This window comes from Mobula birostris, chromosome 16 (genome assembly GCF_030028105.1).
Source record: "Mobula birostris isolate sMobBir1 chromosome 16, sMobBir1.hap1, whole genome shotgun sequence".
NCBI classification, from domain to species: domain Eukaryota; kingdom Metazoa; phylum Chordata; class Chondrichthyes; order Myliobatiformes; family Myliobatidae; genus Mobula; species Mobula birostris.
The window spans coordinates 63,878,669-63,939,616 of record NC_092385.1 but is presented as its reverse complement, the minus strand read 5'-3'; the positions used below and the strand labels follow the sequence as shown (position 1 = coordinate 63,939,616).

Genomic DNA, 60,948 nt, shown 5'->3' with positions numbered 1-60,948 from the left:
CTGTGGTGCTCTATGAACATCACTGACATATGGTATGAAGTTTGCTTATTTGTGACAGCAGTGCAGTGGAAGACATTAACTTCCTTAAATTAGAAAAATAAATACTGCAAAAGACAAATAATGAGGTATTGTTTTCAGTTGGAGTATTGGCAATAGTAATGCTTTTGAGTGCTGTATAATAAAGTTTCCTGTCTTTTGACAATTGAGGCTTGGTAAGGCGCTGGTCTGACACGGAGTATTGTGTGCAGTTTTGAGTCCCTTATTTAAGATGTGCTGGCATTAGAAAGGGTCTAGAGGTAGTTCACGAGAATAATTCTGGGATTGAAAGGGTTAACATAATATTATGCACAGGAACAGGCCCTTCAGCCCACAATTGTGCCATAAGACATAGGAGCAGAATTAGGCCATTCAGCTCATTGAGTCTTCTCTGCCATTCTATCATGGCTGATCCTGGATACCACTCAACCCATATACCTGCCTTCTTCCCATAACCTTAGGTGTCCTGACTAATCAGGAAACTATCAATTTTCACTTGGCCTTCACAGGTGTCTGTGGCAGCACATTCCACAGATTCACCACTCACTAGCTAAAAAATTCCTCTTTACCTCAGTTTTAAAGGGTCACCCCTCAATTTTGTCGCTGTGCCCTCTAGTTCTAGACACCCCCAGCATAGGATAGATCCCCTCCACATCCACTTTATCTAATCCTTTCAATATTCAGTAGGTTTCAATAAGATCCCCACGTATTCTTCTAAATTCCAGTGAGCACAGGCCCAAAGCTGCCAAACACTCATGTGTTAACCCCTTCATTGCTGAAATCTTCTTTGTGAACTTCCTCTGGACCCTCTCCAATGACTACACATCCTTTCTGAGATATGGGGCCCAAAACTGTTGGGAATAGTCCAAGTGTGGCCTCTCCAGTGTCTTATAAAGCCTCAACGCTATCACTTGTTTTTATATTCAATTCCCCTTGAAATGAATGCCAACATTACATTTGCCCACCACAAACTCAACCTGTAAATTAACCTTCTGGGAGTCTTGCACGAGAACTCCCAAGTTCCTTCGTGCCTCTGATGTTCGAACTTTCTCCTCACTGAGATAATAGTCTGGACTTTTGTTCCTTTTATCAAAATGCATTATCATCCATTTCCGAATACTGCATTCCATTTGCCAGTTTTTGCAAGTCCTTCTGCAATCACAATGCTTCCTCAACACTACCTACCCCTCCAGCCACAAAGCCATCAATTGCATTACCTAAATTACTGACAAATAATATGAAAGTAGCAGTCCCAATACTGGCCTCTGAGGAGCACCACAGCCAACCAGAAAAGGCCCCTTTTATTCCCACTCACTGCCTCCTGCCTGTCAGACATTCCTCTATCCATGCCAGCATCTTTCCTGTAATGCTATGGGATTTTATCTTATTAAGCAGCCTCATGTGTGGCCTTATCAAATGCCTTCTGAAAATCCAAGTAAATGACATCCACTGCCTCTCCTTTGACCACCCAGCTGGTTACTTCCTTGAAGAATTCCAACAGATTTGTCAGGCAAGATTTTCCTTTACAGAAACCATGCTAACTTAGATTTATTTTATCATCAAGTCTCCAAGCACCTCAAAACCTCATCCTTAATGATAGACTCCAACACTTCACCAACCACTGAGGTTAGGCTAACTGGCCTAAAGTTTCCTTTCTTTTGCCTTCCTCCCTTCTTAAAGTGTAGAGTGACACTTGCAGTTTTCCAGTCTTCTGAAACCATGCCAGAATCAAGTATTTCTTAAAAGATCATAACCAATGCATCTGCTGTCTCTTCAGCAACCTCTTTCAGAACACTGGGATTAGTCCATCTGGTCTAGCTGACTTATCCACCTAAGACCTTTCAGTTTGCCTAACACGTTTTCCCTTTGTAATAGCAATGGTACTCACTCCTGCTCCCTGAAACTCATGAACCTCTGGCACACTACTAGTGTCTTCCACAGTAAAGACAGGTGCAAAGTACTTATTAAGTTCATCTGCCATTTCTCCATCCCCCATTACTACCTCACCAGCATCACTTTTCAGTGGTCTAATAGCAACTCTCACTTCCCTTTCATTCTTTATAGAACTGAAAAATCTTTTAGCAACCTGCTTTATATTATTGGCTAGTTTGCCCTATATTTCATCTTTTCCATTCTTATGGCTTTTTTAGTTGTCTTTTGTTGGATTTTAGAAACTTCCCAATCATTCAACTTCCACTCATTGTTGCTACATTAGATGCCCTTTCCATGGCTTTTATGCAGTCCTTAACTTTCCATGTCAGCCAATGTTGCCTACCCCTGCCATTTGAGAACTACTACTCTCGTGGGACATATCTATCCTGCGCCTTGTGAATTATCTACAGAAACTTCAGCCACCTCTGCTCCGCAGTCATCCCCACCAGTATTCTCTCTCCCCCACCCCCCAATCCACATGGGCAAGCTCCTCGCTCATGCTTCTTTAATTCCCTTTATTCCATTGTAATACTGATACATCTGACTTGTACTGGTACCAAACCAGCAAAAATGTAACTTTTTAAAGAAAACACCAACTAATCTCATCTATCTACACAATATCCATATCCCTCCATCTTCCTCATCTTCATATGCCTATCTAAATGTCTCTTAAAAGCCTCTAAAGTATTTGCCTCCCACCATATTAGGCAGTGTATTCCAGGCATCCACACCTCCGAGTAAAAAACATACTCCTCATATCCTCTGAACCTATCCCCTCTCACCTTCAATGCATGCTCTCTTGTATTAAACATTTCTACCTCAGAATCAGGTTTATTATCACCGGCTTGTGACATGGAATTTGTTAACTTAGCAGCAGCAGTTCAATACAATACATAATCTAGCAAAGAGAGAAAAAAAAACATAAAATAAACAAGCAAATCAATGATATATATTGAAATTATTAAAAATGTGCAAAAACAGAAATACTGTATATTAAAAAAGTGAGGTAGTCTCCAAAGGTTCAAAGTCCATTTAGGAATCGGATGGCAGAGGGGAAGAAGCTGTTCCTGAATCGCTGAGTGTGTGCCTTCAGGCTTCTGTATCTCCTACCTGATAGTAACAGTGAGAAAAGTGCATGCCCTGGGTGCAGGAGGTCTTTAATAATGGATGCTGCCTTTCTGAGACACCGCTTCCTAAGATGTCCTGAGTACTTTGTAGGCTAGTGCCCAAGATAGAGCAGACTAGATTTACAACCTTCTGCAGCTTCTTTTGGTCCTGAATGCTCTCCACAGTACAACTATAGAAGTTTTGGAGCGTATTTGTTGATATGCCAAATCGCTTCAAACTGCTAATAAAGTATAGACGCTGTCTTGCCTTCTTTATGACTACATCAATATGTTGGGACCAGGTTAGATCCTCAGAGATCTTGACATCCAGGAACTTGAAGCTGCTCACTCTCTCCAATTCTGATCCCTCTATGAGGATTGGTACGTGTTCCTTCATCTCACCCTTCCCGAAGACCACAATCAGCTCTTTCATCTTACTGCTGTTGAGTGTCAGGTTGTTGCTGCGGCACCATTCCACTGGTTGGCATATCTCACTCCTGTACACCCTCTCATCACCACCTGAGATTCTACCGACAATGGTTGTATCATCAGCAAATTTGTAGATGGTGTTTGAGCTATGCCTAGCCACACAGTCATGTGTATACAGAGAGCAGAGCAGTGGGCTAAGCACACACCCCTGAGGCGAAACACTGTTGATTGTGAGTGAAGTGGATACGTTATCACCAATCTGCACAGACTGTGGTCTTCCGGTTAGGAAGTCGAGGATCCAATTACAGAGGGAGGTACAGATGCCCAGGTTCTACAACTTCTCAAGTAGGATTGTGGGAATGATGGTATTAAATGCTGAGCTATAGTCAATGAACAGCATCCTGACGTAGGTGTTTGTGTTTTCTAGGTGGTCTAAAGCCGTGTGAAGAGCCTGCTGGAGATTACATCTGCTGTTGACCTATTGTGACAATAGGCAAATTGCAATGGATCCAGGTTTTGATGAGGCAGGAGTTCAGTCAAGTCATAACCAACCTCTCAAAGCATTTCATCACTGTCAATGTGAGTGCTACCGGGTGATAGTCATTAAGGCAGCCCACATTATTCTTCTTTGGCACTGGTATAATTGTTGCCCTTTTAAAGCAAATGGGAACTTCTGCCCGTAGCAGCGTGAGGTTGAAAATGTCCTGGGGAAAGAGGCACTCCTTTTCTATTTTATCCATGCCTCTCATAATTTTGTAAATCTCTATCAGATCTTCCCTCAGCCTCCGCCCCTCCATGGAAAACAACCCAAGTTTGTTTAGCCTCTTGTGACAGCACATGCCCTCTAAACCAGGCAGAATCCTAGGAAAACTCTTCTGCACCCTCTCCAAAGCTTCAACATCTTTCCTATAGTGGGGTGACCAGAACTGTACGTGGTACTCTAGATGGGGCTTAACCAGAATTCCATGAAGTTGCAACATAACCTCTTGATTTTTGAACAATGCATCGAAGCAAGCATTCTATAAGCCTTCATAACCATCCTCTCAACCCATGTAACCACTTACAAGGAGCTATGAACTTGGACCCCAAGATCTCTCTGCTCAGCAACACTGTCTCCTTGCATTTGTTCTACTGAAGTGCAACATCTCACATTTATGTGGGTTAAACTCTACCTGCCATTTTTTGCCTATATCTACAACTTACCTTGCGCTGTGTTTTTTGGCCGTCTTCTACACCATCCACAATTCCATTAATCTTGCTATCAACCACAAACTTTCTACATTACATTTTCATTTAACATATGAGTAGCATATGATGGCTCTGGGCCCATACTCATTTTAGAATAATGGTGGGGAGGGGGGTAGAATCTCATTGAAACCTATCGAATATTGAAAGACCATGATAGAAATATTTCCAACAGTGGCGGAGTGTAGCATCAGAAAGCACAGCCTCAGAATAGAAGGACATCCTTTATATCAGAGATAAAATGGAGTTTCTTTAGCCAGAGGGTGGTGAATTGTCAGGACAGCTGTGGAAGGCAAGTCATTTAAAGTGGAGGTTGATTGGTTCTTGATTAGTTAGGGTTTTAAAGTTACAGGGAAAAGGCTGGAAAATGGATTGAGAGGGATAATAAATAAATCAGCCATGAAGGAATGGTGGAACAGACTCAATGGGCCAAATGGCATAACTCTGCTCCTACTGTATTTCTTATGAAGACGAGAATCCTCAACCACTTACCTTGACTGTGTGGGTTACCTCCCTCATTCCAAAGACATACGGTTAGGGTATTGAGCTGCGGGCATGCTGTTGGCACCAGAAATATGGTGATACTTGCACACAACACAGCACAACCATCACTGATTCAATTTGAGGCATACAGCGCACTTCACAGCATTTTTCAATGTATATGTGACAAATAAAGCTAATCTTTATCTTTTTAATCATCATCAGCACATGACCACATGTGGCCTAGATCCTATTTCACTCAACTGAAAGTGGAACTGAACTTTGAAGAAACAGACATCTTTTCTTCTCTCCTTATAAGGTAAGCATAAACAGGAAGCAGCTGAAGGTGGTTGGGTACCCTGTAAGTGTCTCGCAAAGATAGAAAGCAAGTTCTGAGGGGTTGCACAATGAAGCACTTTGTTTTTCCTTCCACAGATGCTGACTGATCTGTTGAATGTTTCCAGTATTTTTTTCCTTTCATTTCAGAATTCCAGCATCTGCAGTTTTTATCATCCTGGAATCTGTATATCTGACAACCACCATCATCTTCTTTAGTTGACGTATAGCTCCAACTACTTAAATGTTTTCTTCTTTATGTTGGTCTTTGGGCTGACCCTTCATGGTTTTGTTAGTGTTGGAGATGTGTCTCCAATCAAATGTGGGCAGCATGATAGGATACAGGTAAGCATAGTGCTATTACAGCATCAGCGCAGTCGATTCAGGAGTCCATTAGTTGCAGACCACAGCCTCATTTCAGTGCCAGAGGTGAGTAATTCTCTCGAAGGAGCCTGAATTGGCCTGCCCCTCTGCACTGGCACCGATCCTTTCAATCTGGCCCGGTAGTTAAAACGTCCAAACCTCAGATCATTCCTCACTCTCAGACCTGAGCTCTGACACCTCGATTCAGCCCAGTGCTTAAACTGATTGAACCTCAGGTCTGGGCCTGTGCCTTGCCGCCTTGATTTGGCCTGTACACGCCACACCACAACTGTTCTGCACCTTAGAGACTTCAGTTCACACAGTAAACATGCCAGTCTTTCAGGCAGTTCAAAAACTCAGTTCTGAAAGGGTGGTTATAGGCTATTGATTGCAGTGTTTGTTTATTAGAAAAAGTGCAATTCAGAATCAGGTTTACTTGCATATGTCATGAAATTTGAACTTAGTGGGAACAGTGCAATGCATTACATAATAAAGAAAAAATAAGTCAATTACAATTAAGTATATATGTATATTAAAGTTAAATTAAAAATAATGCAAAAACAAAAATAGTACATTAAAAAAGTGTGGTAGTATCCATGGGTTCTATGTCTATTTGGGAATTGGATGGTAGATGGGTAGAAGTTATTCTGTCCCTCCTTCCTGATGGTAACAATAAGAGGGCATATCCTGGGTCTTTAATAATGGATGTTGCCTTTCTGAGACACTACTCCTTGAAGATCTTGGATTCTACCGGCTAGAACCCAAGATGGAGCTAATTAATTTTGCAACTTTCTGTAGCTTCTTTCAATCTTGTGCAGTACCCCACCCCATGCCAGACAGTGATGAAACCCGTCAGAATGCTCTCCACAGTACCTCTGTAGAAGTTTGAGGTGACAAACCAATCCACCTCAAACTCTGAATGAAATATAGCACCTGTTATGCCTTCTTTATAGCTGCATTGATACATTGGGACTAGGTTAGATTCTCAGAGATCTTGACACACAGGAACTTGAAATTGCTCACTCTCTCCACTTCTAATCTCTCTATGAGGATTGCTTTGTGTTCCCTCGTATTAACATTCTTGAAGTCCATAATCAGTTCTTTGATCTTACTGACATTCAGTGCGAGGTTGTTGCTGCAACACCACTCTACTAGTTGGTATATCTCACTCCTGTACACCCTCGTCTCCATCTGAGATTCTATCAATGGTTATATCATCGGCAAATTTAAAGCTGGCATTTGAGTCACACAGTCATGGGCATAGACAAAGTAGAGCAGAGGGCTAAGCACACACCCCTGAGGGTGCACCAGTGTGGATTATCAGTGAGGAGATATTACCAATCCTACCAGATTGTGGTCTTCTGGTTAGAATGTCAAGGGGTCCAATTGCGGAGGGCCAGGTTCTGTAGCTTATCGATCAGGACTGTGGGAATTATGGTGTTAAATGCTGAGCTATAGTCAACGACCAGCATTCTGACATAGCTGTTTGTGTTGTCCTGGTGATCTTAGGCCATGTGAAGAGCTAATTAGATTGTGTCTGCCATAGACCTATTGTGGCTATTGGTAAACTACAGTGGGTCCAGGTCCTTGCTGATGTAGGAGTTGATCCTAGCCATGACGAACCTCTCAAAGCATTTCATCACTGTGGATGTGAGTGCTACTGGATGATAATCATTAAGGCAGTTCACACTACTCTTCTTGGGCACTGGTATAATTGTTGCCCTTTTGAAGCAGGTAAGAACTTCAGACCGTAGCAGTGAGAGGTTGAAAGTGTCACAAGTTTACAGAGCCTTACCAGATACTCCATCCACCTTGCAAAGGTTCACCCTCCTGAAAGACAGCTTGACATTAGCCTCCAAGATAGAGATCACAAGGTGACTGAGTACAGCAGAAATCTTCACAGCTGTAGTTATATTTTCTCTTTCAAAGCATGCATAAAAGTATTATTAGTAGTTTAATAAAGTAGTTACAGTAGAAGATTTGTTTGCTACCAATAAGTAGTCACTGTGTTTCACCTGCACCATCTTTAACTGGGTTGCTCCAGTTTCCTCCCACATTACAAAGACGCATGGGTAAGTTAATTGGTCACATAGGTGTAATTGGGTGGCATGGGCTCATTGGGCCAAAGGGCTTGTTACCATGTTGTATCTCTAAATAAAATAAACTAAAATTAAAAAAGTCAGAATATTTTTACCACATACTGAGTTTTGAAGCCATATCTTGTGGCTGTATTAGTGTTGGAGATCAGTCAAAGTCACTTACATCTTATTTCTTCCCCATTCTGATGTTTGGTCTGAACAACTGAATTTCTTGACCATGTCTGAATGCTTTTACACATTGAACTGCTGCCACACAATTGGCTGTTAAGATATTAGTGTTAATGAGGTGTACAAATGGCCACTGAACGCAGTGTTGCATTGCAGCATCACCTGGCTGCCACTTTAACATTGATGTCTTTCTGCCTCCCTCACTGGAACAGTGTTGACCCCGACCTTGTGAGTAAGGAGATTGAAGAATATGGTGTGACATAAGGGTATAGAGGCCTTGTGGATGTTCAGCTTTGAGCTGTCAGATCTGTTGTGCATTTAGTCTGTTGTGAGCCAGGTCTTTGACTCCACAGAGTCTCGCATTCATGAAACCAATGCATCACCCACAGGAAAACTGATCAAGGTTTATTGCTCATGTTGGTTTCCAAGCCTAGCTATTCTGGAGGATGTGTCCTTCAGAAGTCAACAACCTCAATCAAGGATGTAACGTTGATGCTTCATAAGGCACTTGTGAGGCCTCACTTGTGAGCAGCTTTGGACCCCTTATCCAAGAAAAGATGTGCTGACATTGAAGAGGGTTCAGAGGAGGTTCACAAAAATGATTCTGTGATTGAAGGGCTTATCATATGAAGAGTATTTGATGGTTCCAGGCCTGTACTCACTGGAATTAAGAATGGGGGGGGGGGGGGGGGGTAAATTCTCATTGAAAGCTATTGAATGTTGGTTAGAATGGATGTTTCATTTAGAAACATAGAAAACCTACAGCACAATATAGGCCCTTCAGCCCACAAAGCTGTGCCGAACATGTCCTTACCTGAGAAATTACCCAGGGTTACCCATAGCCCTCGATTTTTCTGAGGTCCACATACCTATCCAGGAGTCTCTTAAAAGTCCCTATCGTATTCGCCTCCACCACCGTTGCTAGCAGCCTATTCCATAAACTCACCACTCTCTGCGTAAAAAACTTAACCCTGACATCTCCTCTGTATCTTCTTCCAAGCTCCTTAAAACTGTGCCTCTCATGCTAGCCATCTCATCCCTGAGAAAAAGCCTCTGACTATCCACACGATTAATGCCTCTCATCATCTTGTACACCTCTATCAAGTTACCTCTCATCCTCTGTTGCTCCAAGGAGAAAAAGCTGAGTTCACTTAACCTATTCTCATAAGGCATGCTCCCCAATCCAGGCAACATCCTTGTAGATCTCCTCTGCACCCTTTCTATGGTTTCCACATCCTTCCTTTAGGTGAGGGAGTCTAAGATCAGAAGACACAGCCTCAGAATAGAAGGATGACCATCAATTTAGAACAGAGATAGAGGAATTTCTTTAGCCAGAGAGTTGTGAATCTGTGGAATTTGTTGCCATCTGTGGCTGTGGAAGCCAAGTCACAGGGTATATTTAAGGCAGAGTTGATAGATTCTTGAAGGGATAAGGGGAGAAGGCAGAAAAGGGAAATGGATCAAGCATGATGAAATGGTGGAGCAGAGTCGATCTGGTCCTTTATCTTATGGTCTTAAAGAGTATTGCTTTTGATCAAACTAGTTGACTTAGTGATAGATATTGTGCTCCCCGCATCCAGAGTACATTCTGTGCTTTTGCTAATTTTAGTGTTCCTTTCTCAGCATTAAAGAGTGGAGAAGGATGGCATAAAGTAAATGTAGTGTTAAACACCAGCAAACCTTTTAACAGGCAATTGAAAAATCAGACTACAATTTCATTAGCAAAGGAAGCAATCTGGTATAATAATACCGCAAACACGAGGAATTCTGCAGATGCTGGAAATTCAAGCAACGCACATCAAAGTTGCTGGTGAATGCAGCAGGCCAGGCAGCATCTCTAGGAAGAGGTACAGTCGACATTTCGGGCCAAGACACTTTGTCAGGACTAACTGTAAGAAGAGCTAGTAAGAGATTAAAAGTGGGGGGAGGACAATCTGCTCTCACTCCATCCTCCCGCCACCTCACTAGGAATAGAGTTCTCCTTGTGCTCACCTAGCAACCCACCAGCCTCCGGGTCCAACATGGTATTCTCCGTAACTTCCGCCACCTCCAACGGGATTCCACCACTAAGCACATCTTTCCCTCCCCCTACCTCTCTGCTTTCCGCAGGGATCGCTCCCTACGTGACTCCCTTGTCCATTCATCCCCCCCATCCCCCTCACCGATCTCCCTCATGGAACTTATTCTTGTAAGCTGAACAAGTGCTACACATGCCCTTACACTTCCTCCCTTACCACCATTCAGGGCCCCAGACAGTCCTTCCAGGTGAGGTGACACTTCACCTGTGAGTCGGCTGGGGTGATATACTGCGTCTGGTGCTCCCGATGTGGCCTTCTATATATTGGCGAGACCCGACGCAGACTGGGAGATCGTTTCGCTGAATACCTACACTCTGTCCGCTAGAGAAAGCAGAATCTCCCAGTGGTCACACATTTTAATTCCACGTCCCATTCCCATTCTGATATGTCTATCCACAGCCTCCTCTACTGTAAAGATGAAGCCACACTCAGGTTGGAGGAACAACACCTTATATTCCATCTGGGTAGCCTCCAACCTGATGGCATGAACACTGACTTTTCAAACTGCCGCTAATGCCCCACCTCCCCCTCGTATCCCACCTGTTATTTATTTATATACACACATTCTTTCTGTCTCTCTCTCTCTCTCTCTCTCCTTTTTCTCCCTCTGTCCCTCTCACCATATCCCTTGCCCATCCTCTGGGTTCCCCCCCCTCCCCCTTTTCTTTCTCCCTGGGCCTCCTGTCCCATGATCCTATCATATCCTTTTTGCCAATCAACTGTCCAGCTCTTGGCTCCATCCCTCCCCTCCTGTCTTCTCCTATCATTTTGGATCTCCCCCTCACCCTTTCAATCTTACTAGCTCTTCTTTCAGTTAGTCCTGACAAAGGTTCTTGGCCCGAAACGTCGACTGTACCTCTTCCTAGAGATGCTGCCTGGCCTGCTGCGTTCATCAGCAACTTTGATGTGCCTTGCTGGTATAATAATACTGTAGCTTTTGCTCTACCAGGCTTGACTGTTGGTATATTTGTTTCTGTTCTCTCAATTTTTGAAGAAAAAGCCTGAAACACATGAAATCAAAAAGAATGGGATATACACAGAACCTATGACCCCCTACAAAATTTCTCAAATGTTCCATTTCTGTGACAATGACTTCATTAGCATGTTAGAAATTATAAAGCAAATTTGATGTTCCCTTATTCTATCTACTCTTCTCCTGACAAACTTCCACCTCCATTGCTGGATGCTGTACTGAATCAAATCACCGGACCTGATTTATATAAAAAGTTGATTGAAGGTAATTTCCTACAGGAAGTTAATGTGGCTCTATTATTTCTGGCAGTTACTGTGGACCTTAGGTAACTGAGGTCAATGTGGAAAGTACATTGCAAAGACAAGGTTAATGGATCCTAATAGGATGATTAAGTGGGTAATTTGAGAGGCAGTTTTTCTCCTAAGGAAGTTTGAGCATATCCTTGAATCGCTTCTCATGACAGAGGTCAGAGTAAAGCATCTGTTTTAGCATTCTTACATCAGAAATGCTAACAGTGTGGGCTGTCAAACTGAAAATGATAAGTTGTAACTGGGGCCTCAGTAGTGCAGTATTGATTTACCTATCCTTCCACTGCATTTGGAGCAGATACAGTGGTGATAACTTTTCAGTACTACAAGGCACCTACAAGAAATCCATGTCTGTAGGTGAAAGATTTTGTGCCGAGTTTGATCTTCAACATCCTTCTCAGTGGAGAAAAAGACAGTGCTAGCACACTGAAGACACTGATGAATTTGACCATACACATTAGTCTTTGCTGAGAAGTGGTCCATATATCATGGTGAATCTTTACCATGCAGTGTTATGCAATGGGGTATGGGGGTAGAAAAGAAGGAGAAGATTTGTAGAAGGTATGGCGTTCTTGAGATGCCCAAACATCAAGATACTCCTCTCGGCCTTACCAGTGTTGTCTAAAGGAAAGCTTATGATGCAATACGCTTGGCATCAGCTTGGCTGCTGGAGCTGCCAGAAGGATGTTCAATGACGTGCAGTCACCTTAGGGTCTCCACTCTGGATTTACTATCTGGGTTTACTCCCGTAGCCTTTGTCTCTTCCGCAGCTGCCCACAAGGCAGTGGAGCTATTTACCCATAGTTGGGGATCTGGTTCACGAGCACCAGGTCGTGTCCACACACCAGTGGACCTGCGTGTGATGTGAGCAGGAGCCAGGTCTCCTCCCCGTCCTCTGTAGTTCAGTCTGAGTCTGAAAAGAGTTCAGTTTCCGTGTGTTGCCAGCGAGGAGGCACTACGTGAGGCTTGCTGTTGCGGAGGCTATGTACTGGCAGGGAGAGACTTACATTCAGCTTTCTTTTTCACAAGCCTGCAAGCCAGTGGTAGAAGCTGAAAGTGAGGGTGACAGCACTAGACTACCGTACTAGATGCATCACAACCAATTTTAACTTTTTATATAACCACCTATATATATGTAATTGTTCAGTGAATTTTAGAGTAATTAACACTGGCACAGTTTCTTCTATATTTTTCTGAAAGCTTTAGTCTTCCAGTAGCATGTATCATGCTATTTAAATCTGGCTATTTTATAGGTTAATTGTTATTTATCAATGGAATTCTGTGATCTCTAATTAGAGTACAAGACAACTTTTTAAGTAGTCTTGATGCTGCTTCTTCACTCTCATAACACTTAATAAAATGGTTGTAAGCAACAAGTTTTATACCTTATTCTCGACTTCCAAAGAACCTTTGGATCACAAATGCATCAGGATCTAACAACACTGTACATTGAGCATTTTCCAATTAGTCCTATAGATTTGCTCCACAGATAGGAAACTTAGAGGCATTGCAGCAAGCAAGATCAATAAACAAATTAAAGAAAAAAAGAAAACTGCTACAAATATTTAGCACAGCAGGCAGTAGGAGTTGCTGTAATTTCCACAGATGCTGCCTGCCTTGAGTGTTTCCTGCATAAGCAATTTGTGTGATTTTCATTTAGTATTGCCTGACACTGGTCACAACTGAGACTGGCTATACAGTGGAGCCCAAGTTTAGGATCATAGCTTGTATTCCGTGGAAGCTATTGTAAAACAGACTAATTTGGCTGACAAACTAGAATATAGAATTGTGCACTAATTAATTTCACACAAATTTGTGACACTGTGGAATGTTTATTATTTTGTGATTTTTTTGGTGTTACAACTGAGGCTGATCTACAAATAATGTGCTTGTATTTATCTTATTTTTGTCTCTGTTATCAGACATAGTCACTCAACTATGTAACTCTTCCTAATTTTTTTCTGGTTAACTTCGTAATTAAAATAAGATGTTTGATAATTTTAGTTGTATTTTTGTAAAACTCAATTTTCTAACATCAGACACCCAAGAAAAGCAAATTATGGCTTGTTATGCTAGTTAGGGAATTTAAAGCATCAGTTAAGGGTGTGAAACTGGAGTCACATCTAGGTTATAAAAGACAGGGACACCATCCCACCTTCATTAAAGGGCATTAATGAACTAGCTGATATTTAACAACATCAACAATATCCAAGATTTCAGTGTCAAAAGTATTTACTGACATTTTGCCAATAAGAACTTTTCCCTCCAGATAAAGCAATAACTAAATTGAAACAAACTGGAATTGAACTTGTATCCTCTGGATTATTAATCCAAAAGAACTCTCCACTGTACCATACCCCATGACTTTAGAACAAAAAGAAACTAAATACTTGAGCACTTTGGGGGGTATGAAAAGTGAACACAAGACTGCAAAGTTTATTGGACTGACCTGCATGATGATACACTTGAATAAAAAGAAACCTTCAATTTAAGTGAAATCCAGTAGGCAAGAGCAGTTTTTTTTCATAAATGCTACTCTGATTAAAAAGCACAACATTAAGGTAATGTCAATTCGCCTGCAGAAAATGGAGATAAAACATTAAATCACTTAGATGAAACTAATACTGGTTCTTTAAGAATCTTACATTAAAGTATCTTGCACATTTAAATGTATTAAAAATGATAGCTACTTCCAACTGATTTGCCACGATGATTATCAAATGTAGATAAAATTAGGATGCTGCTGGTACAGCAGCAGGATGCAGAAATGTAAGTGTACATTTATGCTATAGAAAGGACTGGACTAGACAAGGTGGCTTTGTCAACACTCAAATGGGGTTCTGCAAAACCACTATGTTTTTTTGCATTGACCATAATCCACCTCATAGAGATCTCAGCATCTTTGTCATCACAGGAGCTTTATGGAAATTTGTGCAGTTGTTTGCTACTCAAACCTCCCTTGGATGAACCTGTGGATTGGCCATAATATGCTGACCCATTTCAATACCAGATGCAAGTTTTTTTTATATACAAGTGACAAAAATAAGGAACTTTATCTTGTTAAAAAACCTTTGTCAAGAAGTTTGTATGAGTTTCCAGAAATTTCATTACCCCTTTCACAATTAGAGGATTCAGAATACTATACACCAAATCAATCTAGCTCCAGGTATACATAACAATTGCTTTTAGAATTTAATGCAGAAATTTCGGAACCAACACCAACAATTAGCTAGCCCTTTTATTAGGCGATCTTCAAACATATCAAATGGTGAGGCGCTAAGGGGGATGCACAATTTTGCTCCCCAGGGAAAATCCATTTAAAGCAATTTTTACTGAGGAACATATTGTTAACGTTAACAGAAGAGAAAATGATGGCAGAAAAGGAAACTCAATAAGCAAATAAGGGGTTCTAAGGGGAAACGAACTACCTTACATGACCAAACTACATGTTTGCTATTACAGCTAAATGTATGCTGGAATGTTACTAGTCTTGCAGAACAATAAAGCAGGAAAAGTGTGAAAATAAAACTGCAAAAGGTGAATCTAATCCAATAACAGAACTCCAGAGTTGGAAAACCAGTGCCACAAGATACCTGTATTTTTCCCCACAGGTAGCAAGCTGTTCCAAACTAGGGGAATACACTTTTTTTTTGGCACGAAGACAATCTGGGACCAAAGCTGTGGATTTGCTCCATTCCTTTTGATCTCAATGATAACATAGCTCCTTTTACCCCTGCCCTTCTCTCCTATCCACCATTGCAATTATACCATTAGTATCTGCTCCTTCTAATTAGAAAAGGACACTTCAAAATAAAACTGTAAATTAATATATTTTAAGAACTAACAGCAAAGATTGTATCTAATTCAACACCAGTTCAAATGCCACCTCTAGTTGTTCCAGCCACCAGTTAGAAAACATCAAATCCTGAAGTGCGGCTATGAACATCACAGCTGCATGGGCATTTATAGTCTTTTACTGACAAATCTATTTTCCATACAGATTGTAAGTGCTGGAGTTCAATAGTTTAAAATATTGATGCTTATCTGTGCAGCATTAAACCCCCTTTCACTTCCACCCAACTGGACAAGTCATTAACGGTCTTTAAGATCCTGATGAAAGACCTAGGAACGCACTTTGTTCTGCTGCTCCAGAATCATCTCCATCACTCCTGCTGGTTTCTGGAAATAAAGGCATTTCAGACAAATCATCTTTGTCATCTTCATCCATACTAGGCCATGCTGCTTGGTCTTCAACACGTTTCAGCCTCTCATTAAGAGCTTTCAATGCCAACTGTCTGAAATTAAACCAAAAATATCAGGTTATACAAACTATATGAAGTAATTTGACAGTTTTCAGATCCAATGAACTGAAGCAAGAAAGACCAGATTCAGATGCTAGCACCAATCAATTCTAATTCTTGAACAAACTAATATTTTCTATTAAATGTTTCCCAATAAATACAAAGCTTAATCCTAATGCAATCCAAGGAAGATCAATGCAAAGAAATAGGAAACAAGGAAAAGAACCAGGAGCTGGGCAGTTGACACTTATACCTGCTCCACTGATCAGTGACATCATGGCTGTCTGCTTCCCACTTGTCCCTTTCGGCACTGACTTACCCTTAATGTCTGAAAGTATATTGATCTTACTTTGGCCAATCTTACTCTTGAGACTAACCCAGCCAGGGTTGAATATTATCCATATTCTCATCTTCTCAAACCCCATAAAATTAGCATTTTAACTCAGAACATACCTCATTCTTCTACTACTATAAGCATGGTCAGCTAATATCTTTACTGTCAACCTCCTTATCCAAGAATCAATCTGGTGAATCACTGCCATCTTCTCTATTGCTTTTTCCAAGCTGAGTTTAGAACCAGGGATCATGGTCTCGAAGGGGTAAACCACATAGGATTGACATGGAGACACAAGGGGTAGTAAATCTTTGCAAACTTTGCTCTCTTCCCTGGAGGGCTGTTACAGCTCAGTTGCTGATTACAATTGGAACAAAGATTTCTAATAGAGGAATCAAAGGATATGATACAAAGCTGAAAAATGGTATTCAGTCAGAAGATCAGCCATGAACTTGTTGATTGCAGAGCAGGCTCAAGATCCAAACAACCTATTCCTGCTATACATCTGATGTCATGTCAAGTATTAATTTCAATCAATTTAGACCATAAGATATAGAAGTAGGCCATTTGGCCCATCAAGACTGCTCTGCCATTCAATTCTTCCAGTCATCCCCACTCCACTGCTTTCCTCCCATAACCTCTGATGGCCTGGCTAATCAAGAGCCTATCTGTGCCTTAAATACACCCAATGACTTGACCTCCACAGCCACTCGGACAACAAATTCCACAGATTTACCACCCTCTGACTAAAGTAATTTCTCCGCACCTCAGTTCTAAAAGGACGCCCTTCAATCCTGCTTGTCCTAGAATCCCCTACCATGCCATAACTTTGCCATATTCAATCTGTTCAGGCCTTTTAACATTTGGAATGTTTCTATGAGATCCCCCCTCACTCTCCTGAACTCCAGGAAATACAGCCCAAAAGCTGCCAGACGTTTCTCATATGGTAACCCTTTCATTCCTGGAATCATTCTTGTGAATTTTCTCTGACCCCTCTCCAATGTCAGTTTACCCTTTCTAAAATAAGGAGCCCAAAACTGCACACAATACTCCAAGTGTGGTCTCACGAGTGCCTTATAGAGCCTCAACATCACATCCCTGCTCTTATATTCTATATCTCTAGAAATGAATGGCAACATTGCATTCGCCTTCTTCACAACCGACTCAACCTGGAGGCTAACCTTCAAGGTATCTTGCACAAGGACTCTCAAGTCCCTTTGCATCTTTGCATTTTGAATTCTCTCCCCTTCTAAATAATAGCCTGCCTGTTTATTTCTTCCACCAAAGTGCATGACCATGCACTTTCCAACGTTGTATTTCATTTGCCACTTCTCTGCCCATTCTCCTAAACCATTTAAGTCTCTCTGCAGGCGCTCTGTTTCCTCAACACTACCTGCTCCTCCACCTATCTTTGTATCATCGGCAAATTTAGCCACAAATCCATTAATACCGTAGTCCAAATCATTGACATACACCATTTAATTTTTCTTTAAGGTATAAATAGATGGAAGATGTTATGGATTTAAATAAACAACCCATTATTTCACAGAATGAAAACAGAGGTTAAATAACCTATATCTGTTTCAACAGATTGCTTCATTATCTATAAAATTACCAACAGAAAATTGGGCTCCATCAGAAAATGTTGCTGTGTGGAGACGAGCGCAAAGTGAGTTTGTAAATCTAGCAAGAGCAAAGGATGTTCAAAATGGATAGGGTGGAGTACTGGGGGAGGGTTGTGGGACAGATGGCAGAAAAGCACTGCCGGGGCAGAGGGTGGGTGGCTGCAGACACACTCAGTCCTGAGACACCATTACAGAATGTCTGGCACTTCCCACTCCCTCCCCTCTCCCTTTCTCTTTTCCCAACCATGATTCCTCTCTTCCTGCCCCCTTTCAGTCTCAGTCCACAATTGAGACCCATATCAGAATTAGGTTTACCATCACTCACATATCATATATCTTATGAATATTGAATATGTTGGGCCTGCTTCTGTGCCAGAATACTGTGATTCAATAAATGTTACTTTCACAAGCAAAATTAGCTCAGTGTTATTAGTAAAGAAGCAAGAAAATTACTATGAGTATTACATCTCAATCCAATCTGGAATCAGAAGCAACCATTCCACTACTTCAATGGGCTGAGCAGCATCCTTTTTTCATTCTCAGTTCTGATGAAGGGTTTCAACCGGAAATGTCAAAAATTCCTTCCCCCCATGGATGCTGTTCAACCCACCAAGTTCCTCCAGATTCTAGACTATGCAGTCTCTTGTAACTCCATTCCATAACACTTGTAACAGTGGACAAACATTTGGAATGTTTCTATGAGATCCCCCCTCACTCTCCTGAACTCCAGGAAATACAGCCCAAAAGCTGCCAGACGTTTCTCATAGGGTAACCCTTTCATTCCTGGAATCATTCTTGTAAGTGTCTATGCCTTCAGCATGATAATTGGAATAGTATCTACAAGTTTTGATTGAAACGGGTGTTCTCCGTAGCCAAGGGATTACACAAAAAAGTTAAGTCATTGAGACAATGAAAGGTAATCCAAGTTCAGATTTAATACTTCTATGGCACAATTAAGATCATCTCTACTCTCAAGCCTGCTTTCAAATTGACCCATCTGTTGCACTAGTGAATCAAAGATGGATGCGTATCAGTCACCCAAGATGACTTCTAAGCAGAGGCTACTGCTTAGGATAAAAGCAAAGTGCTGGAAACAACCAGATAACATTATTCTCTTTCCGCAAGTTTCTCTTTCACAAAAGGGCGACAATCATACCAGTATCCAAGGAGATCAGGATGACCTTTCTAAAAGACTATTGTACAGTTGCACTCACATCTACTATGATGAAGAGATTTGAGAAACTGGGCAACGCCCAAATCAACTCCTGTCTAAACAAGCACTTGGACCCACTGAAATTTGCCGATTGACACAGTAGCTCAACAGCGGATGCAATCTCACTGACCCTCCACTTGGACAATATCAATTCCTACCTCAGGCTCCTGTTTATTGACTGCAGCTCAGTCTTCAACACCATCATACTCTCAGTACTTATGAACAAGCTCCACATCCTGGGCCTCTGCCTCCCTCTGCAATTGGATCCTTGACTTCCTCACCAGGAGACCTCAGTCTGCGCAGATCGGAAATAACATCTCCTTTTCACTGAGGATCAACAGGTTTACACTGGAGACCATTCTAACTAGTTTCATCACTGTCTTGTATGGAGAGGCCACTGCACAGGATCAGAAAAGGTTGTAGAAAGTTGTAAACTCAGCTAATTCCATTATAGGCACTAGGTTCCCCAGTACAGAGGATACTTTCAAAAAGGTAGCATCCATCATTAAGGACCCCCATCACCCAGGACATGCCCTCTTCTCATTGCTACCATCAAGGTGGTGGTATAGGAGCCTGAAGACACATTCAGTGTTTCAGGTACAGCTTCTTCCCCTCTGCCATCGGATTTCTGAATGGACAATGGTCTCATGAACACTACCACACTCTCTTTTTCCTCTTTTTGTACTACTTAATTTAAACATATACATACACAATTCTTATTGTAATCTATAGTTTTATGTATTGTACTGCTGCAAAATAACAAATTTCACAATACATACCAGAGATATTACAACTGATCCTGATGCCCTCCTCATTGCTACCATCATGGAGGAAGTACAGGCACATGAAGACACATACTCAGCATTTTAGGAACAGTTTCTTTCGCTCCACCATCAGATTTCTGAATGGACAGTGAATCCATGCTTAATACCTCACTTATTTGCTCCTTTGTCTTATGACATCCCAACTCATAGTGAATGCAACAAAATCAATACAGCACAGAACAGTTACATTACAGTGTACCAATGGTTCAGGTAAAAAACCTCCATCAATACAATGCTCTAGAGCAGTATCATACCTGATTATCTCGGCTCAATTTTGAACCACATTTAAAATCCAACCAGTGCTCTTTCAAAAAAAGCAGAAGCACTTAAAGTAGTAATAATATAAAGGATACTTTTGGTGGATGTTTCAATGGCCATCACCAAGATTCTCTTGTCATCACTGACCTAATTGGCCGAGTCCTGAAGTACACTGCTGGCAGACATAGTCTATCATAGGTGATGAGAGAACCAACGTAAGGTGTGAATATGTAATGTAGTCCTCACCAATCCACCCAAAGCAGAGGCACATGTGCAAGACAATACTGATCGAAGTGACTTTCTAAGAACTAGATAATGCTGAGTTCCATCTGCACTTCAAGTCACAGTTACAGAGCTATACAATGTGGCACAATAATTATGCTGTAAATCTACCCTTTTTTTTAAACATGTCATACAGCCCAGCAACAGGCCTTTCCACTCAGCTGGCCTGTGCCAACCAAGATGCCAATCTAAGCTGGCTCCATCGTTCATGTTTGGCCTACATCCTAGGCCCAGTGAGCCTTGGGTCAGAGGTAGGGAAGCTATTGGAGAGGATACTAAGGGATAGGATTTATGTGCATTTGGAACAGCATGGTCTACTTAGGGACAGTCAGCATGGCTTTGTGCGGGGCAGGTCACAACTTACAAATTGTTACAGCTATATAAAACTTTAGACTGCAGAAAAGGTTTACAAGGTTGTGGTCAGGATTAGAGGCCATCAGTTATAAGGTAAGGTAGGACAAACTTGGGCTGTTTTCCCCAGAGTGCCAGAGTCTGAGGAGAGATCTGAGAGGTTTTTTAAAATTAAGGGGAATAGATAGGACAGTCATTCAGAATCTTTTCTCCAGGGTGGGAATATTAAATACCAGAGGATGTGCTTTTAAGGTGTGAAGAAGATTAATGATGATGTGAGCAGCAATATATTTTTTTGTTATTCAATGAGGTAGCTGCCTGGAATGGGCTGCCGGTAGTGGAAGCAGGCAGTTTGGTAGAGATTAAGATGCTTTTATATAGACATAACATGAAGGGGAGGGACTAACAGGAAGAGGATATTTTGCATAAATTGATGTCATGATCACAACATCGAGAGCCAACCAACTTATCCAGTACTGTACTGTTCTGGGTCACTCAACCTTTCCTATCCATGTGTCTGTGCAACTGTGTTTGCAATGTTGTTAATGTATATTCCTCTCACTGCATACACTGAGCGTTCTCTGGTGGGGGCGGGGTGTCAGAGTTGCACCTTAGTTCCTGTTAAATATCTCCCCTCTAACCTTAAACCTCCGCTCTCTAGTTCTAGATTTCCCAACTCTGGGGTAAGGTTTGTGCACATTCACCCTATCTATGCTCCTCATAATTGTATACACCTCTAAGATCACCCTCATTCTCCCACACTCTAAACTGTCAGTCTGTCCAACCTCTCTATAACTCAGTCCCTCAAACTCTGACCTTGCAAATCTTTTCTGCACTCTTTCCCACTTAATGGCATCTTTCCTATAACAAGGTGACCAAAACGGAAAACAACACACCAAATACAGCCTCACTAACAAATTACAAAGGGAGATAGTCAGGGGGGATTTCAATATGTAGTTAGATTGGGAAAATCAGGTTGGTGCTGGATCCCAAGAGGGGGAATTTCTAGTATGCCCATGAGATGGCTTTTTAGAGCAACTCATAGTTGAGCCCACTAGCAGACCAGCTATTGTGGATTGCCTGTTGTACAATGAATTGGAATTGATTAGACAGCTTAATGTAAAGGAAACTTTATGGGTCAGTAATCATAAGATAGAATTCACTCTACAACTTCAGAAGTTAAAGTCAGATGTATCAGTATTACGGTGAAGTAAGGGAATTACAGAAGCATGAGGGAGGAACTGGTCAAAATTGATCAGACACACTGGTAGGGATGATGGCAGAGCAGCAATGGCTGGAGTTTCTGGAAACAATTCAGCAACACAGGAAATACACACCCCAAAGAGGAAGTAGTATTCTAAAGGCAGGATCATAAGATATACAGGAGCAAAAGTAGGCTGTTCAGCCCATCAAGTCTGCTCCGCCATTCAATCATGGGCTGATCCAGTTCTTCCAGTTACCCCACTCCCCTGCCTTCACCCCATACCCTTTGATGCCCTGGCTAATCAAGAACCTATCTATCTCTGCCTTAAGTGCACCCAGTGACTTGGCCTCCACAGCCTCTCGTGGCAACAAATTCCACAGATTTACCACCCTCTGACTAAAGTAATTTCTCCACATCTCAGTTCTAAATGGACGTCCTTCAATCTTGAAGTTGTGTCCTCTTGTCCTAGAATCCCCTACCATGGTAAATAACTTTACCATATCTAACCTGTTCAGGCCTTTTAACATTCTGAATGTCTCTATGAGATCCCCCCCTCATTTTCCTGAACTCCAGGGAATACAGCCCAAGAACTGCCAGACGTTCCACATATGGTAATCCTTTCATTCCTGGAATCATTCTTGTGAATCTTCTCTGAACCTTTTCCAATGTCAGTATATCCTTTCTAAAATAAGGAGCCCAAAACTGCACACAATACTCCAAGTGTGGTCTCACGAGTGCCTTATGGAGCCTCAGCATCACATCCCTGCACTTATATTCTATACCTCTAGAAATGAATGGCAACATTGCATTCGCCTTCTTCACAACCGACTCAACCTTTAGGGTAGCTTGCACAAGGACTCCAAAGTCCCTTTCCATCTTTGCATTTTGAATTCTCTTCCCATCTAAATAATAGCCTGCCTGTTTATTTCTTCCATCAAAGTGCATGACCATACACTTCACTATCTTCAGATCTGAATTGTTAAAATATAAAGGATTTTATAAAATATGATACTATAATCATACCTTACATAAACAAAGTTTTACAGTAAAACCATAGGGCAAAACTGTGCAGAACTTTTTGAGTCTTTATTATAGTCAGTAGCCACTTTATTAAGCCAATTTAGTAAGATGATACAACCGTGGCTAACAAGAGAAGTCAAAGACAACATAAAAGCCAAAGAAGCAGCATACAATACAGCAAAAATTAGTGGTAAGTTAAAGGATTGGGAAGCTTTTAAAAAAAAACAATGGAAGGAAACTAAAAGTCATAAAAGAGGAAAAGATGGAAACAAAGTTTAAGCTGACCAATAATATTAAAATTTCTTCAGATACATGAACTGTAAAAGAGAAGGGAGAGTGGATATTGGACTGCTGGAAAATTATGCTGGAGAAGTAGTAATGGGGACAAAGAAATAGTGGATGAATTAAGTATTTTACATTACTCTTCACTGTGGAAGACACTAGCAGCATGCCAGAGTTTGAGGGTTTCGGGTCAGTGACATTCCCATTACTAAGGAGAAAGTTCTTGGGAAATTGAAAGGTCTGAAGGTAGATAAGTAGGAATGATCTTTCAAGAATCACCAGATTCTGGAATGGCTCTGGAGGAATGGAAAACTGCAACTGTCACTCTACTGTTCAAGAAGGGTGAAAGGCAAAAGAAAGGGATGTTGTATACTTGGCTTTTCAGAGGGCCTTTGACAAGGTGCGACGCATGAGACTGTTTAACAAGTTAAGGAGTTCACAGGGAAGATAAAGCAGTGGCTGGTTGACAGGAGGCAAAGACTGGGAATAAAGGGAGCCTTTTTGGTTGGCCTTTCTAGTGGTATTCCATAGGGGTCTGTGCTGGGACCGCTGTTCACTTTTTATGTCAATGATTTGGATGAAGGAATTGATGGCTTTGTGGTGAAGTTTGCAGATGATAAGAAGATGGGTGGAAGGGCAGGTAGTTTTGAGGAAGTAAAGAGGCTACAGAAGGATTTAGACAGATTAAGAGAATGGGCAAAGAAATAGCAGGTGAAATACAGTGTTGGGAAGTATATGATGTGACGAGAATACACATAAATTAAGATGTTTGCTGGCCTGGGCTAGCATCAGTGGCATCAGCAGTTGGTCTGCCACCTGTCCTCAGGGGAAGGAGAGCTAAGGAACAATGAAGCAGCATCTGGAGATGTGTAATGAAGGGACGGGAGAGAGAGCTGTCTAGAGTGGCTCCCCCTTTGAACCCTGAACTGTTTGAAGTGATGGACAGGCGATACCCCAGCAGGGGGATAAAAAGGGACAGGTTTGCTAAGGCAGGACACACACGACACTCGAGGTAACGAGACCCTGGAAGCGGTGCGCCTCACACGAGTCGGTGGGAAGCTCTTGGACGGCTGATTGGGGGATCAGCCTTAAACGCACAGGGTGGAAAGGTACGATCAGCGGGAACCCAGTGTGTGTCCGCCCTTGCTTGGGTGCCGGGTTCACTGCAGAGGATCGACCGCATCTGGAGGAGGGGTCACAGTCGGTGACCTCAGGTGACATCACAAAGGACCCGCCCGAAAGCTGCTTGGGAGCAATATCGCTGGTCTGTGAGTGGAAGCCGTTCTGAATGATCAGTCGTTCTTGTTCTCTCTCTCTCCCTCCCCCCACTTTGTCCATCGCCATGGCAACGATTACTGCGAACTGAACTAAATTGGACTGAACTTTGTGTCACTTTGAAATTGGTCATTTACCCCTAAACAACGATAGAGCTTGAATGATGCTGTTATCTTAATTCTGTGCACATGTGTGTTTATCATTGCTGAACTGTTGCATTTATTATCCTTTCAATTACTGTGTTGCTTGTTTCTTTAATAAAACTTTCTTAGTTCTAGTAATCCAGACTCCAACTGAGTGATCCATTTCTGCTGGTTTGGCAACCCAGTTACGGGGTACGTAACAAAGATCATACACTTTGGTAGAAGAGATAAAAGCATACTGTTTTCTAAATGGAAAGAAAATTCAAAAATCTGAGGTGCAAAGGGACTTGGGATCCTTGTGCAGGATTTTCTGAAGGTTAATTTGCAGGTTGAGTTGTGTGGTGAGGAAGGCAATTGCAATGATCGCATTCACTTCAAGAGGACTAGAATATAAAACAAGGATGTAATGTTGAGGCTTTATAAAGCACTGGTGTGGCCTCACTGGGAATATAGTGAGCAGTTTTGCACCCTTTATCTAAGGAAGGATGTGCTGATACTGCAGAGGTTTCAAGGAAGGTTCACACGAGGAAATCTGCTGATGCTGGAATTTCAAGCAACACACATAAAAGGTGCTGGTGAAAGCAGCAGGCCAGGCAGCATCTCTAGGAAGAGGTACAGTCAACGTTTCGGACCGAGACCCTTCATCGGGTCTAACTGAAAGAAGAGTTAGTAAGAGATTTGAAAGTGGGAGGGGGAGATCCGAAATGATAGGAGAAGACAGGAGGGGGAGGGATGGAGCCAAGAGATGGACAATTGATTGGCAAAAGGGATATGAGAGGATAATGGGACAGGAGGCCTAGGGAGAAAGAAAGGAGAGGGGTGAGGCCCAGAGGATGGGCAAGGAGTATAGTGAGAGGGACAGAGGGAGAGAAAGGAGAGAGAGAAAAAGAAAATATATATAAAACTATAATGGATGGGGTACGAGGGGGAGGAGACACATGCCTTTACCTTCTTCCCTCACTACCATTCAGGGCCCCAGACAGACCTTCCAGGTGAGGCGACACTTCACCTGTTAGTCAGCTGAGGTGATATACTGCGTCCGGTGCTCCCGATGTGGCCTTCTATATATTGGCGAGACCTGGTGCAGACTGGGAGACCGTTTTGCTGAACACCTATGCTCTATCCGCCAGCGAAAGCAGGAACTCCCAGTGGCCACGCATTTTAATTCCACGTCCCATTCTGACATGTCTATCCACGGCCTCCTCTACTGTCAAGATGAAGCCACACTCAGGTTGGAGGAACAACTGAGTCTGCTCTGCCACTTCACGGCTGATCCAATTTTCCGTCTGGGTAGCCTCCAACCTGATGGCATGCCCCTCCCCCTTGTACCCCATCCGTTTTTTTAATTTATATCCTCTCATATCCTTTTTGCCAATCACCTGTCCAGCTCTTGGCTCCATCCCTCCCCCTCCTGTTTTCTCCTATCATTTTGGAACTCCCCCTCCCACTTTCAAATCTCTTACTATCTCTTCTTTCAGTTAGTCCTGACGAAGAGTCTCGGCCCGAAACGTCCAATGTACCTCTTCCTAGAGATGCTGCCCGGCCTGCTGGAGTTCACCAGCAACTTTTATGTGTGTTGTAAGGCATAGGTTGATAGATTCTTGATTAGTCAGGACATGAAGGGATATGGGGATAAGGCAGAGGATTGGGGCTGAGAGGGAAAATTGGATCAGCCGTGAAGTGGCAGAGCAGACTCAGTGGGCCAAATGGCCTATTTCCCCTCCTACATCTTATGGTCTAACATCTTGTACAACTCAACATCCCAACCCCTATACTCAATACCCTGGCTGAAGGCCAGTGCACAAGAAGTCCCTTTCACTACCTTGTCCACTTGAGATACCACTTACAAAGAACCTCAGCCCCTCTATTTCACAACACTCCCCAGGGCCTTATCATTCACTGTGAAAATCCTCCCCTTATCTGTCTTTCCAAACTGCAATGTCTTTAAATTTTTGCCATTCCTCAGCCCACTTAGCCAGCTGATCAAGATCCTATTGTAATTCTTGAGGCATCTTCACGATCGCACCACAATTTTAGTATCATCTGCAAGTTACTATGCCTTGTACATTCTCATTCAAATCATTAATATAAATGGTCCTAGTACTCACAACACCCTGTGTCACACATCTAGCCAAGGACCGAAAACCACCTTCCATCAACCTCAAGTCAATTCGATCCAACTTTCCATGCAGAACTTTAAAAAGGTCTTATAGATTACACCTAACATTCAGCACTCATCGTTCTTTTTGGTTAGTACCACCACTACTACAAAAAAAAGCAAACTTGTAAACATGATCTCCCATGCATAATCAACCCATCTTTTTAAGTGTGTGTATAAATTAATTCATTAGTTAGAGCTTTATTGTCAATGCTGAAGATAACAAAATTGCAGTGTTACTCCATTCAGTGTAAAACAATATACTGACAATTCAATTACCAAAAATGCAGTGACTACATTTAAAATAATGTCTGAATTATTTAGAGTGACATCTAAGTTACAACTGAATTAAAAACAAACAAAATCAGGGAGGCAGATTTTGGAAAGGTGCAAAAATAACAGGGTTGTTATTATGGGTGACTTTAACTTCCCTAATATTGATTGGCACCTTATTAGTTCCAAGAGTTCAGACGGGGCAGAGTTTGTTAAGTGTGTCCAGGACGGATTCCTGTCACAGGATGTTGGTATTAGGTTACGAACCAGGTCAGGTCACAGATCTCTCAGTGGGTGAGCATCTGGGGGACAGTGACCACCGCTCCCTGGCCTTCAGCATTATCATGGAAAAGGATAAAATCAGAGAGGACAAGAACATTTTTAATTGGGGAAGGGCAAATTATGAGGCAATAAGGCTAAAACTTGCAGGTGTGAATTGGGATGATGTTTTTGCAGGGAAATGTACTATGGACATGTGGTCGATGTTTAAGGATAACTTGCAGGATGTTAGGAATAAGTTTGTCCCAGTGAGGAAGATAAAGAATGGTAGGGTGAAGGAACCATGGGTGACAAGTGAGGTGGAAAATCTAGTCATGTGGAAGAAGGTAGCATACATGAGGTTTAGGAAGCAAGGATCAGATGGGTCTATTGAGGAAAATAGGGTAGCAAGAAAGGAGCTTAAGAAGGGGCTAGGAGAGCAAGGGGGTATGAGAAGGCTTTGGCGAGTAGGGTAAAGGAAAACCCCACGGCATTCTTCAATTATGTGAAGAACAAAAGGATAACAGGAGTGAAGTTAGAACTGATTAGAGATAAGGGTGGGAAGATATGCCTGGAGGCTGTGGAGGTGAGCGAGGTCCTCAATGAATACTTCTCTTCGGTATTCACCAATGAGAGGGAACTTGATGATGGTGAGGACAATACGAGTGAGGTTGATGTTCTGGAGCATGTTGATATTAAGGGAGAGGAGGTGTTGGAGTTGTTAAAATACATTAGGACGGATCAGCCCCCAGGGCCTGACGGAATATTCCCCAGGCTGCTTCACAAGGGGAGGGAAGAGATTGTTGAGCCTCTGGCTAGGACCCTTACGTCCTCATTGTCCAAGGGAATGGTACTGGAGGATTGGAGGGAGGCGAATGTTGTCCCCTTGTTCAAAAAAGGTAGAACATAGAATAATACAGCACAGAACAGGCCCTTCAGTCCACATTGTTGTGCCGACCCTTAAACCCTGCCTCCCATATAACCCCCCCCCGACCTTAAATTCCTCCATATACCTGTCTGGTAGCCTCTTAAGTTTCACTAGTGTATCTGCCTCCACCACTGACTCACGCAGTGTATTGCACACACCAACCACTGAGTAAAAAATCTTTCTCTAATATCCCCCTTGAACTTCCCACCCCTCACCTTAAAGCCATGTCCTCTTGTATTGAGCAGTAGTGCCCTGGGGAAGAGGCGCTGGCTGTCCACTCTATCTATTCCTCGAGATATCTTGTATACCTCTATCATGTCTCCTCTCATCCTCCTTCTCTCCAAGTAGGGATAGTCCGGGTAGGGAAAGGAAGAGGAGGGCGGTTGTAATAGGGGACTCGATAGTAAGGGGGTCAGACAGGCGATTCTGTGGACGCAGTCCAGAGATCCGGATGGTAGTTTGCCTCCCTGGTGCCAGGGTCCGGGATATTTCTGATCGTGTCCAAGATATCCTGAAGTGGGAGGGTGAGGAGCCAGAGGTCTTGGGACATATAGGTACCAATGACATAGGTAGGAAAAGGGAAGAGGTCCTGAAAGGAGAGTATAGAGAGTTAGGAAGGGAGTTGAGAAAAAGGACCGCAAAGGTAGTAATCTCGGGATTACTGCCTGTGCCATGCGACAGTGAGAGAAGGAATGCAATGAGGTGGAGGATAAATGCGTGGCTGAGGGATTGGAGCAGGGGGCAGGGATTCAAGTTTTTGGATCATTGGGACCTCTTTTGGCACAGGTGTGACCTGTACAAAAAGGACGGGTTACACTTGAATCCTAGGGGGACCAATATCCTGGCGGGGAGATTTGCGAGGACTACTGAGGTGACTTTAAACTAGAATGGTTGGGGGGTGGGACTCAAATTAAAGAGTCTAGGCGAGAGGAGGTTAGTTCACAAAAGGGGGATGGGAACCAGTGCAGAGAGACAGAGGGGTGTAAAATGAGGGTAGAAGCAAAAAGTAGTAAGGTGAAAAGTAAAAGTGGCAGGCCGGCAAATCCCGGGCAAAAATCAAAAAGGGCCACTTTTCAACATAACTGTATAAGGGCTAAGAGTGTTGTAAAAGCGCGCCTGAAGGCTTTGTGTGTCAATGCAAGGAGCATTCGTAACAAGGTGGATGAATTAAAAGTGCAGATTGTTATTAATAAATATGATATAGTTGGGATCACAGAGACATGGCTCCAGGGTGACCAAGGATGGGAGCTCAACATTCAGGGATATTCAATATTCAGGAGGAATAGACATGAAAGAAAAGGAGGTGGGGTAGCATTGCTGGTTAGAGAGGAGATTAACGCAATAGAAAGGAAAGACATTAGCCGGGAGGATGTGGAATCGATATGGGTAGAGCTGCGTAACACTAAGGGGCAGAAAATACTGGTGGGAGTTGTGTACAGGCCACCTAACTGTAGTAGTGAGGTTGGGGATGGTATTAAACAGGAAATTAGAAATGTGTGCAATAAAGGAACAGCAGTTTTAATGGGTGACTTCAATCTACATATAGATCGGGTGAACCAATTTGGTAAGGGTGCTGAGGAAGAAGATTTCTTGGAATGTATGCGGGATGGTTTTTTGAACCAACATGTCGAGGAACCAACTAGAGAGCAGGCTATTCTAGACTGGGTATTGAGCAATGGGGAAGGGTTACTTAGCAATCTTGTCGTGAAAGGCCCCTTGGGTAAGAGTGACCATGATATGGTGGAATTTTTCATTAAGATGGAGAATGACATTGTTAATTCAGAAACAAAGGTTCTGAACTTAAAGAAGGGTAACTTTGAAGGTATGAGACGTGAATTAGCTAAGATAGACTGGCAAATGACACTTAAAGGGTTGACGGTGGATATGCAATGGCAAGCATTTAAAGACCGCATGGATGAACTACAACAATTCTTCATCCGAGTTTGGCAAAAGAATAAATCAAGGAAGGTAGTGCACCCGTGGCTGACAAGGGAAATTAGGGATAGTATCAATTCCAAAGAAGCAGCATACAAATTAGCCAGAAAAAGCAGCTCACCTGAGGACTGGGAGAAATTCAGAGTCCAGCAGAGGAGGACAAAGGGCTTAATTAGGAAAGGGAAAAAAGATTATAAAAGAAAACTGGCAAGGAACATAAAAACTGACAGTAAAAGCTTTTATAGATATGTGAAAAGAAAAAGATTGGTTAAGACAAATGTAGGTCCCCTACAGACAGAAACAGGTGAATTGATTATGGGGAGCAAGGACATGGCAGACCAATTGAATAACTACTTCGGTTCTGTCTTCACTAAGGAGGACATAAATAATCTTCCAGAAATAGTAGGGGACAGAGGGTCCAGTGAGATGGAGGAACTGAGGGAAATACATGTTAGTAGGGAAGTGGTGTCAGGTAAATTGAAGGGATTAAAGGCAGATAAATCCCCAGGGCCAGATGGTCTGCATCCCAGAGTGCTTAAGGAAGTAGCCCAAGAAATAGTGGATGCATTAGTGATAATTTTTCAAAACTCGTTAGATTCTGGACTAGTTCCTGAGGATTGGAGGGTGGCTAATGTAACTCCACTTTTTAAAAAAGGAGGGAGAGAGAAACCGGGGAATTATAGACCGGTTAGCTTAACGTCGGTGGTGGGGAAACTGCTGGAGTCAGTTATCAAGGATGTGATAACAGCACATTTGGAAAGCGGTGAAATCATCAGACAAAGTCAGCATGGATTTGTGAAAGGAAAATCATGTCTGACGAATCTCATAGATTTTTTTGAGGATGTAACTAGTAGAGTGGATAGGGGAGAACCAGTGGATGTGGTATATTTGGATTTTCAGAAGGCTTTTGACAAGGTCCCACACAGGAGATTAGTGTGCAAACTAATGTGTGCAAACTAGTGAGACTGAACAAGTGATTACTGGGGTGGGATGAGTCTGTCATGATACTGTGAGTTTAGGTGGTTTTCAATCTGGTAGTTGCATCCTAATGATATTCTGTGCAGTCCTGATCACTTGTTAAAGTACTTTACGGTCGATCTTTCAATCTTGTTGCATCTCGTGTACCTTATTGTCATGAGTAGGTCATTCTTTTTCAGTGTAAATTAACTTAGATCTAGACACGCATAACTAAATTTCAATTTGTGGATAATGCAAAGCTTAGAAGTATGAGGAATTTAACCAAACTGCAAGACCTTAGTAGAATGCATAGAGGAATGACAGTTGAAATTTAGAGGCTGTGTGAAGTGATGCACTTTGTTAGAAAGAACAAGGAAAGGTGTAATAGAAAAGATAACAGTTTTGTAGAAACAGGGACATGGCTGTACAGCCACCCATTCTTTGAAGCTGCCATGATGTGAACTGAAGGCAATTAGGAAAGCATTGGCATCTTGGAATCCACATCAAGAGATGTAGAGGTCAATTGCTGCTGGTTATTTTGAACAGGTGTAAAACCCTGGTTTTACCCACAACTGGTTCAGGATCAGAGTAGGTGATGGAGGCAGAAGTAGGAACAACACTTAAAATGACCTAAAAGAACAGGGCACAGAGGGATATAGAAGTACTTTTACTTTACTTTATACTTTATTGTCGCCAAACAATTGATACTAGAACATACAATCATCACAGCGATATTTGATTCTGCGCTTCCCACTCCCTTGATTACAAATATTAAATATTAAAAATGGTAAAAATTAGTAAATATTAAAAATTTACATTATAAATCATAAATAGAAAATAGAAAATAGAAAAATGGGAAGTAAGGTGGTGCAAAAAAACTGGAGGCAGGTCTGGATATTTGGAGGGTACGGCCCAGATCCGGGTCAGGATCTGTTCAGCAGTCTTATCACAGTTGGAAAGAAGCTGTTCCCAAATCTGTCCGTACCAGTCTTCAAGCTCCTGAGCCTTCTCCCGGAGGGAAGAGGGATGAAAAGTGTGTTGGCTGGGTGGGTTGTGTCCTTGATTATCCTGGCAGCACTGCTCCGACAGCATGCGGTGTAAAGCAAGTCCACAGACGGAAGATTGGGAAGTAACGCGGGGAAATGAGACTGGTATAGGTAGTCTTGATGGTCAGCATAAATATGGGGGCCAGACTGACCATTCTTTTGACTCCAATAATGATCTAATACAATAATGAATTGCCTGACCATTCTGGGGAGAAATTAAGAATTAAGCACAAAGCAAAGGGTCTGAAGTATAAGGCAAATTTCTCTATTCAAGGACTGAAGTAAAACATGTGTTCGTTTTCAACAGAAATTCAATAGTTTCACATCACTATTACTAATACTTCCTTCCTTCCCTCTCACTGCACGAGCTTCGAGGTTTATTTCTACTAGTGATCCAATTAATCTGTTCCATAGATTCAATATCTTTCAAAATGAGCATTGTATCCTGTAAAAATTTCCTTGCTAACGGTTTAAACTGGTCCCTGGAACTTGAAATTCAGTCTTAAGAAATACAGATTTTAGGTTTTATCAAATTATCTTTTGATTCATTATGTAAACACATCCTGTACTCTGATTAGAAAAAATGAAAATTTACATTTTTCTACTCTCATGACTATTCCCTCCAAGACCAGGAACGGTGCATAGAAGTCTTCAGCTTTAACACTAAAAGCTTGACACTTCTGCCTTTCACTTTAATACTTCAGCTCTGTGTGGCTTGATTTGACTGACATGGATTGCTTGGGCATATTAAGTAGCACAGTTCTTTGAAATTTCAAATTTTTGTGCATTTTGAAATTATTCATAAATGTGCCATAGCTAATGCTCATATACTTAATGTTCTGTTGCCCTCAAGTCCATTTAATATTACTATAATCAAAATGGAAATTAAAACTGCAGATATTGAAATCCAAAATGAAAATGGAATACGCTGCAAATACTTAACAGGCTAGTTAGTATTTGTACTACTGGCTACATAATCATAGCAAAGTACAGCACAGAAACAGGACCTTCAGCCCATCTGGTCCATGCCAAACCATTTAACTGCCTAATCCTAGCAACCTGCACGTGGACCATAGCCATCCATATCCCCACCATTCATGTACCTATCCAAGCTGTGTTAAACATTGAAATCGAGCTCACATGCACCACTTACGATTGCAGCTTGATCCACACATGACCCTCTGAAGTTTCCCCTCATGTTCCCCTTAAACCTTTCACCTTTCACCATTAACCCATTACTTCTAGTAGAGTCCCACCCAACCTCAATGGAAAAAGCCTGCTTGCATTTACCCTATCTATACCCTTCATAATTTTGTATACCTCAATCAAATGTCCTCTCAATCTTCTACTTTTCAAGGAATGAAGTCCTAACCTACTCAATCTTTCCTTATAACTCAGATCCTGCAGCATAACTTCAACATCCCTTCTGTATTCAATACTTTGATTTATGGAAGACAATGTACCAAAAGTTTTCTTATTACCCTATCTACATGCGCTGCCACTTTCAATGAATTATGGACCTGTATTCCCAGATTCCTTTGTTCTACCACATTCTCCAGTGCTCTACCACTCATTGTGTGAGACCTACCCTGGTTGGTCCTTTCAAAGTACGACACCTCACACTTGTCTGCATTAAATTTCACTGATCATTTTTCAGCCCATTTTTCTCTGATTGTCTTCCTCACCTGCAAATTTGTTGATCCAGTTAACCAAATTATCATCCACAGCAGTAGATGACAAACAATGGACTCAGCACGATCCCTGTGGCACTCCACTAGTCATAGGCTTCTAGTTAATGAGGCAACCACTTGTGCGTCAAATGTATGCCGTAGGTATGGTGTAGCTGCATACCCTACGCTACACATCACGGCGACGCAGACCACAACAACTGCGATTGGTCCGCTTGGTAGCATCGCATTTCCCCCACAATGCAATAGCTTCCCATTGGGTGACTGAAGGGCAGGGAAGGAACTCTGGCTGCAATGCTTTCCATAAAGCTTTATAGATCTCCAAAATTATGGAGGACCCTGTGCTTGACGCCAGTTTGTAACTAGCTGCTACAGCCTGTTGACTTCCACCTGAAACTAAAACTCGAATGGTGATTGCCAGTTCTCTGAGTATACTGTGCGTACACTGATGTGAAATAAATGGTTGGAGATGATGAACCAAATCGTCAAATCTACCTGCTGACATCCAAAAATATTTCCTCATCCATGTCTCTCAGTGGCCGGACAAGCACAGAAAATTCACCCTCCTTCAGTTTCAGTTGCCATTATTTGAAGTTTGAGTTTCTTCGTGTTGAGTTTCAACACGAAAAAACTCAACACAGTGGCACAGAAACCCCACCGCCAACCAGCGTTTTGGCGGTGAATTGCAGAGACACAGACACACCAACGCACAAGTATAAATGCTCACAACGGCGTGGGCTATGGCGTAAGCTGGTACACACAAGTATAAATCAGCCTTTACTCTCCAACTTCTCCCACAAAGCCAATATCTAATCCAATTTACTACCTCATCCAAGCAACTGAACTTTCCTGACCAACCTCCCATGCGGAACTTTGTTGAAGGGCTTATTAAAAACCACGTAGACAATATCCACCACCTTGCGTTCAACTTCCCTGGCAAGACTATAAGACACTTCCACAAAAAAAAACTCCAAGATTGGTTGGACACGACCTACCATGCACAAAGCCATGCTGACTATCCCTAATCAGTCCCTATCTAACCAAATACTTATATCCAGTCGCTTGCAATACATTCAAGTAACTTTCCCACTACTGACGTCAGGCTCACTGGCTTACAATTTCCTGGTTTATTTTTAAAGCCTTTACTAAATAGCAGGACATTAGTTATCCTCTAGTACCTCACCTGTCACTCAGGATGATTTAAATATCTCTGCAAAGGTCCTGCAATTTTTGCACTTCCCTCCCAACAGGGTCCAAGGGACAGCCTGTTTCAAGCCAGCAAACATCCCTTCCTCTGCAATCTGTATAGGAATCATGACCTCGCTGCTGCTTTTCCTTATTTCTAAAGTCTGCCTCCCGAGTAAATAAAGATGAAAGAAATCCATTTTAAATCTCCCCAGCAACACACATCAAAGTTGCTGGTGAACGCAGCAGGCCAGGCAGCATCTGTAGGGAGGTGCAGTCGACATTTCAGGCCGAGATCTTTCATCAGGACTAACCCATCTCCCCATCTCTTTTGGCTCCACACAAATTACCATTCTGATCTTCCACAGAGGACCAATTTTGTCCCTTGCAATTCTTTTGCTCTTTAACATATCTGTAGAATCCCTGAGGATTCTCCTTCACCTCATCTGCTTGGGCAACTTCGTGCCTTCTTTTAGCCCTCCTGATTTTTTCCTTAGATGTTCTCTTGCATTTCTTATACTCCATAAGTACTCATTTGTTTCTTTTATTCTGACAGGCACATAGAAGCCTTGTACTCTCAAAATTTCACTTTAGAAGGCCTCCCACTTACCAAGTATGCATTTGCCAGAAAGCAGCCTGTCTTGATCCACATTTGCCGGATCCTTTCTGATACCATCAAAATTTCCTCCCATTTAGAATCTCAACCTGCGGACCAGGCCTATCCTTTACCATATTTACTTCAAAATTAATGGCATTATGATCAACATGATCCCCTACACAAACTTCTGTCACTTGTCCTGTCTCACTCCCTAATAGCAGATCAAGTATTGCACACTCGCTCGTTGAGACTTCAATGTATTAAACTTTGCTGAAGACATTTGACAAACTCTATCCCATGGAGTCTTTTTCCCAGTCAATATGTGGAAAGATAAAATCACCTACTAAACAACCTTCTGTTTCTTGCAACAAAAAATCATAAGATATAGGAACAGAATTAGACCATTTGGCCCATCAGGTCTGCTCTGCCATTTCATCATGGCTGATCCATTTCCCTCTCAACCAAATCTCTTGCCTTAAACATACCCAATGACTGACTCCACAGTCACCTGTGGCAACAAATTGCACAGATTCATCTCTCAGACTAAAGTTGTTCCTCAGCTCCACTCTAAAATGATGCCCCTCTATTCTGAGGCTGTGTCCTCTGACCTTAGACTCTCCCATCACAGGAAAAATCCACTCCAAATCCGCTCTATCAAGGTCTTTCAACATTTAGTAAGTTCCAATAAGATCAACCTTCATTCTTCTGAATTCCAGTGAGCAGAGGCCCAGAGCTATCAATCACTCATCATATCACAAGCCTTTAAATCCCAGAACCATTTTTGTGAACCTTATTTGAACCCTCTCCAATGTCAGCACATCTTTTCTGAAATAAGGCCCAATACTGCTCACAAAACTCCAAGTGATGTCACACCCATGTTTTATAAAGTCTCAACATTACACCCTTTGTTTTATATTCCAGACTTCTCGAAATGAATGCTAACAACACATTTGTCTTCCTCACCACAGACTCACTCTGCAAATTAACCTTAAGAGAATCCTGCACAAAGACCCCTCGTCCCTTTGCACCTGAGTTTCAAATCTTCTTTCTACTTAGAAAATAGTCTATGCTTTTATTTCTTTACCAAAGTTCATGACCATACACTTCCCGACACTATTTCATCTACCATTTCTTTGCCCATTCTCCTTATCTGTCCTTCTGCAGCCTCTCCCTTCCTCAAAACTACCTGCCCCTTCACCTATCTTCGTATCATCTGCAAACTTTATCACAAAGCTATCAATTCCATCATTCACGAAAACACGAGGAAATCTGCAGATGCTGGAAATTCAAGCAACATACACAAAACATGCTGGTGAACGCAGCAGGCCAGGCAGCATCAATAGGAAGAGGTACAGTCGACGTTTCGGGTCGAAACGTCAACTGTACCTCTTCCTATAGATGCTGCCTGGCCTGCTGTGTTCACCAGCATTTTTTGTGAATTCCATCACTCAAGTCATTGACATAAAAATGAAAAGGCAGTCCCAACACAGACCCCTATGGAATACCACTAGAAAAGCCAACCAGAAATGGCTCCCTTTATTTCCACTCTTTGCCTCCTGCCTCTCAGTCACTGCTCTATCCATGATATTATCTTCTTATGTTGTTTAGCAGCCTTGTGTGGCATCTTGTCAAAGCCTTCTGAAAATACAAGTGCACAATATCCATTGATTCTCCTTTGTCTACACCGATTGTTATTTCTTCAAAGAATTGAAACAGATACATCAGGCAAGGCTTATCTTTGGAAATATAGCTGATGTTATCTGATTTCACATTCGTTGGCGTACATGGGTGACTACAGTCACCCATTTTTTTGGTATAAAACTTCACACTGAAGATGATTATGAATCCCTCAGTCTTGATTTTCACAGACAATTGCTGGGCCACATTGTTGCTGAGTATGAGCACGTCCTTAGAGCTGAGCCACTTCCTAACATTAGCAGTTGAATTGTCCACCGTTCATGGAGATATGGCAGGACAGAGCTTCAACCTAGCCCACTGGTCGCAAGGTCACTGAGCTACCTCCGGTATGCTGATTTGCCGCATGGCAGATATCACCTGCAGCTGTACCAAAATGTCACCTTGCTGCCTTTAGGTACACATGTTGATCTTCCTTCTGCACCTAATTTTGGACCAGGGTTGACTTTCATTGCCAGTCATGAAGTACCTGTCCAATTGGGAAAATCATTTTGTGATGATATTTATTCCTTACAAGCACTGAATCATAATCCTGTGGTCTCAATCCATTTACTTCTTGTGTCTTGGCTACTCAACTAATTGTTGACATGCTCATTACTTCTGTAAAAACAGGAAGCTGGAGAAATTGAGCTTTCAGCCTTTTGCATTTAATCTTGTATCCCTATTTTACATTGTATTCATCACTACTGGAAGTCAACTTCAATATGTTCAAAACTGTTTGAAAATATTACCTCTGCAAACGTTGAAAGGTCCCAACTTTCATTTACTTCCTCAAATCACAGTAAATCTGTGCAGTTTAACGTTCCTTTTCAACACGGTTTTATACTGCAGAATCCAAAGTTTTACTAAGTACTTCAGTTGTAGTTTGCTAAGTTTACAATTTTAATTCATTACTTAATGCAAAATATTTTGTTTGCTCTATTATAACTGAACTACTTAAGCTACAACTTTTACTATTTTGTGAACTTGATTCCCAAAGCCTCCTGCACTTCTAATCATATGCATTCCTCTTCCACCATTAGAAGTATAATTTTGCCAAAGTACAACACTTCCAATTTCTGACATTAAACTTGATCTGGCACTGCTTTTCAAACCCGCCCATTGAATTAATATGTCCTTGTGACCTTCTTTGACCTGCGGAATTATGCCATTTCTCCCTAACTCCCCAGTGTATTTGAAAAAATAGATGTATCATTCTAAATTCAACCTTTTAACATTTAAGATAATCATGACTATCTTACTAGTCGAGTAAGCCAGATAGATAATTTATCAGGAGAATGAAATCAAATCCTATGATAAAAGCTAGGGAAGTTAAATTCAGCAAACTAAGTCATATGGAATAAAAAAAATATTGTTTACTGGTACTGAGTGCAAAGCTGACACATTGTCATAAAAACCTACACATTGACCATGACTGCCCTCTAAAATAGCCCAATAAGTCACTAAGTTGTATCATATTACTGCTGCAATAGTTAATGGCAGTGATTCATGTATTTCACAGGGCATTTATCAATGAAAATTAAATTCTGGCCTTGACATCCACATACACTAAATAATGAAAAAGGACTCATTTTTAAATGTTAAAGTATCCTTGTCATAATGTATTTGAGAGGATTTCCCTCATTATGTTTTCAGAGTCCTGCTTTTTTCCAATTAATTATGTCAGCTTGTTCTTTTCACTCTTTAGTTTACACCTAATTATACTGCGATTGGTCTCTCAAGTTTAATTTTCTCATCTATTAACTTTATTCATTTCCACTACTAGAGCCTTGACCCTTGTTAAGGTATAACATTCTCAGCAATAATAGAGATGCACATTGTAAAAGCTCCATATGTCATTACCTTTCAGGACAGTTGGAATAGTAATTACAGAATTATTTTGTCTTTCACTTAATTTCTTCTTCCAGCTCCTTTCTGCTATAAGACTATAGACTCTATTAAAGGGTCTATAATATCTACCCCTTTACCTGACCAAACCCTTGAAAAACAGCTAACCTACCCATTAATCTATCCATGCTCTGTTATTCTTCACAAGGACTTCCCCAATATCCATCCAATTTATTCCCTACCCACCAAAATCAGATTTGGCAAACACCAACTTTTTTTTTGAAAATCTAAAACAAAAACATGCTGGAAATCTGAAAAAACTCAGATCAGGCAACATCAATGGAAAGAGCAACAGTCAAGGCTCTGATGAAAGGGTGCAGACCCAGAACGTTGACTCTTTCTCTTTCTAGTACTGCTGAGGTTTGTTCTCTTCCTTTCTAAGACTTGTGTGCAGTTCATTATTCAACTGATATTCACAATTTTCTTTTTAAAGATTTTGGAATTTTCTCTACAATAACTTTGAAAATAACATATGAGGACAAATAGTTGATATTTCTCTTTTGGGTTTACATGTACATTGATCACCCACTAGGTAAAAGTCTAGTGAATTTTCCACCTTGTTCTTCCCCCAACCCACTCCAACTTTGAAACACATTGCCTGGAGAGCACCAACATCCAATCTGAAAAAAATAACACTTCTTTCTTAGAGGCAAATAATCAGCAAAGGTCTGTTTTAGACTCACCACTGTTTAAAATGCATTCCAGATGCTTGTCACTTGTAAAAAATATGCTTTTGTCACTTTTGTTCTTCTTCGTTGTTAAAACTTGCTTACTACTCCCCAGTTCCCTTATGATTCTAAATACCTCAAAGTTCAAAGTAAATTTATTATCAAAGTATATAAATGGCATACAAGGCAAATACAAAGAACAATACAGTCAATAGAAAAACTACCAAGATAGACAAACAACCAGTGTGCAAATGACAAAATGCAAATACGAAAAGAGGGGGGAAAAAGCAATAAATATCAAAAAAAAAATGAGTTGTAGAATCCTTGAAAGTGAGTCCATAGGCTGTGCAATCAGTTCAGTGTTGGGGTGAGTGAAGTTATCCCTCTGGTTCAAGAGCTTATTGGTTATGGGGAATTAGCTGTTACTGGACTTGGAGGTCCTGAGACTCCTTTACCTCCTTCCAGATGGCAACACTGAGAAGAGAGCATGACCAAGAGAGCAAGGAGAGAGCAACCAGCTTCTCTGGTGTTTCCACAAAATACAGATATAGAGCATATGAATAACTATTAGAGCATAGAACATTACAGTATAGTAAAGGCCCTTCAGTTCAATATGTAATGCCAACTTTAACCTACTCTAATATCAATCTAACCCTACCCTCCTACATAGACTTCCACTTTTGTAATCATCCACATGCCAACCACCACCTGTGGCAGCAGGTTCCATGCAACAAAAAATTTACATCCCCCCCATACTTTCCTCCAATCACCTTAAAATTATGCCTCTACATATTAGCCAGTTCTGCCCTGGGGAAAAAAGTCTTGGGTTATCCACTTCACCTGTGCCTCTTTATCTAGTACACTTCTATCAAGTGACATCTCACCCCCCTTCGCTCCAAAAGGAAAAGTCCTAGCTCACTCAACTAGGGACATGCTCTTGAATCCCGACTGCATTCTTATAAATCTTTTCTGCACTCTCTCTAAACCTTCCACATGCCCTTCCTATAATAAGACAACCAAACCCGAATACAATGTCCCAAGTGTGGTCTAACCAAGGTTTTATAGAGCTACAACATTATCTTACACCTCAAACACAATCCTCCGACTAAAGGTGGCCAAAACCTCATCCCAGAATTTTTAGAAAACTGTTTCTGCATCTTTTCCAGTGATTTCTCATCTTCCCTGAAGTGCGGCACAATACATCACGACTCCTTTGTACTCTTTATCTCAATAACTAGGCTCCAAGATCTCTTTTTAATTTCTCTCAATGCACACTCATCTCTCTGCTCCTGTATCTTGTGTTCTCTACTTAATATTGTTTCTTCTCTTTCTTCCGACCAAATGTAACACTTCACAGCATTAAATTTCATTTAGTACAGCTTCCCAATTGTACCAGTCTGCTTTTATTGCCTTGAAAGTCTAAGGGTATTCTCATCACAATTCATTACACCTCCCAGTTGCCTGCTGCAATTTTGGAAATTAGACCCTGTGAACACATCAAAATACAAGGAAAATAAGGAAAGCAAATATCTTTGTGCCTGTGTACACATCTCCAGTCCTTACAATGCTTTATTTTAACCGTGCTGCTCCAAGTCCTCTTACAAGTTGAAATTTTACCAATTCATTTTCAGTTGTAAATTTGAAGTTGTTTGACATATGGAGTGAAATTTGACATGGTCAATAAAGTTAATGACGATGATTTTGCATCGGACCTGGTGAAATTAGTAATTTAACAGGTACACATTCAATTTCTAATTCTGACGAAAGGTCATCAATCCCTCTCCACAGATGTTGGCCAACTGACAGCTTCTAGCTTTTTTTGTCTTTACTTAAAATTTCCAACATTTGCTTCTTGATAGGTTATGAACATTTAAACAAACTAAATATGACAAGTATGTAGTAATAATGGAATTCAAATTGCATTGTCTCTCTACTGCAAGAGATGCACTTGGTTTCAATTGAGTTACACAATGTAACGTTAAAGATTTTCAATAAACTGAGATAGACACACATCAAAACTGGTTGGAATAGTCAGTACCTTCTCCGTTCTGCATCCTGCGGGTCGGTGCCAGGCAGACTTATTGTAATGGATGACGGTGCTCCAACATCGTATCGCTTGACCGTCTTCTTGCATATTCTGATCTTCACCAACACGCTGTAAATCACATTGGCCACCACCGAGACGAGCGGCTGCAAGATTTCGGGAAAGAAGGTGGCGAACGCGAAGTGGTCAGACATGTCCCCTCGGCCTCGGCTATGTTTTTGATAGAAGCGCAGGTAAATCCAGCTCGACAGTACACCATACCCATAGGATGCCAGCAAAGAGCTACTTAGCAATGTCGTCAAACGCAAAATCGCAACAAGTATCAAACCCATCATTGGAACATCTTTCATCCGCACTTGCGGCACCTTGAGCACCACCGTGTCTCCCATGGTCTGTTTTAAGGCCACCAACACTCCGCCAAGAAAACCTGACATACCGTGAATGCGCACGGTAAATAAGTAATCCAGATTGAAAGTCGCCACGTAGGTCAGGAGATAAGAAAGTCCTCCAAGAATTCCCACCGACACGTTGACAACGGCGAAGAAGACCAGAAGTTCTAGTGCTCCCCAGAGAGGTTCCAGGAGCCTACCGGCTGCCACTACGGCCCCCAAGCCAATACATACGTCCCAGATGTGGCTTTCCACCACGGCGTGAGTCAGCAAGGTCCAAAGCCAGAAGTTGGGGGGAAAGAGGTAGCCAGGAGTCACTCCCAGGCCGTGTACGGTGTCCATCAGGAAGGAGAAGCAGTAGAGAGCCAGCACCGTGCCGCACAGGGCCTTCACCACCACGCTGGTGCTGGCCGCCGCCGCCAGGAAGTGTTGCCGGGCCACCGGCAGGTACCGCTTCATGACTGCCCCTTGGACGGAGAGCGGGGAACGCCTCACGGACTGTAGAGCGGCGGCGGATGAGACAGGGGAGCCGGGCCGTGCATGAGCTACACCGAACTGTCCGCGGTTCGGGGCTGCGCCGCCAACCAGCTCAGTCTTGGCTTCTCCCAACGCTTACCAATGCGGGAAAGGCGTTAACGGGGCCAGTCGGCCTCGAGCTGCGGCCGTGCCGGGCGAAGAGGGTTAGGGACCGTCTATATTGGGCATGTGGTGGTGACTTTGCACACCTAGCACAACCGCTGACACCTGCCCCCAACTTAACACCAAAATGCCGAGGCCCCGACCGGTGTGGCTGCGAGTCACACCGCACAACAGCAACACCTCAGCCGGAGCCTCACTTTCACTCTCTGCCCTAAACTTACATCATCAGACCAGCGTCCATCCCTCACTCCACCACGCATTGACATCATCAGATCAGCGTCTATCGCTCACACCGCCCCGCACTGACATCATCAGATAGCATCCGTCTCCCAACTCCGCCCGTTTGAGAACAGTGTCCGTCCCTCGTTTGCACTGATATTCCTTAGTAACCGTGAGTGCATTGAATTCAATTGAATTGGCTTTATTAGTTACAACCTTCATATACACGGGGGTAAAAATCTTTACGTTACGCCTCCGTCTAAATGTGCAATATGCAACTTATAGTAATTTATAGTATATACAGCAGGAGAGTCAATATAACAGAAATACAATTGTGTTGGTGTGAATTAATCAGTCTGATGGCCTGGTGGAAGAAGCTATCCCGAAACCTTTTGGTTTTGGCTTTTATGCTGCAGTACCATTTCCCCGATGGTAGTGTCGTGGTTTCTCGTTTCTTACAAACAACAAGGAGACGCAGAAAATCCTTCAAGACGTTTTAAACTTTAATTTGCAAATCAAAGCTGAGACGATCAGAAAGCTAGTAGCTGACTGCCCATCGAGGCTTGTACACAGCATTCTTTATAGCAATCTCCTATCTTAGCTACATTATCATATCCAGACGGCCTGTGATCACATATCATCAATACATCCGCTCTCGACCTTCCACTATTGTTTTGCTCCCCAATTTAATTATGTCCTAGTTTACTTTTTAGACCAGGTGTCCCCTCATCCCTAACCACAGTTATTTCTTAATTGGTCTTGCTTTGACATACTGCCACATATTTCATTACCTTACTGGCCACCGTTATCTTCCTACTTGGTTTTATTCTAGTTCTCTTCATGAATTAATAGTGATTAGGTCAAAAGTCATGGCTACATAGTGAATACCTTCCACTGAGCTAGTAGCAGTTACATAGTAAATATAGAAAATATAATGTGTGCATTTGAGTGAATACTGAAATACTGTTGAATAAATACTGTAAATACTGTAATACATAGAAAATACAATGTATGCGTTTACATTTTCCAATATAATATGCCCTTTGAGACCCACAGGGTCTCATACAGAGAGAGAGAGGACTGAGAGTCTATGCACAAAAGCTCAAATAAAGCCACGCATTTACTCCCAAACTTGGGTTAAACTATAGTTTCCTGTGCTTAAGACTCACAGTGTTCTCTCCCTACCTCCCTAGGCCGCTGAGCCAAAAACCCGTCCCTTCGTATCTGAGACAGAGAAAAAGACTCAGGAGCCTTCACAGCCTAATCCCCACATATTTCATCTCTCTCCTGTTCGTCTTGTGTGTCTCGTAAACTGTATGAATACATCATCGGTGCCTCCTTCTCCGTAGGGCTCGACCCAATGATTTCCAGGAGCATCGGAAACCGTTTCATTGCAGCACGCACTACAAGCGACTTGAGGCATGGAAGAAAACAGCACAGAATGACCGCACAGCTTAGCAATACAATACCAATGGTTACTGCAATCTTGGTCAGCCATGCTCCCCATCCTCCTAGTTTACTATTTAACCAGTCAAAGAACTGGTGTCCAAACCCTGCATTTTGTTTAACTTCCTTTCTTAGATTTTTCAGTTTATTTATTGGTAAATGATCCCTCCGGACTAGTGTTATTCGGTATAAAAGTACAGCACTGTTCCCCAAACATTACACAAACTCCTCCTTTCTCTGCCAATAGCCAGTCTAGTACCTGTCTATTCTGCCACGCCACTCTACTGGTTGCATCTAGCTGCTGCCCCAAAGCCTCTAGTGCATCATCAGTGTAGTTAATGAATCTCTGTTGATTATAATATATATAATTTATCCATTTAACATTTTTACTAACCCCTATCACAGGTATAAGTGCTTCCCAGCCCGCAGCAATCTCATTTCTTGCTTTAAACTCGTTAGGTATATCTCTCGGCTGTCCTATACTGTCAATTTGGATTGTTGGATCAAGTTCATATTTTCGCCTCTTCCGTCACAGTATCTGCTGCTTCGGAGCTTCAAATTGTACTTCAGGGGATACTACAACTTCTTGAATCAGCATAACTTGTGTACATGTACCTGTCCAACCGAGGGGGAGTGTGGATCTCAGACCTCCCTCCTTCCCACAGAGCCACCAGGTATCTGCTAACGGGATGGTCTGGGCATCCAGTGCACCATCGGGCGGAGGGGTACCTGTCTTGTATCTCTGGCCTGGGGTTACATCGCAAGTCTCAGCACAGTTACCACTGAAATGTCCAACCAAGAGATCACCCGTCCGTGTGAAACATTCATAACTCAAATGCTCCTGCACTTTGAGCTTTCCCAAAGTGGGTGTCTGGCTTCTTTTATTTATAGCCCACGGTCTGCTGTAATTACAGTTAGAGGCAAGCTTGTTTTGATCATACTGCGAGGAAGCCTGGTATAACATACGCCAATAAGGGCACATTGGTGTGTTATCAATAAATTTCCGATAACAAGGATCTATCCCGCTACAAGTTCCCATACTGCAGGTCTTGACTATACTTGGACACTGCTGCACACACTGCCCCCTCTGCTCCTCTCGCCATTGCGCGCAGGTGGAGGAGTTGTATGGCATGGGGACTACATATTGTGCTGGATTTGCCCTTGAGCATAGATAACAATTCTGTCTCTTCATCATCCCTGCTGTATAATTTGCCCATTGGTACCATATGTTCTGGTACCATGGTACGGAAGTAATCGTTGTGCTCCTCTTACTCCTTTCTCTCAGGTTTTGTGGGATCCTAACAGTCCCATGCCACATCTGCCAAATTAATGGTCTCCAAATCTGCACAGAAGTATCTGAGTGTATCATCCCGGGGGGCGGGACTGGTCGCCCCCAAGTCATCCCCATTATCTGAGAGAGTACTACCATCCATAACCCCATCCTTAAGATCTTCGGGCCTGTCCTCAGGACCAAAAATTTCCCTTATTACTTGGTTAAGTTCCTGCAGTTCAGTGTCAGCTTCTTGTTGCTCTTGCCTGCCCCCTACTGTTTGTTCCTCTTCACCACTTACCTCGGCTGGCCCACCTGACTGTACCTGCGGGACTGCTCTAGTGCAGTGATTGAGATGATACCAGGTGGAGCGTCCTTCCACTTGAACTGCGGTGGGTGATGCTTTGGTCACTGTAAAGGGCCCTTCCCTTCTGGGTTTGTTCCACTTTCTTCGAAACGCTCGCACGTAGACCTGATCGCCTGGCTTGATTGGTCCTTCCCCTTGATCAATCTCTGGCTCTTTCTGTTTTTGCTGTGCATAAATAGTTAATTGCCGCATGCATTGTTTTAATTCCAATTCCAGTTGTTCTAAACTAGGCCCTGTATATGGTCCTCTCCACCGGGGCACTGGCATGGGCCTTCCGGTTAGCATTTCATGCGGTGTTAGACACGTCATCCGATTAGTCTGCATGTGGTAACTCATTAATGCTAACGGTAGTGCATCAACCCGATTAAGTTTAGTATCTACACAGATTTTGTTTAGTTTGGTTTTTAAGGTCCCGTTAATTCTTTCCACCATACCCTGCGACTGAGGGTGATACACACATCCGAATCTCTGCTTTATTCTCAGTGCTTGCAGTATTAACTTGACCACTTTTTGGATGAAAGCTGAACCATTGTCTGAGCTAATTTCTGTTGGTATCCCAAACCTTGGGATCACTTCGTTTGTCAGGAATTTCACCACTGTTCCTGCCCCTTGATCTTTCGAGGGTACTGCCTCTACCCATCTGCTGAATCTGTCGATTACCACCAACATGTATCTTTTCCCTCTCACTGTTTTTATCATGTCTACATAGTCAATCACTAGGTGTTTAAATGGCCCTTCAGGTACGGGTATATGACCTATTGGGGTTGTAATTCCTTTCCGAACATTATTCTGCACACATACCTCGCACTGTGACAACACATGGCCTACTGAAGCCTGTAAATAAGGCGACCAAAATCCATCCTTTTTTATTTTTCTTATTACTTCCCCCCTTGCACAATGATCCATCCCATGTGCTTCTGAGATCAGAATAGTCAGTAAAGGGGTGGGAGCTACCAGTAGGCCATCTTCTGTGGTCCATAGGCCTTCTGGGTTCTGCTTGGCCCCCCTTCGTCTCCACAGAGTTTGTTCTGCCAAAGTTGCCTTTCCCTGTATTTCAATTAGGTCCTCTACCATAGGTTCCAGCTCTAGACTTACCTGGGGTGCGATAACAGCAGATGTACACCCTGACGCTTTCCTGGCTGCTTCATCTGCAGCTTGATTTCCCTTTGTTACTGTATCGTTTCCTTTTTTATGTGCCTGGCATTTTACTATAGCCAGTGCTTTAGGTTTCATCAGCGCTTTTATTAGATCTAAAATCTGCTGACAGTGCTGTATGGGATCTCCATTGCTCTTTTTAAAACCTCTCTGTTTCCACACTGCCCCAAATAAATGACACACTCCATGAGCGTATGCTGAATCTGTATAGATATCTACTTTCTCTCCTTCCATCATTTCACACGCTGCCATCAAAACTCTGATTTCCGCTAGCTGGGCGGAGCACAGTTGGGGACATGCCTCTATTCTGATGACCTTAAAGTCTGCCTGATCCTGTTGCACTACTGAGAACCCTGTGTGATTCCCATCGTGATCCCTATAACAAGAGCCATCTACGAACAGGACTTTTTTATCTTCGTCCTCTAGTGGTTCTGATCGTAAATCTGCTCTCAATTTAGCGAATGTCATTGTTTTCCCTACACAATCATGGGGTTCTCCTTCATACCCTGAAGGGACATAATCAGCTATGTTACTGGTGGTGCATCTCTGTATAGTTATATCTGGAAATGTCAGTAGCATCTGATATGCTGCTATCCTGGCTGGTGTCAACACGAATTTCCCTCTTTCCAGTAATTCTGCTACCCTGTAGTGTGTACAGAATCACAGGATAGCCCATGGTTACGGATGATGCCTTCTCATATGCATAGTATAGTGCCGCCAATCCCTGGTAACAAGGTGGGTACCCCTGAGCCACCTCATCCAGTTTTGCACTGTAGTATGCTATCGGTTGCTTTGCTTTACCTGTGCCAGTCTCCTGCGTTAGAACTGCAGCGACATAGCCTTCCTGTCGGTTGGATACGTACAGATGAAAGGCCTTCTCGTAGTCAGGCAAAGCTAATGCTGGGGCTGACTGCAATTCCTGCTTTATAGTATTGAAAGCCACTTCTGCCTCCTCATTCCACTGTAGATTACTCTTCAAGCTTGTATGTCCTGCTTCCTTCATTATTTTCCTTAGTGGCGTTACAATTTCAGCATATTCCCCAATCCAATCTGAACTATATCCGGTCAGTCCCAGAAACGTCTCACTGTCTGGGGCTTGGGAGCTTTAGTTATAGCCTCAATTTGATCCGGCGCTATCGCCTTCGCTCCCTTGGATATCACTCTACCTAGGTATTCTACCTGTTGCTTGCAAAATTGCAGCTTCTTTCTAGATACCTTATGGCCTCCATGCGCCAGTCTCTCTAAAAGGGTTATGGTATCCTGTTCACACTGTCCCTCACTCTCGGAGCAAATCAACAAATCATCCACATACTGTACCAATGTACTTTCCAACGATATGCCCTCTAGGTCCGCCTTTAACACTTGATTAAATACATGTGGTGAATGTTTAAATCCTTCAGGCATTCTAGTGTAGGTATACTGGTTGTCTCTGTATGTAAATGCAAATAGGTACTGACACTGATCTGCCAGGGGAACGCTGAAAAAAGCCAAACACAAATCAATCACCGAAAAATAGTCTGCCTCTGGTGGAACATTAGTCAAGAGCGTGTGTGGGTTGGGAACTACCGCTGGCCAGTCCTCCATTACCTCATTCACCGCTCGCAAGTCATGCACCAGTCTCCATTTAGATTTATCCGCTTTAAGGACAGGTAACAGTGGGGTATTACATGGGCTGTCTGTCCTTCAGTACTCCTGCCTCCAGTAGCCCCTGTATCGTTGGCGCTATTCCCTCTTCTGCCTCTGGTTTCAGGGGCTACTGTGGTCTCCTGGGTGGAACTGCTCCCTTTTTCAGCTTTATTTCTACCGGACTAGCTGTTCTTATTTTCCCTACATCCGTGTCATGTTGTGACCACAGGATAGATGGTAACCTATCCAGCTTGTTATCTCTCTGCTGGCCTTCCTCCTTACCCAATAACGTCAGGTGTGGTTGGGGAGTTACTTCGACCTCCTTTGCTGTTCCTACCATATCTATATATACCTCTATTTTAAAGTAGTTGTTGTCTCCCGATACCCACACCTGTGGCATAATTTTCCTCCACACTGCCACAATTCCAGCGTGCTTTACTAAGGGCCCTAGGTCTTTCGACTGATGTCCCTCATTTACTAGCAGTGTTATGTGGGGCTCAGCTTCCGGTATCCTGTACCATTTCTCCAAGAAAGTATTCCACCTGACTTGCAGGGCTGCCCCTTGTCTCCCAATTATTATAGCTTCTCCTCTTAGGTGCTGCCGGTTACCTGCCTCCCTGTACCATCTCTCCTCTAACTCTCTGTTCTGAGTTTCGTCAAAAATCACTGTGCAATGTAACTTGGATTTGGGCGCTACAGCCTGGGGCAATATAGCCTGCACGCCCCTTTTCCATTTTCCCCAGGTTTCCCAGATCTGATCTTCTATGTCTCCTATCCAAAAGACATTAGCTTTCTTGACTTCCCGCACTAGTAATTGAGCATTTACTCTTTCCACACTCAACCCACTTTCGGTACATTCTAATTTTAATTCTAGTCTTAATAGGGCATCTCTGCCTAGCAAATTCACTGGAGTTCCTTTGGACACTAATATCGGCAAAACTATTCCTTTGCTGCCCATCCTTAATCTCACTGGAGCTGTACATTGTGTCAACTGTGTTTTTCCTGAGAACCCCACAGTCTTAATAAATTTTCCTGACATGGGAAGGTGAAGGGCATACTGTGGCTGTACGCAAGTATACGTGGCTCCAGTATCTATCATCATTGGTGTCAGCTGCCCTTCTAACACAACCTGAACAATGGGTTCCTCCTCTGCCTCCCTTGTTATCACTGGGTAGTGTCCCTTCCCACCTGGGTTCTCTGGGCACCCCTAATGTCTTGCATAGGGGTTCACGGGTCCATTTGGCCCTGCAGAGTCTGGTCCTTGGCTAGACTGTGGTTCCCCTCTCATTGGTTCCCGCTGGTATGTGACGGCCCATGGCCTAAGTGGGCAGTCCCTTCTTATGTGTCCTGGCTGGTTACATCCCCAGCACCGTCTCTGTATCTCTCTTCCCCCCGTTTCCTTACTGGTTCTTTCTGCCCATAACCTCTCTGCCCCCCTCCTTGGGATTTCCAGTCCTGTCTGGGCTGCTGTTTAAATTTATCCTGTCCCTGATAGGGCATTTGTGGAAAAGCACCCCCAAAGACGTTTATTATTGGCATGGGGTTTTCTGGGCTCTGTCTTACGGCACGACCATATAATGGCATTTCATTCATTTCAACGGCTGTGCTTAAATCGGTCACTGCTGGCAGCATCTTCTTGCCTTTTTCTTTTTCCTTCTTTTTAAGTTCTTCAAGCTGCATTTGTATCAGCTTTCTTTGCACTTCTTCTTGCTGCTCGGTCAACTTTCGTTTGTCTTTTCGATATTTTTCGACCGCATGGACTACGTGGTCCCTGAATTCCTGTGGGGTCATTGACATCAGTCCAACCACTTCCTCAAGTTTAGACTTAACTTGGGGAGGCATCGCATCCAAAACAGCACTTCGGAACATCCAGGTCATAAACGGGTTGCCTTCCACCTCTTGTTCAATTTCCAGTCTCCACCTTTTCAACTGATTTTCTATATAGGCTACTGGATTTTCAGTGTCTCCCAGTGGATCCCCTTTCATGGCTTTGGGGTCCATTTTGGGTGGATAGAGCTCCCTGAGGGCCCCCCATACCCTCTGCCTCACTGTGTCAAATCTGGCCCCGTCAATCAGTATGCTGTCCGCATTCTGTATGCCAGCCGCTTCCATCAGCTCTCGCAGTCCGGAGGTTCCCATCAGCCTTATCAGCAGCGCCTTCAAATCTCCCATAGCCAACATTCGTCCCGTGGTTTCTTCCTCAAAGGCCCTAATCCACTTCCCTGCACCCTCATGTAGGCTGGGCAGGGTGTTTTTCAGCCCTTCCAGGTCCTGGGATCCCCAAGGAATATACTGTACTTGTCCCAATCCTTTTACTAACAACGGCATCATTCTTCCTTTCCTTTCACACATCTCCTGACTCTCCTCCTCGCCTGACTCCCCATCTGTTTCTGAGCATGTTTTCACTGGCTGCCACTTGATTCTTTCCGGGGTTTCCTTTCTCCCTTGGCCTCCTCGTGGAGTTCTTTCTTTCTGCCTTGAGCTAGCATTTGCTTGGGCCCATGCGAAATCCTCAAACTCCCCTTGGAAATTCAGTCTCCGCTGTAATTCCCTAATCTCTCCCTCTGTCTCTAATATCCGCCTTTTCACTCTCTCTTTTTCCCCTTCAAGACTCCTGTCTCCTATCCTCTGCCTACATTCTCTCGTACCCTTTCCTTCGCTACTTAACTCTTGCGCTCCCGACAAGTTACCTTCTGCTCTAGCCTGCTCAGCTCCGTGTCCATGTAACAAAGATTTCTCTTCATCCCTTTTCGCTTTTAATTCCTGTAACTCTTTGATCTCTTCTTCTATTTCCCTTTTCTCCGGCTCCTTTTCGTGATTCTTTCTTTCCTCCCAGACTTTAATTTCTCCATTTAAATCCACTCTTCCTGTTATCATCGGACACTGCTTAAGGGTTTTTCTCTCGTAATAGGGAGGAGGTTTTTCTACGTCTTTCAGGTCTGGGTATAGAGCCGGAGCCGGCTCCCTGTTATGCTTCTCCTTCTCTTTATCAGACTGCTCGTTTCGTTTCTCAGTGTCTTTTTTACTTACTATTAATATACCTCCCGTCTTTCTTAACCTTTCTCCCTCCATCCTAAAGAGTTTTAACATTTCCATTTCTTGTTCCCTTTTTCCTTCTCTTTTCTTAGATTTATCTTTGGGTTTGTGATTTTTAATTAGCGCTTCCATTTCCTCACATAAGCTTACATCAAATGTTCCTTCCCTTGGCCACTTCGTGACCAGCTCTTTAGTTCTTTTTTCCCATTTCTCTGAAATTTCCGCAATCTTACCTTGACACACCGGGAATTTTCTGCTCAATATTTCTACTGCCGTTCCTTTCCCTGTCATGTTGTTCTCTTTTTCCTTTTTCTATTATGGTATTTTTAGAATCTCACTACTTGCCTATTTAATAGCACTATTTTTCTAACTCTATTTCTATGCCTAGCCTTATGGTTTATCTCACCCGCGTCTGAATTATCTATCAAACTATCTTTGTCTCCTACTACGTTCTGCCCGTGCAGACCCCTACTTAGGGCGGTATCCACAGAACCTTTTACACCTCGCCTATGCAGACCCTTACACTTCTTAAGGCGGTATTCACGAGGATTTTTAATTTGCACCTCGCCTATGCAGACCCTTACACTTCTCAAGGCGGTATTCACGAGGATTTTTAATTTGCACCTCGCCTATGCAGACCCTTACACTTCTCAAGGCGGTATTCACGAGGATTTTTAATTTGCACCTCGCCTATTCAGACCTTCGTTTTGTGCGAAGCGGTATCCACAGGGACTTACCAACACCACGTGGAATTTTTTTACTTAACTTTATTACTTTATTCGTACTTACCCCCACTGCAGTGTTCTTGATTAATCCTCTGAGCCTCCTTTTATCCCCGATTCTGCCAGATTCTTTGGATCGGAGAGACCTTTCGGCAGTTGCTTCACACTTCTGAGTCCCCGAGACCCCCAAAACCAACAGAATTCTTAGTCCGAGTTATCGCAAAGAGCGCTCACTTTTTTCTTGGGGTGCACCCTTAATTCTGTTAGCCTCGTGAGGGTCCCCGAGGGACCGGGAAGGGTCCCAATCTGCCGTTCCCTTCCTCGCGGGTCTCTATCCGAATCCTGTTTCGTGACGCCAATTTTATCGCGGTTTCTCGTTTCTTACAAACAACAAGGAGACGCAGAAAATCCTTCAAGACGTTTTAAACTTTAATTTGCAAATCAAAGCTGAGACGATCAGAAAGCTAGTAGCTGACTGCCCATCGAGGCTTGTACACAGCATTCTTTATAGCAATCTCCTATCTTAGCTACATTATCATATCCAGACGGCCTGTGATCACATATCATCAATACATCCGCTCTCGACCTTCCACTATTGTTTTGCTCCCCAATTTAATTATGTCCTAGTTTACTTTTTAGACCAGGTGTCCCCTCATCCCTAACCACAGTTATTTCTTAATTGGTCTTGCTTTGACATACTGCCACATATTTCATTACCTTACTGGCCACCGTTATCTTCCTACTTGGTTTTATTCTAGTTCTCTTCATGAATTAATAGTGATTAGGTCAAAAGTCATGGCTACATAGTGAATACCTTCCACTGAGCTAGTAGCAGTTACATAGTAAATATAGAAAATATAATGTGTGCATTTGAGTGAATACTGAAATACTGTTGAGTAAATATTGTAAATACTGTAATACATAGAAAATACAATGTATGCGTTTACATTTTCCAATAGTAGTAGCTGGAACAGTTTGTAGTTGGGGGTGACTCGGGTCCCCAGTGATCCTTTGGGCCATTTTTACAAACCTGTCTTTGTAAGTGTCCTGAATCATGGGAAGTTCACACCTACGGATGCGTTGGGCTGTCTGCACCACTCTCTGCAGAATCCTGCGATTGTGTGAAGTACAGTTCCCATACCAGGCAGTGATGTGGCCAGTCAGGATGCTCTCAATTGTGCCCCTGTAGAAATTCCTTAGGATTTGGGGGCCCATACCAAACTTCTTCAACCGTCTGAGGCGTCTTTTTTACCACACAGGTGGTATGTACAGACCACATGAGGCTCTTTGGTGAGTTTGTGCAGAGTGTGACTGTGAAGCTGAGGATGTTTCTAAGAACATACATACCTGCAGTTTAATTGTTTGATAGAATTGCTACCAAATTCCTGCTACAATGGAAGGCTAGGTTAAGCTAGAGAGCAAGTGTGAAGACTTGAAGACTTCAAGGTATGGTTGAGGAAAGAGAGCAGGGCAGAAGCCCAAGCAGGGAGGAGGTTTGAGATCCAATATATGGATGAGAACGGGAAGGTTGTGGCAAACATTTGTTTCAGGGTATCGCATGAATCAAAGCACATTGATTTTAGTTTTCCACGATAGCGCAAAGAACGAAAACCAACCTCACTGGGCCAAAACATCATTTGGAATTATATGTGAAGGCAGGAGTTAAATTAATGACCATAAACCTTGAACACAAGAGCTTCTGCAGATGCTGAAAACCTTGATCAACACACAAGTAATAAAGGATCTCGGCCCGAAACGTTGACTATTTATTCCTCTCCATAGATGCTGCCTGACCTGCTGAGTTCCTCCAGCATTTTGTGTTAAATGTACCACTTGTCCATGACCATAAGTCCCCAACCACCAGGCTGCAAAGCATGTGCTACCAGGCCGTGAGGAAATGATATGAGTCAGCTGCACCTTTTTTCATTCCGTCACGCACTGTTGAACTTGAACATAGGGTTGCCAACTGTCCCGTATTAGCCGGGACATCCAGTATATTGGGCTAAATTGGTTTGTCCCATACAGGACCGCCCTTGTCCCATATTTCGCCCGCTAAGGTAGAGCATTCCTATGAAACCTTTTGTGCTGAAATGGCGTAAAGCGCAGAAGCAATTACCATTAATTTATATGAGAAAAAATTTGAGCTTTCCCAGACCCAAAAAATAACCTAACAAATCATACCAAATAACATAAAACGGAAAATAAATAACACTAACATATAGTAAAGGCAGGAATGATATGATAAATACACAGCCTATATAAAGTAGAAATAATGTACGTGCAGTATAGTCGGGAAGATGAAGGCAAAACCGATTTGTGGGGGGGGGGAGGAGGAGAAATCGGCATGTACGCGCATGCGCACACAGGTGCCTGCGCAAGGCTTCATGGTCATGGCAGTCCATCCTGGGGCAAAGTGTCCCGCGATTTGACTGCTACTTTTGTCCCTTATTTGGGAGTGAGAAAGTTGGCAACCCCAACTGTAAAAGACATGTTGAGGTGAGTTTAACCCTACTTGAACACCCCCGCCCCCCCCCAGTCGGCCAGTCCGCAAGAATATTGTCAATATTAAATTGGTCCACGGTGCAAAAAAGGTTGGGGACCCCTGCCATAAGTTATAGGAGTAGAATTAGGCCATTTGGCCAATCGTGTCTGCTCTGTTATTTAATTATGGTTGATCCTTTTTTTCCTTTTGCAGTCTCACTCCCTGGCCTTCTCCCCGTAACCTTTGATGCCGTGTCCTTTCAGGGACCTATCAAGCTCTGTCTTAAATACACCCAGTGACATGACCTCCACAGCTGCCTGTGGCAATAAATACCACAAATTCATCACCCTCTGGCTAAAGAAGGCTAATGTTTCATTTGCCTTCCTCACCACTGACTCTACCTTTAGATGTTCTGCCGGGTCCGTTTGCATCTCAGATTTTTGGATCTTCTCCCCATTTAGAAAATATATTTCTTCTACCAAAGTGCATGACCATGCATTTTCCAACATTGTATTTCATTTGCCACTTTCTTGCCCATTCTCCTAATCTGCCTAAGTTCTTCTGCAGCCGACCTGTTTCTTCAACACTACCTGCCCCTCCACCCATCTTCATATCATCTGTAACTTGGCAACAAAGCCATCTATTCCATCATCTAAATCATTGATATACAGCATAAAAAGAAGAGGTCCCTAGACTGGCCCCTGCAGAGCATCACTAGTCACTGGCTGCCAACCAGAAAAGGATCCTTTTATTCCCACTTGCTGCCTCCTATCAATCAGCCAGTGTTCTAACCATGCCAGCAATACCATGTACTCTTCACTTGGTAAGCTGCCTCATGTGTGGCACCTTGTCAAAGGCCTTCTGAAAGTCCAAATATACAACATCCACTGCATCCCCTTTATCTATGTCCTAGCATAAGATAGTGTAATGTGATCGGTGAGCTGAGGAAGGAAGGATCTGAGGCAGTGAGAGGACCAGATATGACCAATGAGACCATGAGCTGGTATTGTGAGCTGCTGGAAAGTTCTTTAAAAACTTGGAAGACCGAAAGCATTCAGATATTAAACTGCAGAATTAAAGGGAGTTAATTACTCTGAAATGTATAACAATTTTTGTTTTCTACAGATATTCATTGACCCGTTGAGTAGTCTGTTTTTATTTCAGATATCCAGCGTCTGCAGTTTCCTTTATTTGCAAGACAAAATATCAAAACAATTTACTTATTGGTATCAGAGGAGAATTTCCAGACGTGAGGAAATTTTTCATGCTATCGGATGGCTATGATTACCCATTTTGCAATCTTAACCAACCAAGCCTGGTCACCCAATCAAGTCCCTGGGTGCAGTATTCAATTGAACTAATGTATGTGATGCTTTCAAATGCTGAGAACATTTGCTGATAATTTAGGTGCGATCAGATGACTTGTGATCTAAAAGTTCTCAAAACCAATAATTTTGTCTCTGGGCAAAAAAAAAAAGAAATAAATTGAAAAATGGATTTCGTTGTCCAATGTTCATAGTCCTTTACTGTATGTAGTCCAAACATCCGTCTCTAACATGTTCAGCAGTTTGCAGAGAGAAAATTTCAAACATTTACTGCCAGCTGAAAAAATAAATTCCCCATCATCTCCATCTTAAAAGGGTTGCCCCTTATTCTGAAACTATGCCCAGCTCTAGATTCTGCCATCCTCTCAACATGAAGATGTTCGACACAGCATTGTGGCCGAAGGGCCTGTATTGTGCCGTAGATTTTTCTATCTGTTTAGTTAAGCTCCCTTCAAATCTCAGTACAGCATTTCAGATTCTTAATTCCAATGAGCCCAACCTATTCAACCTGTTCTCTCCTTCATTTTACAAATTAATCCAATGAACCCAAACTATATCCAGTACAGCTGTGGTCTCCCAACATTCTGCATAGTCATGACAAGATTACTTTTACATTACATTGCCATTACAATACAGATCATTGAACAATTGTTTTCCAAATTATTTGCAATATCCATATAATAATCCTTTGTATTTCATGTACAAGGATATCTTGATACTGTAGAGCAGAAAATTTCTGTGGTCCCCTAAACTATATTCTACTTTATAGTCCATCTTCAAAATTGATCCTTTCATTTAACAGTTTGCAGAATGTACCCTCCTTTCAACTTCCTTTCCCAACCCGTAAAATCAATAAACTTATACCCAGTTCTTTAATCTATGTCATCACTTTATATAATAATCCCAGTACCACTCACTGTTCTAGTTTTATATCCGAAATGTGATTCATTTACCCTGAATCTGCTTTCTGTTGGTTAACTCAGTTTATATCTTTCACTATTACTCACCCATACGTTCTTAAAATGCTATTACGCAAGGTGTGTTACATGTTGTAGGGCATCAATTACCTGCAGCAGAAGACAAGGGAGTTAATTACACATCTTTAGTTGTAGGTTTTTTTGAGCAGATGCAAGAAAGCCATTTAGATACAGAGTTGGGGACGACTTAAAAAAATAGGAACTCATACATTTCATACTTAAAGCATAGTTACAAGTGTCCTGCACACTCCAGTTGTAAAGTTACTTATCACAGTTGCACGTTTTCTTAATTACGATTAGTTATTTCTTTCAAACCATCCGATGTGACCCCTGCTTTGTCAGTATCTTAATAAAAGTTAAATTTAATCTGCTGACAATTTTTTTTTCCAAGCCTATCATGCATTCCTGGAGGTAATTGTTTTATGAGCAACCTTGTAGCTTCTTTCACCTCTTTTCTATCCTGTTGCTATTCCTTGACTTTTTAAACTGGAGACAACAGGTCAGTTAAGTCTTTCATATCAATATCAAAATCTCCATTGATGTTTCTCGCAATCCAAACGGCTGATGGCATGGTGGAGCGGTGGAAAGTATCCTAAATGCATGATGACTTGGCCTGGAAACTCCAGTGCCCGGATTGGAAAGGTCTACAGAGAGTGGTGGATACAGCCCAGTCCATCACAGGCAAAGTCTTACTTACATTTACAGTGCCTATAAAAAGTAATCATCTCCCACCCCTTGTAAATTTTTATGTTTTATTGTTTTACAACGTTGAATTACAGTGGATCTAATTTGGCTTTTTTGACACTGAACAACCGAAAAAGACTCGTGTCAAAGTGGAAACAAATCCCTACAAAGTGATCTAAATTAATTACAACTATAAATCACAAAATAATTAATTGCACAACTATTCACCCCCTTTGTCAGTGTTTATAGATGCACCTTTGGCAGTAATTATAGCTTTGAGTCTGTGTGGATAGGTCTCTATCAGCTTTGCACATCTGGATACTGCAATTTCTCCTCATTCTTTACAAAACTGCCCAAGCTGTGTCAGATTGCACGGGGATCGTGAGTGAACAGCCCTTTTCAAATCCAGCCACAAATTCCTTATTGGATTGAGGTCTGGAATCTGACTTGGCCACTCCAGGACATTAACTTTGTTGTTTTTAAGCCGCACTTGTTTAGCTTTGGCTTTATTCTTGGGGTTATTGTTTTGCTGGAAAACAAATCTCCCAAGTCACAGTTCTCTTGCAGACTACATTAGGATTTTCTCCATAATTTCCCACTATTTTACAGGTCCCACCTTCCCTGGAAGAGAACCCAGTGATCTAAAATTCTTATGCCCTCCCTCCTGCACCAACTTCTTAGCCATGTATTAAACTGTATAATCTTCCTAGTTCATTGCAATGCTGAGATCACAGCCCTGGTGGTCCTCACCTGTGGTTGCAATGTTCAGCGCTTTCTCTAATGTAAAGTCTTTTTCACACAGGAGCTTCTTCTGTGTGGTTTCACAGTGCATGCCACACTAACCTGTCCCTCAATGCGTCCGAAACACCAGCTCCAAATTGATAATGTTCTGATAATTTGCGCAATTCAGCACAATATTCAGAAATGCTCTGATTCCATTTATGAAATTTAAATCTTTCAGCAATGATCAGCGGTTTGGGGTTTAAATACTGTTGGAGAGTGTCTACTATTTGCTTGAACGTTTTGTCAGCTGGCTTTTCAGGGGTTAACAAGCTCCGTAGCAGCCCGTATGTTTTTGCTCCCATAACAGTGAGTAAGACACTGGGTTTCTTTTCATCATTAACACCGTTAGAATCACAATATAACTCAACTCTTTCAATGTAAGTTACCCAGTTTTCAATGCCACTATCAAATGCTGTAATGGTTCATTGCCATCTTTGTTATGTTAATTTAGTCCCGATTTTCCTTGGTTTCTTTTTAGCTGGCTCCTTGCAGTCACCGCGTGTCCACTTGACTCACGTGTCCTTTTTGCTAGTGCAATGAGCGCACTCCGTCTAGATGTGTGTGTCGCTCCTTTTCATCTCCCTTCTCCTCTGAGTGTTGTTATCAACTAAAACACGGTGTTCCGATAAGATGTAGGTTCGTAAGTCTCGTCGCCAATTTGTTGTGTATGTGGCCTGTTTACACAACTACGTTGTTAATAATAATGCTGGAGACGGGAACTAAGTTTCATGGTTCTTTACTGGTAGATTCCGAACTTGACACACACAACAGATCAATACGCGCCTAATAGCGCATGCAATGACATGTTACTGAAACATAAAGTAGTCCCTTATTATAATGTAGGCTATATGATACAGGTAGTTAAAAAAAACTTATGGAATGCTTGCTTTTAATAGTTGAGGCGTTGAGTTCAAAAGTCAGGAGATTATGTTACAACTTTATAAAACTCTGGTTAGGCCACATTTTGAGTATTGTGTACATTTCTGGTCACAACAGTATAGGAAGGATGTCGAGGCTTTGGAGAGGGTGCAGGAGAGGTTCACCATGATACTGCCTGGTTTAGAGGACATATGCTATCACGAGAGGCTGGCTAAACTTGGGTTGTTTTTGCTGAAGTGTCAGAAACTGAGGGGAGATCTGATAGAGATTTTCAAGTCTATAAGAGGCATAGATAAGGGTGGACAGAGAGTATCTGTTTCCCAGGGTTGAAATGTCTAATACCAGAGGGCATGCATTGAAGGTGAGAAGCGGTAGGGTTAAGGAAGATGTGAGAAGTAAGTTTTTTACTCAGAGAGTGGTGGATGCTTGGAATGGCTGTGTGGTATGGTGGTGTAGGCAAACACATTAGAGGCTTTTAAGAGACGTTTGAATAGGCACATGGATGTAAGGAGGATGGAAGAATACGTAGGTAGGAGGGATAAGCGTTCCAGTGTTTTGGTTTGCTTTTAGCTGGTTCAGCACAACATTGTGGGCCAGGTGGCGTCTTCCTGTGCTGTACTCTTCTATGTCTCTGTTCTGACACGCCCCTTGTACTTTCCTTCACTCACCTTAAACTGATGTGCTGTGGTATTGGGAATTTCTGCTCTAGGAAAAAAGCACTGGCTATCCTCAATATTTTTTGGCTCATAATCAGCAGACTTTTTGGATTCCCTTTCAAATGATAGCTGTGAAAATCTTTCTTTGCCACTTTTGTCACTTGCCCTCTTAGTTTTTTTATGGTTAGTGTGTTTTCACTAACAACCTTTTGTATGTCCAAAACATTTTCTGCTTCGTTTTATTCTTTACCTGCTGTTTGGGTATTAATTATCTTTCCACCTTGCAGTGATGTAGATATTTCATACTT

General features: G+C 42.4%; 1 protein-coding gene across 3 annotated transcripts; it reads right to left on the bottom strand.

Moving 5' to 3' along the window:
* Nucleotides 1-11,238: 11,238 nt before the first annotated feature.
* On the bottom strand, nucleotides 11,239-43,268 carry tmem115 (transmembrane protein 115). Of its 3 annotated transcripts, none has more exons than XM_072280746.1 (3): nucleotides 41,980-43,268; nucleotides 15,688-15,848; nucleotides 11,239-11,273 (listed from the first exon to the last, which is right to left on the bottom strand). In XM_072280746.1, exons 1-3 carry the CDS (start codon nucleotides 42,831-42,833, stop codon nucleotides 11,254-11,256), a joined length of 1,035 nt encoding a protein of 344 aa, XP_072136847.1. In that variant the 5' UTR covers nucleotides 42,834-43,268; the 3' UTR covers nucleotides 11,239-11,253. The 3 variants fall into 3 exon arrangements, with proteins under 3 accessions (XP_072136847.1, XP_072136846.1, XP_072136845.1); XM_072280745.1 differs by lacking the exon at nucleotides 11,239-11,273 and adding an exon at nucleotides 11,300-14,129; XM_072280744.1 differs by lacking the exon at nucleotides 11,239-11,273 and having other exon boundaries at nucleotides 14,778-15,848; nucleotides 41,980-43,266.
* Nucleotides 43,269-60,948: the final 17,680 nt, after the last annotated feature.

What these genes read in the sequence shown, in the direction of transcription:
- tmem115 (XM_072280744.1), bottom strand. Translation starts at nt 42,833, where the DNA reads ATGAAGCGGTACCTGCCGGTGGCCCGGCAACACTTCCTGGCGGCGGCG. An exon ending in CAGGATGCAGAACGGAGAAG is followed by an intron (nt 15,849 to 41,979) that starts GTACTGACTATT and finishes GTTTAATTTCAG; the next exon opens with ACAGTTGGCATTGAAAGCTC.